General features: G+C 33.8%; 4 protein-coding genes and 2 long non-coding RNA genes across 9 annotated transcripts; 2 read left to right on the forward strand and 4 right to left on the reverse strand.

The window, feature by feature from the left end:
• Positions 1-1,279: 1,279 nt before the first annotated feature.
• On the forward strand, positions 1,280-2,916 carry LOC104889478 (hypothetical protein). The gene is made up of 2 exons (XM_010674744.4): positions 1,280-1,862; positions 2,200-2,916. Exons 1-2 carry the CDS (start codon positions 1,512-1,514, stop codon positions 2,806-2,808), a joined length of 960 nt encoding a protein of 319 aa, XP_010673046.1. The 5' UTR covers positions 1,280-1,511; the 3' UTR covers positions 2,809-2,916.
• Positions 2,917-6,228: 3,312 nt separating this feature from the next.
• Positions 6,229-11,519, reverse strand: LOC104889415 (uncharacterized). Its single transcript, XR_789568.4, has 2 exons — positions 11,272-11,519; positions 6,229-6,594 (listed from the first exon to the last, which is right to left on the reverse strand). It is a non-coding gene; the product is annotated as an uncharacterized LOC104889415 (long non-coding RNA).
• Positions 11,520-16,448: 4,929 nt separating this feature from the next.
• Positions 16,449-18,637, forward strand: LOC125495061 (F-box/kelch-repeat protein At3g06240-like). Of its 3 annotated transcripts, none has more exons than XM_048639676.1 (2): positions 16,449-16,543; positions 17,384-18,637. In XM_048639676.1, the coding sequence occupies exon 2, from the start codon at positions 17,387-17,389 to the stop codon at positions 18,593-18,595; it is 1,209 nt and encodes a 402-aa protein (XP_048495633.1). In that variant the 5' UTR covers positions 16,449-16,543; positions 17,384-17,386; the 3' UTR covers positions 18,596-18,637. The 3 variants fall into 3 exon arrangements, with proteins under 3 accessions (XP_048495633.1, XP_048495670.1, XP_048495703.1); XM_048639713.2 differs by having other exon boundaries at positions 16,463-16,539; XM_048639746.2 differs by lacking the exon at positions 16,449-16,543 and having other exon boundaries at positions 16,567-18,065; positions 18,298-18,637.
• A 6,705-nt stretch (positions 18,638-25,342) lies between these two features.
• LOC104889336 (uncharacterized) lies at positions 25,343-30,087 on the reverse strand. The gene is made up of 3 exons (XR_007271714.2): positions 30,064-30,087; positions 26,092-26,190; positions 25,343-25,564 (listed from the first exon to the last, which is right to left on the reverse strand). It is a non-coding gene; the product is annotated as an uncharacterized LOC104889336 (long non-coding RNA).
• Positions 30,088-32,824: 2,737 nt separating this feature from the next.
• On the reverse strand, positions 32,825-36,661 carry LOC104889266 (uncharacterized). The gene is made up of 3 exons (XM_010674489.4): positions 36,189-36,661; positions 34,884-35,390; positions 32,825-33,299 (listed from the first exon to the last, which is right to left on the reverse strand). The coding sequence occupies exons 1-3, from the start codon at positions 36,426-36,428 to the stop codon at positions 33,090-33,092; spliced, it is 957 nt and encodes a 318-aa protein (XP_010672791.2). The 5' UTR covers positions 36,429-36,661; the 3' UTR covers positions 32,825-33,089.
• A 5,894-nt stretch (positions 36,662-42,555) lies between these two features.
• LOC104889090 (auxin response factor 17) lies at positions 42,556-46,338 on the reverse strand. 2 transcript variants are annotated; one of them, XM_010674304.4, is made up of 3 exons: positions 45,026-46,337; positions 43,449-44,185; positions 42,556-42,889 (listed from the first exon to the last, which is right to left on the reverse strand). In XM_010674304.4, exons 1-2 carry the CDS (start codon positions 46,061-46,063, stop codon positions 43,490-43,492), a joined length of 1,734 nt encoding a protein of 577 aa, XP_010672606.2. In that variant the 5' UTR covers positions 46,064-46,337; the 3' UTR covers positions 42,556-42,889; positions 43,449-43,489. The 2 variants fall into 2 exon arrangements, with proteins under 2 accessions (XP_010672606.2, XP_010672677.2); XM_010674375.4 differs by lacking the exon at positions 42,556-42,889 and adding an exon at positions 42,990-43,296 and having other exon boundaries at positions 45,026-46,338.
• Between the last annotated feature and the right edge of the window lie 4,405 nt (positions 46,339-50,743).

Genomic DNA, 50,743 nt, shown 5'->3' on the forward strand with positions numbered 1-50,743 from the left:
CATAGTAGAATGAATGTAGAAGACAAATTCAAAGAACCCCATCATTCCATGTGTCCTTAGAAAGACAAAGCAAAAATAAAAATAGGCATTAATCTAGGACTAGGAAGAAACGTAAAATGCAGATTTCAATAGAAAAGGATGGAATGCGAAGCAAAATGGGAACAAAGTCAGTTGCTCGAGGTAAGGAAAAAGAGGGAAGAACAAGCCAAAGGAAGCACTCAAATCAAAGAACCTAAAAAAATCCATATCCAAATTCCATAATTAGAATTAGAATAGAAGCAGTTTAGAAGTAATACAAGCACAAAAAATCTCAGTCAAAGCTTTTACTAGCCAATGACAACAATCTTATATCATAGAAAACATACCCATATAGCCCACCACCCCACTATATATTAAAATAACTTAGGAAAAATTGTTTTATAGTATAGTTGTATTCAATGTTTTTTTTTTTAATAAAAGAAGATGGACACTTCTAAAAAAGTAACAAATTGGAAGGAAGCTCATGAAATTTTCATTGTTTTGCTTAAAAAGAGTTTGTCCACTCTCTTTACTCTCTCATTCATCATCTCTCTCCCCACTCCACACCACCACCCCTCTTAATTTTGAATTTTTTTTTTCTAACACAAATTTTTTTTTTAAATTTTTTTTAAGCTAACATTCGAAATTCCGTCATAAGATAAATTTTTTCTGGAAGCAAGAAATTGAAACCCCATAAGTGTTTAAAATCGTACAAATACGAAACTTAAAAGGCTTAGTTTAACCAGCATACACGATAAGAGTTTGTCTTATAAGAGGCCGTCTACTTTTAAATTAAAATTAGGCAATAGTAAGCCCAATATTAAAAAGAGAATTAGCCCAATAATGATTAGGTTAATTTCTTTAAGTGATTAGTTTAATTCATTTAGTGACTAAGTTCACTTTTATATTAAAATTAGACCGTCTCTTTTAATAATTTTTGTTTCTTATATACTTTATATTTATTCACTTTATTCTCCGATCAACTAAAAATTCACTAAATTGAATGTTCCACAATAACCTTAACACTTACATTTGTACTTAAATTTTAATTTAATCTCTCTAATTCCCACTTATAATGTCGCTCAAATTCCTTTTCCTATCTATACCGTCCTCATTTATCTTATTTTTTCGTATCGATAAAACTTTAAAAGTATTAATTTATCTATTTAGATAAATTTCCACTTAAAATTCTTTCTACCCATTAAACAATGAAAAATGGCAGATTACCAATCATCCTTTCCCCTCTAAAGGAAACACCCATCATTGCTCCCAACAATCCTTTTCAACCCTTAGAAACCTGAGCTTCTAAGATATTCCCCCTCCTTCAAAATTCACTTCAACCTTTTATTTTTCCTTCTTTTTCTCTTTCTACCCTCTCAATTTAAATACCCCCTCTATTTACAACCTTTTTTCCTCCCCTTCTCTTCTTCCTCCTTACATTCTCTCTGTTTTTTTTCTTTTCCTCTGTTAATACTTTTCTTCACTAGTTAATTATGGATCCAACTTCTTCTGTTAATGGGTTTTACACTTTCTTAACAAGAGGAATAGATGATCTAGAAAGAGTTTTCCTTTCTAATAATTTCATGTCAATTCAATTTCTCCAAAGAACTCTCTCTTTACTTAGATCATTCCATTCACAATTAACACTACTTGTTCAAAAACTTCATCTTCCTGTAGGAGATAAGTGGCTTGATGAATACATGGATGAAAGTTCTAAACTTTGGGAAGCTTGTCATGTCCTCAAATCAGGCATCTCTACTATGGAGAATTACTACTCTTCTGGCCTTAACATCGCTTCGTCTCTCGACGGCCATCGTTATATCACTCCTCAGCTCTCTCGCCAGGTACAAATTCTTGTATCAGACGGTCTGACACGAAGTTTTAGTTGAGCAACATACTTCCTCCGTTTCGTTTTAAACGCAACGAAGGGGTACTATTTGGGAGATATGAAATATTATTTTGTTGCATTTAAAACGAAACTGAGAAACTATAAATCTTACCCATTAATTTTCTGTTATGATAATTGATAATACTACCTATGTTTCATATTATTTGCAATGATGGGACATTTTCCTAACTTACACTTCATATCAAATCGTTGCAAATAATATAAAACGACGGAGGTAGTATTTGATCATGTGTTTTGATAATATTGATTGAAATATTTGTATACAAACACAGGTGATAAGGGCGCTATCAGGGTGTAGAAGAGAAGCAATAGGATCAGAAGAGGAAAACAGAGCATTGGTAGAGACTAGAATCCAAACATTATCTCTTAGATTCGACGAAAAAGTATCAATTGAATCAAAATTGAATGGGTTCAATGGGTTCAGAGGAGTACTATATGCAATGAGGAATGTTAGCTCTTTACTACTGATGATTCTACTATGTGGGTTAGTGTACTGTTGGCCAGAGTCTAACTTTTTAAGAGGAGGATATGAAGGGTGTGTGATCTTTGGATCAGCTTTTATGGTATCAACAGCAAGATTGCAACAAAGGATGGTAGCTCAGATTAATCAAATCAATGGTGGGAGGCCTGGAGTTCTATTATACGAGTTTCGAAGATCGAAAGCGGCCATGGAAGAGCTTAGGGCAGAGTTGGAGAGGAGAGGAGGTGAAAGAGTGGAGTGGGAATCTGAAGTGGGGATAAGGGAGAGAGTGGACAATTTAAAAGGTAGTTTTGGTGTGTTAAGATCTGGTGCTGAGAATATTATTAGCCAACTTGATGATTTCTTTGATGAAATTGTTGAAGGAAGGAAGAAACTTTTGGATTTTTGCAGTCACAGGTAAATTAGGAACAGATTATTTCACTGAATGGATCTATCAATGGACAAACAGAATAGAGTGAAAAGAAAGCATCAAACTTCAAAACAGCAAAAAAAAAAAAAAAAAACAAAACAGAGATGATAGAATGGTTAAAAAAGAAGAAAAAAGAACACACTTTTTCAGATGATCAACCAGCAAATTGTTGTTGTTGGGTTGTGGTCTTTTCCCCCCTATTTTCCTCTCCTTGGTTCCCTGCCAAAAAAAAAGAGCAGATCTTTTTTTCTAAATCACATTAACAACACTGATGAAGCAAGAAGTGTGTGTTTTGCTTAGAAAATCCCTTAGATAAAGGGTTCTTTTTTTTTTTTCTTTAATTTGATTAGATAAGAATATTAGTTTAGGAATGTAGTAGTTTTCAGCTTTCATCTTAGTAGTATATGATTCCATACTTCTGTAATCAAAGTTAAAAGCTTTTGATCATCAATCATTTTCAATGTAGAGGAGTTCTTTTTGTAATCTAAAGATTATCACTTTCACAGTTGATCACTATTTTTTTTAACTTAGGTATGGAAAAACATGGGCACACAGATTTGGTAAGTTGTTTTCACTTCACTTACTCAAAAAAGAAAGGGATAGAAGGTTCTTGCAATTTACTATATCAAAGTCAAAATACCCACTTTCTTCTTTTTTTTTAGTACTCGAACTCTTCACTATACCTTAATACCCATATTATATCTATCTTCATCACTCCGATTAAGTACAAACACATCAACGCCTTCATTTCAGAGCAAAATCATCGTATATTATAATTAAGGAAAAAAAAAACCGAGTCAACATAAGACATTTTAGTTTGCTCTCGCAATTTTCATTCAGTTTCTTTCAATTCAAAATTACGGAACCTCAAACATATAACGTTTTTGAGTAACGGAATCGAAGTAGGATGAGTAGTTTGATTTTACCTCAATTTTTTTATCTCCTTATAGTTTTACAGTCAGAGATTGCCTTACACTACTGTTCCTTCCCAAGGGAACTGAATGGAGTGCGGTCTAGTTGTTGTAGTAAATGACTAATCATTTCAGTTAAGAAACAATGATGGAATGGAGTGGGTTTTTGAACAGTAGTAAAAAGGAAGAAAAAAAGATTCCTGGTGTTTTTATTTTGTTTTGTTTTGTTTTGAGGGTGCTTTAAATGTCTCTGCTTTGAGTTTTCTCCTCTTTTTTTCTTCCTAAGCTTTTTCTCTGATTCGATTCTATTCTTCTCTGTTGAAAGCAATGAGAAGTGATTATGACACACTCTCTCTCTATTTCTCTCTGACTTCTTAATCTGACAATGTCTCTTCTGCGCCTGCCTATTCTTTCTTTCTTCCTTCCATCTTTCTCTCTCCAAAAAAAAAAAAAAAAAAAAAACTCTGTAAGAAAGATGAGTTCTGATAGTCACACCCAGAATGTTGCACTTTTCTGGGGGGAATTTGTGGGAGGCAAAATTATAAAAATTAGTGGCACCACCAAACCAGATGTCATACTTTTTGTCCCATGCCAAAATTTCATGCTTTGCCTCCTCAATGGGGTTTCCAACTATGAATATTGTTATATTATATTTATATTTATGATACAACTAAAAACTCGTATCGATCCCAAACACGGATAGAGGAGGATTACACTAAGTAACGACTGGCGTATAACATAGTTATATCCACGAACATGAGTCAATATGAGCATTGTGACAAAAACTACCAAGACCAGGTTTCCAACTATGAATATTATTATATTATATTTATATTCATGATGCAACTAAAAACTCGTACCGATCCCAAACACGGATAAACGAGGAGGGTTACGCTAAGTAACGACCGGCGTATAACATAGTTATATCCATGAACATGAGTCAATATGAGCATTGTGACAAAAACTACCAAGAAGGTCTTGGCCTAGTGGTTAATATTGAGGTGCTATGAACGATAGGTCACAGGTTCGAATCTCCCATCCCCTTTTTTGTACTGCCTTCGTGGCTCATATAAATCAAAAAAGCATTGTGACAAAAACTTAAAAGATAACGAGAAATGCTTGAGTCACAACTTCTTTGGTTGTTTTTTTTTTTGTTCTTTTTGCTAATCAATAGAATATATTTTTTACTCCTATATAAAAGGGTTATAATGTGTTATGAATTTATGATTATAAACCACCCTAATGCAAGTAGACTACTTTCAACCAATAGCCAAATTGTAGGAGTGGATAGCTGTGGCCTATGAGTCTGAGTAAGAAGTGCTGGTAGGTAAACTATACTATAAGAGCATTGGATGAGTAGGGTAGGTGAAGTATATATGCTTCCTAAAATAGTACTCTATAATGCATGACTACATAATACCGCGAACTAAGAGGATGTAACCATTTTACAAACAAAATGGAAATGGACTACATAAGTTCATTCTGTACAAAATGATATGGAGAGTCTCACTCGACAAGTGGCCATCACTAATTTCTTTTAATTTTTCTCTAATTGAAGTTGTTTATGAACAAATGCCAACTAAATTTATTAGTAATACTTTCAAGTAATTTACCTTTTGCTACCAAATAATAATAAATGACTAACATGTCAATCACCTAATCCTCAATATTCATACTCCGTTTATTTTTTATTGCAACGTATTCATTATTTCAAAGTTTCATATATTCCTCACCCCCTAGTTATTGTATTGAACCCTTTCTAAAGGATTGTAAGAATATTTTTATGTCCGCTAATTAAATATTAGATGCTGTTTTTCAACCAAAAAAAAAAGTTTCCTATATTACAATATTTTTTTATTTGGTAATATATTTTCTCTACCTCTTTCATATCATATAAGACATGAGTCCAAGTTATATTTCACTCTTCTTTTTACACAACCTTTTTAAAAAATGTGTCAAAAGTGATAGTCAAATAATAATAAAATGGAGGAAGTACAAATTAAAAGGAAGTTTTTCCTCCATGTGTTATAACACACTAGCTATTAACCTACTCGATTCAAAGAAAGCAAGATTGAGACTTGAGAGAGCTATCAATATGTTATAGTCCCGATATGAAAAAAAAAAAAAACCCAAGTTTTAGGTTGTGCATGACCCTCGAGTAATTCCCTATTAAAATTTCTCGTAGGCATAAAAAAAATTAAAACCTGAAAAGAGTTTAAATCTAATTTAGCCTTACGCTCGGAAGCCCAAACTGGACCAGCCCGATTTTCACAATTGGAGCAGAAATCTCCTGTCAAAGAGTAGGCCCGGCCCAACCCGACCCCTTGGTCCTGAACAACCTACTTTCTAGGCAAAAGCCTGGTTGGCCTAGCCTCTCATCACCTCTAGGTTGGGGGGAAGAAGTATTCAACAAAATAGTTAAAGAAGAAAGTCCAAATCCAAAGAGACAAGAATCACAAAAGGCATGGTAGAATGCCCAAAACCAAAAAAAATACAAAGGTAAGTAAAATACAACATATATTGATTACTTAAGTTTCAAACTTTCAACAAAGAGAATTCGGCCATAAATGAAAGATCATCATGACAAGTTTAATTCATAGAAGTAAGTTACAGCACCATAGACAACCATATACAAGCAAAATACTGGTGAGGAACAAACACAAGCAGACAAAAAAGAGAAGAAAAAGGGAAAAACCAATCCTAGTAAGTACTTGCCAGATTCCTTGTGGTTCTAGAAATGGTAAAAATGTCCAAGCTGGCAGAAGTAATTCTCACTCACAAAATGATACTAGAGCTTCAAATGATGCTCTGCATGTACAGGAATCAGCCATGAGATCCTTACTGCAACTTTTCCATGTTCTGAATTCTGTCCATATATCACAAGGTGGCAATCATTTGAGATTTGACTTGATTATCTCTATTAAATGTTGTGTACCAAGACAAGAAAATTTTGAATAAAATAACAAATACTTGGAACAATCTTCACTACTGTCCAAGAAGCAAACAAGTTTATCAAGGAAAAGACAAAAGTTCTTGAATTTTATAGTTCAACTAATCTTGGAGAATATTTGCATCAACTTTTCTCATCCATAAATTGAATTTGATTAAAACTTAGAACTCGCAAGCATAGTAGCAGTCTGTTTATCTGGGGTTTGCGATATATAGTTGTAGAAATGAAGCAAAAGCTCAAAGGGTACATACTACATGGAAGATATATGAAAAGAGGAATTGATCGATAGATGCATGTACACAGACAGTCATAGGGTATACCAAAACTACTTTCTGCTCATTGGAGCTTTCTCATTTTGCTAATTTGCTCATTTTAAGCCCTCCAAATAGGCAAGAAGATACCTTGGGTGTATTATACACACACTACACATGGGTGTATAGTGGCAACTGCAGTGTTCTTGAGTTGAGAAGTTCGTGTTCGACAACCAACAGCTTGAGATAGAGTAGAACATGTAAAACCTTTTATGGGAATTGATTTCTTTGTTATATTGAGATATTTGTAGTCATCCTCTAAGAAAATTATCTAAAGATAGATGGAACCTAATTATGACTTACGAGCTCTATTCACAACAATGGAGCTGAGTCCGTTGACATTAGCTGATCGATATTCCGAACATGAAACAGAACTGCTATAAGGGGTTGATGATTGGTTTCATGATTCATGGTAGAAAAGAGTTTGATGCAAAAGGTACAAATTGAAAAAATAGCAGAATCATTTTGAAGATGCTCATTCCAACATCAAATTAGTGGAAGTGCTGATGAGAATACATCCTTTTTAAAGTCACAATCAAGAGAATACAGAGAGAAAAGGATGAGCTATGAGAAACTCAGTTTTAAACATTACTAAGTGATCCTTTTCGTCTTGAATCATTAGGATGTTGTTAATTCATTCAATTAAGTTGGATGTCTGATTCAAACTTTGACGGCACAACATCTCAAGAGGTAAGCTTGACTTATGAATAAGCTAGTAACAAATAAACATTGGTTGGGTGCAATGAGTAGATTAATACCTATGTAACCTACGTTACTCGGAATCGGGTACCCATGTTGAACCTGTGTAAGTGTCTTGTTATTGGACTCGTCTATTTTATGATATCCATGATTTTGGCCCAAAATGAAGTCTCTAGGTATCTATACCCATTTCAAATTGTCGAGACTCGAAAATCCAACATGCGTACTTCAGACAAATTGAATAGTCCGAGTGACATAGGTTAATACTCCTTTTGTGCATGATACTCTATGTTCTAGTTTCACTATCTTAATTCTTCATTAATAGTCATTTTTGCTCCCGAGGTCGAATTTCCGACATCAAGGATTCGTTATGCATCAATTGCAGCAAAACTCAGTTGACAAGATGCAGTAAATGAACCTTGAAATTTGAGAAAGACTGATCTTATATATACGCTTATAATGATGCTGAAAGGCGCGATATAGCACAGCATCTAGATAGGGTTGTCTGCAACATTAGGAATATATTTTCCTTAGAATGAATCAGATGCTGCCTAAGATTCGACATCAAGGATTTGTTATGCATCAATTGCAGCAAAGCTCAGTTGACAAGATGCAGTAAATGAACCAAAAAATTTAAGAAAGACTGCTTTTGTAAATACGCTTATAATGATGCTGAAAGAGTGAAAGGCATGGGATACTACAGCATCTAGATAGGGTTGTCTGCAACATTTGGAATACATTTGCCTTAGTATGAATCAGATTCTGCCTAAGATCAGTAAGAACGACATCGAGCTTCAGAGGCTGTTAAACTGTTCTCTGTACAGATAGACTGTATTCTGTATATGCTCATGGTTTGAGTTTGCTGCCAAGAAGATAAGCCCCTTCCCGATCCCCATATGGCTGTCGTATATGTTTTTTGTTCCTTTAGACTTTCTCAACCAAAAAAGGTCAAATTTAGACTTTTTATCTTCTTTTTTTTAACATCAGCTAGATGAGTAGAATTACAAACTTAAAATTAGACCATCAGGACAACTAAAAACTGAGTTCTCATAATCACTATTACTGTATTACACATTAAAACACAAGGGATAAGGGCATAAAACATCTTCTGGCAAGGAACCAGACGTTTTGACTGTCATTTCTCTTAATATATATTAATAAACTGATTAAAGAGGGAAGATTGACTGATAATAGTATGAACTATCACCAATACGTGCAAATTGTTTATTCTGAGCAATGCCAATTTTGCTCCTGATGTGCAAAAACAATACAAAGGTCATTTTCTGGCCCGTGGGCAGGATTTCTGCCGGCATAACATAAAGAAGAATGAAAACCCAATCTCAATTAAGATACTTCCTCCGTTTCAAAATAGATGATACATGGTCTATTTATGGGTGTTTCAAAATAGATGATACATTGTTTTTTTTTTCCTTATTTAGTAACTTTTGCCTTACACTTTTACCATTTTACTTAATTAATACATGTGATCCCCAACTTTTTCTTTCTTCCTCCTTTTCATATGGGACCACTAGAATTAATCTACCTCCCTTTATACTACTTAAACATACTTATGAAATTTTGCCTAGGAGTCCATTTTAATCACAATGTACCATCTATTTTGAAACGGAGGAAGTATAATTTTGATGTTCTGTGTATCTTAAATTTTCAAAGAATTATATGATTTATTATTTTTATCTTAAATATTCATGAATATATCAGTGTAATATAATGTTAAAACTAAAATTTAAATATGAAAAAAACAAGTACTCCCTATCCCTTTAATGTGGGCCTAGAAGGAAGCCTAAGTCTTGCAAAACTCACGAGTCCCACAATGCTAAATTTCAAATACTTTTATCCTATGTTGCTCGGACTCTTCATTTCACCTCAAGTACCCGTGTCGGATTCTCGACACTCGGACATGGATGGGACACTTGGACACTTTGTTTTCGGCTAAAAAATAGAAAAAATTCCAAAAAATAGCCGAGTCGGACACTTGGACACATATCCATGTCGGACATGAGTACCCGAGTCTGAGCAACATAGCTTTTATCAGTGTGTTTTGAGAGAATAAGTTCTCAAAATTTAACCTTGAAAAGAGTGACAACCATATAGCAAACAATTGAGTGTCTTATTATAAATCACTCAAAAGTATATAGTGTTTCAAATGAATACTTCTCAAAGTAAGCTAATGGCACCTTTCTAGAGTCAATGAGCACATATTTTATTTATCCTCAAGAAGTTGATTATACCTCTACAGGTGAAAATGTGATATATAACACAGATATTACTAACAACAAAACAAAAGCCCTTCCAGCAATAAGGTACTTCCACAACGTAATTCTCTCTTAAGCCCTTAACCTCCTGCATACTAGTGTGATTACCAACACCATACACACTCTTTCAGAGTCTCAATCCAATTACTAATTCAGATTAATAATATTCTCATATGATCCACTCAAGTCTACCGGTGAAAAAATCACTTCATCCTATCAAACAGCATCAGTCACTCAAAAACCCAACTATCTCCTTTGATCTACTATTTTCAGAGTAATTCCTTGCTCGGATGAGCCAGTATGGAGCAGACAATTCCTCAAACCACATTTTCTGTTAAACCTCAAATAATCCACAACTCGAATCACAAATAACTATTTAATCATCCAACAAAAAACACACACAGGCTCATCGTTGTTCAATGAACTACTACATCTATGTCCAAAACACAACGCAGAATCACGCAACATATACTCCTCTCATGACAAGAGATCATTATTCAGTTTAAATCAATGTTTTCCTAAAAGTTCATATACACCGGTAATTTCCCCCTACTATTCTTCCACAATAACTCTCCATTGCTAGGCCAATATCCACCATGGCTGTCCTTTACAACTTCAATAAAGTACTACCTCCGTTTCATATTAATAGTTACACTTTCACTTTTGACACTATTCACAAATTTCCCTTTGACTATCATTTGTGAGTTATGGTTAAGAGAAAATATAGTCATGTGGGATCTTGTTTGATTTGTCCCGATATGTAGTTTTAGAATATCGCCTTTTTATATTTTTTACAAATACAAAGTTAGAGATATAAAGGCTCAAAGTAGTGCATCGGCATGTGTGAAAAGTGTAAGTGTAACTATTAATATGAAACGAAGGTAGTATGTAATACTTATATTTACTTTGGAGTCTCCTATGCATTTTAACAAACTTTCAATTTCACATTCCACAACAACAACAACAAAAAAAATAACATCAGCTTCTTTTCTCCCTTCGATGCAAGCGCAATTAAAAATCAGCAACTAGAAAATAACTTCTTGGCAAATTCAGCTCTTGATTGATTAGTATTCAAGAATTGAAAAGTGAAACTAATCTCAAGCTAATTATTCCTTTCACTTAAATGTTCCAACAGCAAAACCAGAATCAAAGTGCTGAAATTAGCATAACTATAGCGATAAGAACCAAATTAACACATTTACTACATATCATCAAGTTGATCATAAATAAATGAAAAGAAATCAAATATAGAAATTGAAATTGTTGATGTATTTGAGGAAGATATTGAGAAACCGAAAACTCTGCCATACCTTCAGTTATTTACAGAAGAAGACGACATTTTTCTGAAGAGAAATTCAGAATCATAGGAAAGAAACTGAAGTGATCAAGGAAAGGTGTAGCAGCAGCAAAAGCATCGGCAGCATCGCCGGAAAAAATGGCAGCGAAAGTATCGGAACTTTCCGGCAGTTGACTCTGTCGCCGACGTTTCCATTTCTACGAAGGGGAGAGAGAGAGTACGCGGTTTTTTATGTTGGGGTTTTAAAATTTTCGTTTAGGGTAATAAACATTTAAACGTGTAATAAGGGTTTGATCTTGAGACCTCAAGTACATATAGTAAAATTTTAACCACTTGATTAGGTTATTTTTTCTTACTTGGGCATAGTCCAGGCCTAATAATTAGTTGGTTATTATAGTAAAGTCTTAACCACTCAATCAAATCATATTTGATTATATCATTTTAAAGTAAATTAAATATTAATAATAAAAACCATAAGTATCGGGGACTACAAACTAGTTAGGGATTTAAGGTATTGAACCTGTATTTGCAAGGTTTTTTCTTTACGGGTTGTATTTGCAGGCCACCAACAGGTAATGAGTAATGACTCAGTCTGAGCAAACATACCCCAAAGTTAGGATTATTTCCATAATTTCAACAGGTTAGACCATTTTAAGCAGACCGAGCAAATGTGAGATTATTATAATCAATTTTTCCTTTAAAAAATAAATGTAATAAGAGTTGATGGGATTTTTTTTTACGGTATGGATATTTTCTATTTAATGACAAAGTAAGTTTAATAACTTTTTATTGATAAAAAATAGAGGGTTGACTAAAGGGGTGTAAAGGAAATATGTTTCAATATAGGAGTAATAATAGTGAGATTATGCCAAAAATTAAAGCGTTTAAACTAATTTGTGACAAATATAAAATAAAGGATTCAAGTCAATCAAAACTAACTCTCGGATTTATATAAATATAGTTACGTCTCAAAATCATTAAAATAAGTTTATAAATACTTTCTTGGCCTACAAAGATTAAGCTTGAAGTATAACGCTACAGATTTATTTCAAAAATTTATATGAAAATCTACAACTCTAAAATTTTGAGAAATATTAGATATTTATGTTTATATTGCATATATAATGCACATATATTGTACATATATCATACATATATTACACATATATTGTATATTTATCATAAATATATCAAGTGGGTTTATTTGAACCCAGTAGTGTGATAGTAGTTCCGCCTCTCTATATATATACCTGTAAAGGAATGATATTGAAGGGTGGAGGGCAATTTTCCTTCGCAATTCCGTTGGCATCCGTGGGCCAGATACCATGCAAAGTGAAATCGTTAAGCGACGTAGGAGGATTCTTCTTGCAAGTAGTGGCTTAAGCTGATGGTTAAGGCCTCAAGAATAGATTTATACTCTATCAAGACCTTTCGGCCATTGAAGTACAAATAAAGCAAAGTCACTCGGAGGAGAGGGAGGAGACATTGTAAGTAGGAGAACAGAGATGATTGCATACATCATTTTGAATGTTCAGGAATAATTAAGCATATATTAACTTGAGATATTACCATTGTCATAAAACATTGTTGATTTATATAGGAGGTGCTTGGGTACTGTTGTTACTACGATGAAAGCAACGCAAAAACCTCTCAAATGTATATATGGAAGTGAAACAATATATATACAAGTTCATATATTCCATAGTGACTAAGTGGTTGAGATATCACAGATATGGCTTTTCTTGGTTTTCAATCCCCAATAATCCCAAGAGAAAAACAATTTGATTGGCTTAGAAGCAGTATTGACCTTTCCATGGCATATTTATGGTATGTTTTGCCATGTGATCTGCTCATAGTGGCGGATAGTAGATCTATGGTGTTAAAAAAAATAACCCCGCCGACCCACAATAAAAACGGGTAATTATACTAGAATTTTCAATTTTAATGGGCCGGGTACCGACCCGATAAAAGAGACAATAAGTGGGTCAAGTAACGGACCGCTTGCTTTGGTTAAGCGGGTACCTGGAAAAAGTTCATTTTTTAATCTGCTTCGTTGGCTTCCTACACACTTTGCCAGTGCCCAGTGGGTTTGCCTTTTGGCTTGGTGGAATGCGCAATCACATGCGTTTCCCACACTCTCCAGGATTGCTAGAGATTTTCTTTAACTTGTGATAAATTTCATAATCATGTATTGAGATTGTTTTAAAAACTGACTTGTATTTTTGTTTTCAGTTGTTGATGTAGTTAATATCATGGTGATCTGGTGAATCACATCACCGGCCTTTTTTCAATAAGAGTTGATTGAAATAGTCCTTACTCTATCTACTGCTTCCATAGAGTCTCGTATAAAATTACAATTCACACCACCAATAACACTCATCCATACATCGACTTTCGCTCCCATTTATGACAGTCCCATTCTGCCTTCTTACACCACCATGCACCATATTTGGCCACTCATTAGCCACTGCTCACTTAGCCATTATTTTAATTTTAGACCGTGCAAGTTACATGGAAAGTTTTTTATTTTGCAAATTTAAGATTTTATGTAATTTTCATCTATCAAAGAGGCACAAACATCTAAAGGATTCTATAATATTCACAGAATATCTTGGTTGAATAAAAATTATTTAGTTTTACATTGATCCTCAACCAATTAAAGCAGAATTGGCAAATCGCTGTAATTTTATACAAAATTTTCTGCCTTTAATCCTCAAGTATTTGTTTGGCCCCACGAAGAGCATCCAGTGCCTCTGCTTGCTTTCCACTGCGATGATATGGTGTTGAGATCCTCGAGAGTTTCAAAATAACTCTACACGGTAGAGTTCGTTAAATATCAGTCGTTGATTAAGAAATCAAAGGCTTGTATTTTCTTTCCCAAAAATTCCCCCTATTTTCCCCCGAATATCCTGCTCATATCTTTTCCTTTCCCACTAATCATGAGCCATTGATTTTATAATATATGGCCAGGATTCATTTCTACTTTGTAGAGTTTTCATAAAACTCTAGAGGATCCGAACCCAATGATATGGGTAGTGCTACTTCTTCGTTACTGACATTTTATAAACAAATTTAATTTTTATCATATATAAAGGAAACTACCTAAGTTAACCTTCACAAAGGAACATACAATAAAAAAATCACAATTATTTTGAAAGAAATCAATCTCACAATTCAACTAGTAAGTACACATTTGTGAAAAAAAAATCATTTTTTTCTAAATTAGGGAGGATCACCTTTAAAATTATTTACAGGAGAAATCGAGTTCAATTATTTTTGGAAACAAAGTCACACTTATTTAGAAATAACTAAACAAAAGTAAAACAAATTATATGCCAAATGTTTTCTTAAGGAAAAATATCCTCTATAAAAGAATCTATCCTTTTTCAACTAGAAATCTCATACGATATTTTCTTGAATTATTGTTAAACTAAATTTGTTGAGATTTTGAATAATTTTTCTATAAAAAAAATTCACTATCAATAATTTTGCAAAACACGACCCCACCATCTATAATAGAAAATTCACAAATTATTAGAATAGGCGATCTAGTTTTAACATAAAATTAGACAAACGCAAATCTATGTTCTCCTGACAAGCCACTAATTGGATTAACCTAATTAGGGCCTGTTCTCTCCAGCTTATTTTCAATTCAGTTCAGTTCAGTTCAGTTCAGTTCAGCTCTAATAAGTTCAGTTCAGTTCAGCTCCAATAAGTTCAGTTCAGTTCAGTTCAGCTCCAATAAGTTCAGTTCAGATCAGTTCAGTTCAGTTCAGTTCAGTTCAGTTCAGTTCAGTTCAGCTCTATTCTTTTATAACCATTTTGTTAAATATTATTATTATTATGTTGGTATAATTTATTTTACTAATTACTATTTTTATTATTTAAATATATATCATTACTATTAAGTATTATTATTATTATTATTATTATTATTATTATTATTGTTGTTGTTGTTGTTTCTATATATTTTTTTTATTGTAGCTTTACTAATTATTATTACTATTATTATTAGGAGGAACATGGTTTAGGTCAAAGCACAAATAAACCCACTTTTTTTAGCCCATAAACCAATCAAATCGCGTCAAGACGGTTTATGATGTAATTTTCGCGGTCCAACCCAATCATTATTTTTATTACTAAATATTTTTAAATTATTAAATCTAATTATGAAAATAGTAATATTAATTTACTTCTTAGATATTATTGTTATATATATCATCGTCAAGTATTAATATATTAATCCAAATAATATAAAATAATTATTATTAATTATCATTACTATCATTAATTATTATTATTATTAATAATTTATGATTATTAATATTATTTATTTATAACTGTCATTTAAAAATATTCAAAATACTACTATTATTATTCATTATTATTACTTATCATTATAATTATTATTTAATATTCATATTATTATTGTTTAAAATATTATTTATATTTTTATTACATTCAATTTATTTCAATGTAATATAATTCAATTCAATTTTATTCAATTCAATTCAGTTCAGTTCAATTCAGTTCAGTTCAGTTCAGTTCAGTTCAGTTCAGTTCAGCTCTGATAAGTTCAGTTCAGTTCAGTTCAGCTCCGATAAGTTCAGTTCAGTTCAGTTCAGCTTTGATAAGTTCAGTTCAGTTCAGTTCAGCTGTTTTATGCCGAAGAGAACAGGCCCTTAGTAAATGGATTGAAAAATGTAATTACTGAATGGATTAAATAGATTAAACTAGTCCCTCCATGTCAAATTGATCATTATATTTAGAAGGATCTTGCTAATGGACGCCCCGGGGCGTTAGTTAAGAAATATATTGTTTTACTTAATTACTCATATTTATACAAAATAATATAATAATGTATAATTTCAATGCAAAGCATTTAATATTTTTCAAAACTAAGGGGGGAAACATTTAATTCCAATGCAAAGTATTTAAATGCATTGCATTGAAATTATCTATTATTATATTATTTTATATAAATATAAGTAATTAAGTAGATTAATACATTTCTAGTCTAGCGCCCCCGGAGCGTCCATTAACTTTTGCCTATTTAAAAACGTGACAGGTTTGCTTCTTAATATTATGCTTAGACTATTGTCAAAATTTTAAATAAAAGTAGACGATATCTTACAAGTTACAAGACAATAGCGAAAAATTCAGTATCATTATAAATATACTCTTAAGCAGCCAGCCCGAATTGCTCCTTAATTCTGCCAGATTAAAACTAAGAATTCCCTAACCACTAAATCACCAGACGCATCTGTTTCCATTGGTCGAGGCAGGTAATCTCCAATTTTCTTTTTCTTTACCTAGATGTTACTAGACACTAGTGATTGAATTGAGAGGGGGTTTAATTTTTAGGTTCTTTTTATTTATTATTCGTATAATTTCCCTTAAATTCTTCCATTTGTTAATGTTATTAATTTTGTTATTATGCTCTATTTGCTTTTAGTTTTGAAAATTGAATGGACGATTATTCTCCCGTATGTGTTTCTCTCAAATGAGGTTTTAATTTAGGGTAATTTCTTACTATTACTCTGATATTAGCTCACGGTGGATGTCATCTAGGTTAGATAGTAAAGTGTTGTGAAGCGGTGTCCAAGATCTGGGATAGAATCCCGACTACATCACTGCGCTTAATCGCTCATTAGCAACAAAAAAAAAAGATATTATGAAGATACCTTTATTGTTTATTTACCCAATTTTATTCATGTTAAACTTGTATAATACTATATAGTAGTAGAACAAAAGAAAGACAAAACAGAAAGAAAATTCAATTGAACTTTGTTTTTATGGAAATATCAAGGATTAAGAGTTTCACCTGAATTCTGATCTGCATTTATATAAAGATATACTTCCTCCGTTTCTGAATGTGAATTTTTTTAATATCAACTTTTTATAATTTTTATTTATTGATAATTGAAGATATTAATGGTGAAAATAATGCATTGGCAAACGTGAAAACAAGGAGTGTTGCACTTATTTAGAAACGGAGGAAGTAGTTCTTTCCAGTAAATGTTGGAATTATCGTGCTGCGTTATCTTTTAGCTGTTAGCCAAATTAGCATGATTGGAAATGTGGCTGTTGATTTGTTCCTTTGCTTTGATATCTGTATCTTAAAGGTAATGGAAACAAACTGCATTCTTCCTGAAGATCTGTTTGAAGGCATCCTTTCACGGCTGCAAGTGAGAGACTTATTGCGATTGCGATGTGTCAGTAAGTCATGGCGTGCCCTCATTGACGACCCTTGCTTCATTTGGAAACAACACTGCGTTCAGTATGCCATGCACAAAGCAAATGGGGATGTGCCACTCCTTCTCTGGAAACGCTTATCATCTATAGAAGGTCCACCAAACCAATGTTCTCTTCTTTCTAAACAGCAAGGGTATGACACTGTTTTGAATTGGATACCTGATGTTGAACGTGATACTTATTCAATTCTCCCCAATGATCCAGATATACACTTACAAGTCTTTTGCCGAGGCAGTTCTAATGGCATTATTTGCTTTGAATTTAATGCATACGATGTGGAAGGGTTGGGCAGGGACTCTTTTACTTGTGGCTTGTGGAATCCTGCCTCTAGAGATTTTAAGATTGTTGCCTATCCCCATGTGCCAGATCAACTTACGCGTGGACATTTCTGTGTTGCTGGTTTCGGATTTGATCCTTTGTCAAATGATTTCAAGATTGTGGCTAGAACTGCTGTTGTGTCGGACGTAATTCTGGTGTACATGGTTTACACGCTAAGCACAGACTCTTGGAAGAGGGTTCATGAGCCGTGTTTATTGGGTTCTAACGCCTCTGGTGAGCCATCAACCATGGATACGTGTTTAAATGGTGTTTATTATTGGACTGCCTCACTTTTGCAGAATGAGAATTGCATCTTTAGGATCCTTTCATTTAATTTTAGCACAGAGTTGTTCAGGTTTTCTGATCCACCACAAGAGGCTCTTCCACTCGTATATCGCGCGAATTTTGAGTTCATGTATGACATTGGGCTATACAATGAATGTCTTGCGCTATTTTTTACTCGCAGTGTGTTTGGTGTTGCTGGGGCTAGCGTTGACATCTGGGTCGTTACTCAATTTGACGATGACTTCGGAGTTCCATTGGCATGGCAATGTTTAATTTCCATCAAAACAACTTTTGAACTTGGTCCATCGTTCAGGGCACAGCGGATTGATGGTGATCTTTTGTTTTCAACATACTTCGATGGGTTGAGCCTTTATAATCCCACAACGGGCATGTTCCGGAATTTGGGTGTAGATTGTGATTTCTGTTTTAGATATGTAGGGAGTTTGTACCCTTTGTCAAGGAGAGTTGTCCAGCGTTAAATGCATCTTCCAAATTGTTGTCTGTTTAAGCAACAATTGCTATTTGTTGGTAACCTAACCCAGATGGTTAGTGTATTGCTTTGTTTCACATTGTTATTTAGATAAGGAAAATTTGTCAGAAACAACTTTTTACAAGGCACTTTTTGTCAGAAACAACCTTTTGAATTATTTTTTGTCAAAACAAACCTTAAAGATAATTTTTTTTTTGTCACATTAAACCTTAAAGGTAATAGGACAAGTACTATGCACACAAATGAATATTAAGTCAAATTAAAAAAACGTCTTTAATTTTTAATAATTAGATCCCGTTATAATTTTCTTTTATGTACTTCATAATGTTATTCCATTACATCTGTTCAATTAAAAAAACATTTTGAATTTTGAAGAACTAAATATATTAACAAGAATGCAGGTTCATCTAATAATAAGTTTAATGTTCAAAATTTTCCAATCTACAATTTAGAATTTAAAAATGAACATTTTGATTTTTGAAGTACTCAGCAATGTTCATTTATACCTTGCAAATCTATACAAATATATTAAAAAGCATGCAAAAACAAGAAACTGTGCCACGTGGCACTCTCCTTAGGGAGTTTTAGTTCATATAATCCATGTACAATAAAAAATTAAGAAATTGCATAGTATAAAATTTGAACCCAAAACCTCAAGTACATATACTAAGTTTTAACCACTAGGCTAAGTTATATTTAGTGTTATTATCATAAAATATTATATTAGTAAATGAAATTTTTTTTTTATGCCCCGGACCTAATAACTAGTGTTCATTTAAATCTCGTAGATGTCAAATTGACAACATCACATTATTCACATATTCATTATACTATCATGTAAATCATGTTCACTTGAAAAAACTTGATGTTCTGTTTTTTGCTTCTCGTTATTGAATCACGCGTTACATTGAGATCACTTGCAATATCTTTTGGGTGACGTGTAACATTCTAGTCTCTACTCTCTAGTTGATACTTTTCAAAACCTTTTCATCAAACATACCCTCACATTAACCATAATGACATTAAGAAGTACCCTTACATTGATTAAACTTTCCCTTCAAATAATTATAGTTATTCTTGAATTAATCAAAGAAACCTTTAGATCAATGAAAACGTACGACGCTTTAAAATAGAAATAACGTAACCAGTTTCAAAAGTATTGTTAACGTCAGTGGCGGATCCACTATGTTCTTTTTTTTTGGTGAACAAGGATTATTTCAAGATAAATTAAGTGTTTTGGCCAAAAAGCCTAATACAATCCGAGGCGATAAAGTTTTGACAATAATTAGGTGGGTTGGAAAAATGCCTAATTACATTAAGGGTGTTCGACCCATGCCTACTTTTTCTAGCTAATGCATCCGCTACTTGATTATCTTGTCTTCTAACGAGCTTGAGATCCATGTCCACAAAGTAATGTCGCAGCTCCCTGCAATCATTTGTAACATCACAATATAAATCCTCATAACTATCTTTAGAATTGACAAGTTCAACAGCTTTTCTGCAATCCGAGTGGACAACAATGTGAAATTGGCGTTGCTGGCTATTTGTAATCCCTGACGAAGGGCAAGACATTCTGCATGGAGAGCATTAGTAGCATAAAATAAACAAACTGCACCCGTAATCCAAGTGCCATAATTATCCCGAATAGTACTTGCAATACTCGAAAGTGTTTTAATATTCACAAATGATGCATCAATATTCACATGGACATAAGTAGCAGAATAAATCCTCCCATTTTTGAGATTTGCGGAGCTTGGACGAGATTGGAGGTTTGGTTGGCAATGAACTCTTTGGCAAGGCTGATGGCTTTTTTAATGGTGATTTCAAGCAATGTATGGGGCTTTTGTTCAAAAATAAATTTATTTCTTTCTTTCCACAACTCAAAGCAAATAAAAGCTAAAGAAAACATCCCAATCCAAATCACGATATTTGTGTGTACTACTAGAGTTATGTTTAAGCCACTCACCTATATGATCATGCTCCCAAAACCCCGGGGGAAGTGCAATAAGATTCCACACTTGATGAGCCTTAGTACAATTACGGATGACATGCATAGTGTTCTCATGAAGGATAGGTCGGGCACGAGGGACAGTTAGGAGATTGAAGAATTTGTCTACAGTGAAGGAGAGAGTTATGGGGGAGCCGATCCCACCACATAAGCCACACAAAAAATTTAAGTTTAGGGAGAGTATTAAGCTTCCAAATCCAATCACTTCCAGTGCAATGCGGCCTTTTGTCTACAAGGGTGTTGTAAGCTAAGGTCAAGGAGAACTTATTCCTCTCAACTAGGGAGGAGAAGGTGGAATCAATATTTTGGAAAGGAATACGTGTGAAATAGATGCGTTTAGCAACGAACTCAGGGATCAGTTGAACCCATAGTGGATCTGGGAAATTTTTTGTTAGTTATACGGAGTATAAAACCTGGTTAAAAGGTATATCTTGCAGCAATATGCACAATAACCTCTTCTGTTAGGTTGGGTGGTGTCAATCACAAGGTAATACGATACCATGTAGGGGATTCAATTCGAATCCCGTGTCTGCTTTATGGGCTGTTTGTTTTCCTTTTTCAAACTTTATTCTTCTTTTTTTGATAATTTGCCTTCTTGGCTTCATATAGAGTAATTCTTTCCCTCTTTCATTTACTATAATTTCCTTTTCTAACCCTTTCCTTTTCTTGCTCATGAGTCATTTCAATACTAGTTCCATATATTGTAGTTGTTAATTGTGATATTTTCTTGCTTTAAATATATATGTATGTGACAAGCACTCAAGTTAGTCATCTTAAGAAAATTCTAAAAAGATTGGTTGTTTATGTACTCCTATTTTTTTTCTTTTGAAAAATAAGCTAAAAACGTTTACAATTTTGAATTTTCAAATATTCGCAATAAATTTGAACTAATATATGAATATTATCTTATAAATAATTTATGAACTTGTTATATTCAAAGTGTTCGAACTCATATGGTGAAAATCTAATTACGCCACTGTTAACGTGCATGTGGTTTAATCATTTAACTAGTCCATAAAAGATCTACATGTTTGTTGAAGTGCTTGATCCATTTCATGGTCCAAACTCCATAACTGTTGGGCCGTTGGCAATAAACAGGGGGGATAACCATTTAACTAGTCCATAAAAGATGTACAAAGATGAAGGAAAAAAAAGATCATATAATATACTTCCTCCGTTTCTAAATAAGTGCAACATTTGCATAGTGTTTACTATTCACAGTTTAAATTTTAATTAGCTTTGGTGATTTACGTTTTAGGAAAAACATAATCATGCGGGATCTTGTTAGATTCGTCTAAATGTGAATTTTTTTAATATCAACTTTTCATAATTTTTTACTTATTGATAATTGAACATATTAATGATTAAAACAATGCATCGGCAAACGTGAAAACAAGAAATGTTGCACTTATTTAGAAACGGAGGAAGTATATGTATATAAGTTTTTATTTATTACATAAAATACCCAACATCTATTACCATAGTTTTCTAGTTATATAATAGTGCCACGTCAGTTAGTGCTCCACAGCCAAGAGACTGAGCGATGGGAAGTTTGGGGCAAGCTACAAGATTTTTTAGGCCTTTGTCCAAACAGAGTCGTATCTCCACAAGGTACTTCTTCTTAGTGGAGTCCGACAGGCATTGGAGTCCGTAGATACTCATGGGGTTAACAACAGATTCTATACCATTCAAATATTTCTGAAATGTATACGCCTGCGTTGCAGAAGGAGAAATACCTGTAACCAAAAGAAATTTATTACTCCCTCCGTCTCAAAATATAGTTCCTATTTCTATTTTGAGAGTCAAAATTTAAAAACTTTAACCAAATATTCTCATTAATGTATATAAGAAAACATATTCATGTGGGGTCTTGTTGGATTCGTCTCAATATGTACATTCATAATATCAATTTTTTATATTTTTTAATACGAAATAGAAGATATAATAGGTTAAAGAAATGGAAATTTATTAGCATATAAAGAAATCTAGAGGTACTCGAAATAAATGACAAAAATCATAACCTTGACTTTTAAGACCGGTCAATATTTTGGAGCGCCAAGTTTTCGCCAAGTTTATGCTTGACTGGAAGAACATAACGAGAGGTTGATTCGAACAACTTCCATGTTTTACCCACTCGTGCCTCCAAAAAGATTCATCAAGAGACATTTTGAAGCTTGGCCAATACGTGATCAAGTCCCCCCTTAAAGGCTACATATATAGAATAAGGAGGAATCAATTGCGGATATACAACTTTCAAATATATATAAGAATATTTATTGATGATTCAACTTGATGACAATTAGCTTAATTAATACTCATATTATATTCTCTTTAGAAGCTACTGATTCACTTCCTATTAGGTGTCACTACTTATGCAGGCACTTGCCACTAAGCTAGATTGATAACTTTTGCAACAAATACTAATTGCAATGTGTGCAAGTGCCTACGCTCATTACATGGATTTGACTTGAGGAGAAATGCAAGTCAAAAATCTATTCGTAATACTAATATATAGCCGAACATATATAATATATATATATACCTGTAAAGGAATGATATTGAAGGGTGGAGGGCAGTTTTGCTTCGCAACTCCATTGGCATCCGTGGGCCAGATACCATGCAAAGTGAAATCGTTAAGCGACGCAGGCGGATTCTTCTTGCAAGTAGTGGCTTTGCACAGACCTTTCGGCCATTGAAGTACGAATAAAGCGAAGTCACTCGGAGGAGGGGGAGGAGGGGGGAGAGGAGGGGGAGGAGGGGGAGGAGGAGAACCACATATGGTTTCTGCAGACATTGTAAGTAGGAGAAGAGAGATGATTGCATACATCATTTTGAAAGTTTGAGAATAATTAAGCATATATTAGCTTGAGATTGCCATTGTCATAAGACACTGTTGATTTATATAGGAGGTGCGTGGGTACTTTTGTTACTACGATGAAAGCAACGCAAAACCTCTCAAATGTATGAAACAATATATATACAAGTTCATACATTTCATCATGATTAAGTGGTTGAGATATCACAGATATGGCTTTTCTTGGTTTTCAATCCCCAATAATCCCAAGAGAAAAACAATATGATTGGTTTAGAAGCAGTACTGACCTTTCCATGGCATATTCATGGTATGTTTTACCATGTGATCTGCTCATAGTGGCAGATAGTAAACCTATGGTGTTAAAAAAAAAAAAAATCGCCGACCGATAAAAACCGGGTGATTATACTAGAATTTTCAATTTTAATGGGCCGGGTACCCGACCCGGTAAAAGAGACAATAAGTGGGTCGGGTAACAGGCCGCTTGTTTTGGTTAAGCGGGTACCCGGAAAAAGTTCATTTTTTAATTTGCTTCGTTGGCTTCCTGCACACTTTGCGAGTGTCCAGTGGGTTTGCCTTGGCGGAATGCGCAATCACATAATATTTCATGCGGTTCCTATATCTACCGTTGCTTTCGACACTCTCTAGGATTGCTAGAGATATTCTTGCGGTTCCTATATCTACCGTTGCTTTCGAGAGTGCATTTAGCACAAGTGGTAGGATCATTGGGCCTCATCGAAGTATACTTCTCCCGGAAACTATTGAAGCTTTGATGTGTCTTAATTCAAAGTTGGAGGCGTTTACATTACAAAGGTATTTTCATATTATTTCATTTATTCGATCTTTTAGTCACTACATTTTACATAATACTAATGTAGCATAATTATGATTTCTAGATGTTACCAAGGGTAGTCTTGAATGTGCACCTATCTATGATGATGAAGATGTAGAAACTATGGAAGAATGAAAAAGGTGAATTTTATATGTTTATGTTTTGTTTATCTAGTTAATTTTAATTATAGTGACACTTAGAATGGCTTAATTGTATAGGTTTGTATTGGCCATGGTTGACTAAAGTTGAGGGTTGAAGACTTGGATGATGGTGTTTAGTTTTCATGGAGGATTGAAGAAAAGTTAATGGCATTTTTTCCTCCGCGACATTAATTTTGTAAACTAAGGCTAAAAAAAATTGTTAACAAATATAAAGAGTCCAAATAAATATGAAGTTAACTTCATAATCAAACATAAATAATAATTTATCAAAAGTGTCCAAATTTTTTACCTCAAACTTCTTTTTTCAGTTGTATACTTGTATGCCACCTTGTCAAGTGTATTTTTAAAAAAAATCAAAATAGATAAAAAAAAATATATCAAATTTCGATTTACGGTGCGATTTCGGTTAAAAAAAATTAAACCCCAACCCAAACCACAAACCGTAGTTTGCTTGAAATCATAACCCAAACCGCAAACCAACCCAAACCGCAATTTTGAAACCGCAAACCAACAAAACCGCGAAAAAACGGTTTGGTGCGGTCCAGACCGCACTCTGAACAAATAATGGTGGATCACATCACCGGCCTTTTTTCATTAAGAGTTGATTGAAATAATCTTTGCTCAGTCTACTACTTCCCATAAAACCTCGTATAAAATCACAATTCGCACCACCAATAACACTCATCCATACACCGACTTTCGCTCCCATTTATGGCAGTCCCATTCTGCCTTCTTACACCACCGAATAGGCGAATACCAATGCACCATATTTGGCCACTGCTCACTTAGCCATTATTTTAATTTCAGACTGTTCAAGTTACATGGGAAGTTTTTTATTTTGTAAATTTAAAATTTTATGTTATTTTCATCTATCAAAGAGGCACAAACATCTAAAGGATTCTATAATATTGGATTCTATAATATTCACAGAATATCTTGGTTGAATAAAAATTATTTAGTTTTACATTGATCCTCAACCAATTGAAGCAGAATTGGCAAATCCCCGTAAATTTATACAAAATTTTCTGCCTTTAATCCTCAAGTATTTGTTTGGCCCCACGAAGAGCATCCAGCGCCTCTGCTTGCTTTCCACTGCGTTTCAGGTTAATTTGTGCTTCCAGCTGAATTCTCTCTCTTACTAGTTACTGGTATTAATAGATTGAATACAAAGTAGGATAGATTAAGAAATTTGTTTACAAGATCAAACTCTCAAAGTATGCATAATGTTTATAATACAAACAGAATTGCAATACATAATAATAGGCAATGTCATTGGATTTTCTGCTTTTAACAACAAATATTTCACTTTACATCTACTATCTTCACCAAAATCACAGCGTTTGGTTCACAAAAATCCAACCTTTTGCCCTCATAATCTCCTACTGTGCCTACTTATGCATCATGTAGCATCAATTTCAACTATCTTCAGCTTATGTATCCTTAGCAGCATTAAGCAAGTAATGAAAAAGTGAAATATACATTTGGATTTTATATATAACATGAAACTTAAATTTGCAAAAAAGAATTTAGAAAAATTCACAATTTATATCATGAAATCAGTTCTCATCAACCCAATAGCAGCAGGACAAGGCAGCTCCAAGGATGTCGAGTAGCCACGGTATGAATTTTCCTACCGAGAACAGAAGAAACTTTCTCCAGAAAATGAGCTTACCCGTCCCGTTTAGGCTTTGACCATCGTTCCCTCCTTGGTGGACCTAGGCTTCATTTACATCTTCAATTCTGCCTAAGATACACAGCCCAGATCGGAAACCTATACCCAAAAATTCAAAAATAATTGCATATTAAGCCGTGTCTTTTCAATTGAACAGCAAGTGAATGTGGTTTTTCAGTTCTTCCAATGCACTAGAAAGCCTAAGGTATCAAACTCTTGAGCCCGGAGACGTTTCAATTAACTTATTTTTCCAGAAACATAGTGTTGACAAATAATTAACTCCAGTCCAAATTCGAATACATCAATATCGTCTTTTTACCTCCTCAAGAGCCACCGAGACTAAATGTTTACATCAACACAAAATCTCCAATGCCTCAGGGCAATGGATCCTCAATGGCTCAATCCTCATCAAGCTATCATATAAGTTAAAAAAAAAAAATTATTGCACAATAAATCAAGATCAACTAGAATGCATCAATGCCCTCTCCATCTCATTATTTGGAGACTCAGATATTCTATATTTGCATAAAGTTATTCATTTATTTCAACACACATTTTGCAAATGAAATGTTACGAGGTATGCAAATGAAATATGAGGATTTGGTGGAGAAACATCTAGCGGGGAAGTAGCTATCTAACTTTTTCTTTTTCGCGAACACTTTTTACTGACCAAAATATTGTCATGTGCCTCTAGAAGCATATTTATGTATAGATATAGATATATAGATATATAGATATATAGTTATATACATATACATGCTTCTAGAGCCACATGACAATATATGTACTTCCTCCGTTTTCTTTTAGATGTTACACTTTTCAAATCACAGACTCCTAGGTAATTTTTGGCGAGGAGAGATAGAGAGAATGAAAAACAAAAGGGTCCCATGTAAACATGTCATAGGAGAGAGATAGAGAGAAGTTATTACCCAAAATAAAAGTTTAACATCTAATTTAAAACTTCTTAAAATAGAAAGTGTAACATCTAAAAAAAAACGGAGGAAGTATATACATTTATTCCAACAACAGGTGTGTATATATATATATATATATATATATATATATATATATACACCTAAGGCCAGTAAGTTTACTTCACCTAGAAGCTGCAGTACCTCACGCCTGCACCATCCAAACGGTTCTACATCAGCTGAATCATTGCTAGGCATGTTAGCTGTGAACTTGGTACGACAACTGCAGCCTTTACCTCAATTTCTTAACTCTTGCAATGCCTCAATAACCATTAACTAAACACTCATATTCCAATGTTCATAAGCTAAGATATGACCATATAGCAACTTAGGTCATACAGAACTAAGTTTCTTCACCTCTCAAGTTTTCAGCTACTAAGCTCAAGTCAACTCATCTTCACAATCAAGAGAATGCAGAGAGAAACGGATAGCTTTGAGAAACTCAGTTTGAAACAGCCCCAAAAACAGTTTCGGAGATGCCATTCAAAGATGCTCATTCCAACATCAAGTAGTAAAAGTCGCGATGAGGATGCGTCCAGTTTAAACGGCACAATCAAGAGAAGATAAAGGGTAGTGAAGGAAGGATGAGACTCAAGGAACTGCAGCAAACTAATCCTAAAAAAAAAAAAAATCAAACAAGCCCTCATTTTAAGAGTTTGATGAAAAAAAAGAAGACTCGAATGTCATCATGATTCATGAATTTAGTGAATTTGTCAACAGTTAGTGGACTAACATCACCGGACAGTCAAAAGAATCTGACAAGAAAAATTATGAAGACATCATGTCATAGAATAGAACCGGCAGCTTAAACAAACAACTCAAAGCAGTAAGCCGAAAAGGCACCTCGTGGTGCATTAGGCAAACAAGACATATCAAATGTTTTTCTAAGTTCTTCATGAAAAATACAATGAATCCTCACTTTACTTTTTGATATGGTAAGGTATGTAAGATGCATGACTGCATTTAGCTCATTTTTTTAAAACAGAAACATTCTACAAAAGTAAACTGACCAATGAGTCATTCATAGACTAAACTAAGGAGATGTACCAAAAAAAAAAAAAAGAGAGAAGGCTGAAAATTGAACCATGCTGACAGGAATTGGCTTAATTACGTTGAGATAGCAAGTCAGGTGCAATTCATAACATTCCTAAGTGAAACTTTTCTTGAATCATTACGGTGTTGTTTATGACTTTATTCATTCAAATTTAGTGAGTTGGATTTCAAACTTAGACAACACTACATCTCAAGGGGTAAGCTTGGCTTATGAATAAGTTAGTAACAGATAAACATTGGTTGGGTGCAATGAGTAGCTTAATACCTATGTAACCTATGTTACTTGGACTTGGGTACCCATGTCGAACACGTGAAAGTGTCTTGTTGTCAGACTCATCTATTTATGAAAATTATTCATGATTTTGGCCCAAAATGAAGTCTCTAGGTACCTATACCCATTTCAAAGCGTCGAAACTCAAAAATCCAACACGGGTAGTTCAAGCAAATTGAAGAGTCTGAGTGACATAGATTAATACTCCTTCTATGCATAAATGATACTCTATGTTCTAGTTTCACTACCTTACTCCCTCCGTCCCAAATTAGTTGCTACATTTGCTTTATCACAAAAACCAAGGAGGGAGTGAGGGACCACTGACAGAACAAGAGTTAACAAAAAAGCAAATATGTTTAAACACTATAATTAAGAGGACTAAATACACCAAATACACGGTTCTTGAAACGGCTATCAATTGAAGTTAACCAAAATCTGAAAAATCTTCTTCACCAAAATTATATAGTGTTTCGGTGTCTTATTGTACATCACTCAAAAGTATATAGTGTTTCAAGTGAATACTTCTGAAAGTAAGCTAATTGAACCTTTCTAGAGTCAATGAGCACATATTTTAATTCTGCTCAAGAAGTCGATTATATCTATTACTAAGAAGTAACAATAAAACAAAAGCCTTTCCAACAACAAGGTACTTCCACAGTATATTTCTCTCTTAAGCCATTAATCTCCTGCGTACTAGTGTGATTACCAAAACCATATACACACTTTAAGTGTCTCAAACCAATTACTAATTCATATTAATACTAATCTCATATGATCCACTCAAGTCTACCAGTCCAAAAATCATTCAGTCACTTAGAAACCCAACTATCTCCTTTGATCTACTATTTTCAAGGTAAATCCTTGCTCGGATGAGCCAATATGGAGCAGACAATTCCTTAAACCAAAATTTCTGTTGAACCTAAAATAATCCACAACCTGAATCACATCGAACACACACAGGCGTATCATTCTTCACAGAACTACTACATATATGTCCAAAACACAATGCAGAATCACGCAACATATACTCCTCTCATCACAAGAATTATAATTCAGTTTAAATCCCTTACAATATTTTCCTACGAGTTCATATGCACCGGTAATTTTCCCCTACTATTCTTCCACACTAAATTCTCCATTGCTAGGCCAATATTCACCAACCTTTACCACTTCAATATAGTATTGTAATACTTCTATTTCCTTTGAAGTGTCCTATGCAGTTTAACAGTCTTTCAATTTCACATTCCACAACAACAACAAAAAAAGTATCTAACATCTGTTTCTTTTCCCCTTTCAATGCAAGCGCAATTAAAAATCAGCAACTAGAATATATATATTCTTGGCAAATACAGCTCTTGATTGATTAGTATTCAAAAATTTAAAAGTGACACTAATCTAAAGCTAATTGTTCCTTTCACCTAAATGTTCCAACAGCAAAACCAGAATCAAAGTGCTGAAATTAGCATAGACGAAGTCATACTATAGCGATAAGAACCAAATTAACACCTTTACTAATTACTACACAATATCTTCACAGTATTCAATTTTCAAACCCCAACTTTAATATAAGCTCGATTGATTACCCAAAAATAGTTCAGTTGACCCTAGTTACTTACAGGCCGAAGTGGGCAACTATAAAAGAACTTCCCAATCTTCTCCAACCATAACTTGACTTACATTTCTTGAAATTTCAACATCAGCAGCAACAACAACAATGCCAAAGAGTTCATCCCAATAGATCTCTTGAAGTTCCATCAAAATACCGGAATCAAACACAAATTAAATCATTCAACTGTTTATGTTAACAATCATAGATGAAAAGGAAGACAAGGAGCACACAAATATATCTGCCTCGAATGAGATTTCAAGCCTCAATCAAGTCAAGAAAGAGGATATACCGAGTTTACAATCATGATCAACATATCAAACAGTGATCATCCAAATAGAGGACTTATTCGTTCTTTTTATTCTATTATGTAAAAGGTACACACTACATAGTTCACATAGATCTGCCAAATTTATACATTAACCCAAATGCACTAACGTGTCTACTTTCCCAGCCTTTTTTTTTTCAAAGACTCAATATTGATGGTTACAATGGTAGAACTAATTCTTAAAACGATCTCCTCACCTCTTCTCAATCACAATAAGTCTAAATTAACACAAGCAGCTCATTTCAAACATGCAACTAAGAAAGAAATAATTGTTTTAAAGTGTGATAATATTTACATTCTTTTGGTCAAATAGACTTGAATATCTAGTGTTTCTTCTAAAACAAAAAACGTGAATCTTCTCTAGTTCCAGATTTCTCTGTAAATGTCCTCTAAGTCCATTCATTACGCACCCGCCTATCGTGTGAATCTTATTTGGAGAAATTCAAATAAGCAATGAGCCATAGGTAGCCTTTGGGTGTACCAGAGTATACCCGGGTGTATGATAAAAGTTGTACAACAAGTCAACAAAACCATATCTGTTTGGGGAAGCATTTTAGCTACACTTAAATGATAAGGTGCTAACATATTTTAAGTGCTAAAATGATTAGTAGTGTTTGGGGAGCACCTAAAATAAAATTTCAGGTGGCTAAAATGACTTAAATGATAAGTTAAAAAATTTACTTCTTCACAATCAGGTGACTGAAATTTTGGAAAATCTTTCCAAAATTTTGACAACTCATTTTGCTAAAATAATTTATCAACTTAATCAGTTAATTTTGCCAAACAGTTAAACTAATAAGTTAACTTATTAGTTTCAACACCTTATCAGTTTTAGTTTTATCTTATCAGTTTCAGTTTATCTTCAGCTAGTAATGCCAAACAGAGCCATAATGCAATTTAACAAAATGGCCTACTGCCTCCCATTAGTCCCACCACAAACAAAAATTTGCAACTTACACAATTGTCAACAATATTTAACTTATAAATCACCAAAAAAAAAAAACTAAATTCATGAAGTAAAACACAAGAAAGAATTGTCACCATTATCGAAAAGGAGGAGTAACCCCATTAGTAGAAGCAGCAAGAGAATTGTAAAATTGGGAGAAAACACGTTTTGGAGGCTCAGCTTTTGCAGGTTTTTTGCGCAAACCAAAGATTTCTTGCACCAAAGGAACATCAACTAACACCAATTTCCATGCTAACCACCAACCTACACATTGACCCATCAATGAAAAAGTTAAACTTTGATGAAAAAATTTGCAATTTGAGAGATTATTAGAGATACCCAGATAAGTAATCAAAAAATAACAATTTATAAGCAAAGTTCAATAAGAGAGTAAACTTACCTATGAGAAGGACGAGAAAAACGAAGAAAAGGGCATATAAAGGGCGTAAGAAGAAGAGATGAAGGTAATCCCAAGAGGAGAGAGAATATTGAACTGCAGAAAAATTGGGAGGAGACTCCATTGATGTTAATTCTTCTCTTTCTCAAAGTTTTAATTTTTGGTTCAACAATTCTTGATTTGGGATTTCTGCTCTTATAAGTCATCAAGGTGCTGCATTTTGTTTGGAATATGGAGTTGCAATGACATTTTTTTTTGTGGAAGAGACACTTTTGATCTTCTTATTGTTTAATTGTGTTTGGTTTAGAGTTCATCATGGGTCGGGTTGGGTTCGGACCGGGCGGCGTCTAAAAAAGATGTCCATCGGATAGGGACAAAATTAGGCCAAATTTTTTACCCAAAGCCCGCTATTTCGGCTTAAAATGTACGAGTTTTTCGGGATAAAATTGGACCATGCAAAAAATAGACTAAAAAGTTTTTTTTGACTTACCCAAAGTCCAGTCCAAAGCAAAAAAAAAATCGGGCCCAAAAAATCAACCAAAACCACCCAAAAATCGAGTCGGACTGAAATTAATCAGGTCTAGTTTGGTTACGTAAAAAAAACCGTCTTTTTATGGATTGGATATATGAGTGATGAGTAGTGCAAAAAAGTTGTACATAATATAACAATTTCTTTTTTAAATTGATCAACTTTAAAACATTCTCAATTTTACTTGAATTTATCGATTGCATATATAACTGATAATAGGCCTAACTAGCAAGAAATTCCGAGTTGTTTCGGTTGGAATCAAATCAAGTGTTGGTTGCAATTTCTCTTAGTTGAAATTTACTTCCAACATATTGCTCATATTGATTTTTTTTTACTAGGATAAGGAGATTGTTTTAACTCATTGTTTTTACTTGAATATTTGGCAATTAAAAGTTAGTAGCTTTGGCTTGGAGATTGAAGAAAGAGGGATGGAGGAACAATGGATTCCAAAAGCTTAAATATGTCTTGCTACTCCTGCACTAGTTAAAAGAGAAAGGCTAAATGAATAACTTGTTCTCCAACGAAACAAGAGGAGTAATTGGTGTGGCGCGAATGAATCATCAATATATCCTCTCATGTGTTTAGTGGAGAATCGTTCACCAATTATCTAAAGAGAAAGATATGCAAAGCAGTTTTTGTGTAAAAAGAACAGTATATTTCTATGGAAGTATACCAGCAATGGGAAAATGACCCTCCGAAAAATTACATTTAGGTTCTTTTCATGAGACAACAAATCTTTCTCCATGTAAACCTCTGCTTATAGAAAGCTACTGAAGCATCATAACAATGGTTGCCCTCCCTATTAGCTTTTTATCGATCAATAAATCAGTGGGCTTGCATCAAATAATATGGTACTAAAAAAAGCAAAATTTCCTCATATGGATATTGCGTTATGTATCAATGTTCATCGGCTGTAGCAGCTGCAACAGGTTGCTCCGAGGATGTTTGGGTAGCTGCACTCTCTTTCTTTTTACCAGGACCAGAAGAAACTTTCACCGTTGCAGGTCTCAGAAGGCGATCACCAAGGAGAAAACCACGCCTAAATTCTTGAATTATGATGCCTTCCTTGAACTCATCAGACTCTTCTCTAGCAATGGCCTCATGCAGCTACACCAGAAAATAAAACAAACACCAACAAGATCAGTGCTACAACACACTATATAGTACAAGCTTCCACATTGCGACTGTAAGTCTATGTAAAGAAATACTCTAGTGATAAGGGATGCCTTTTATAAACTTGAGGTCATTGATCAAACAACACTAGGGGGTCATTGGGGGTGGGGGGTCTCTTACTGTTTCTCCCTACTCCCAAGGATTCAACCTACTAAGCTGGACTAGTTCACCTCAGGTGTTGGTCGAGTATCGTCTTACCATATCAAAAAACAGACAAACAAAATAATATGAACATTTGCTTAGTAGCTGCGGAACATAGATTCTCAACCTCCATTAGCTGATGACACCAACTAAATGTATTTTTTATAAGCTACCAAGGCACCAGGAAGGCCCAAGCACAAGAAAAAGGGTTATGGGGTCAGGGGTTCAGATCTTTGCATATCCAGGCATTGGCAAAACATAATGATACCTTGTATAGTTCTAACTTCTTCTAAGATGTGAAGTAAATCCCACCCAACCATATTGCACAAGTCCTCAAAGCTGAAAAATATTATATCAAGTGATACCTTGATTGATGCAGTTCGGATTCAAACTTCCAAACATCCATGCGTCTTTCAGAAAACAGGTTTTTAGAGCTGAATATTCTCAAAATCATATCTTTAAGGGTACAAATTTCCTACAAGGAGGATTTAATTTAACGAGATTGTTACTGTCTCAACACTAAAGGAACATGAACCCTCACTAAGCTGTCCTCTGGACCGAACACACTGCTACTCTACTAGACCAGCTAGTAAGATGATTGTCACTATACTGTTTCATCCAAGGAGCATAGGTCTATTACAACAATGCAAGCAACGTCCACTGTACAATGCAACCAACTAAACAGGCAAGCAAAAGTAGTTAGACACTATCCAATAGGTTAGATGCTTTGTTTTTTCTTCGGAGGGATCCACATCATTCCCAAGCCTGTTTAACCACCAAACAGCCAAACTTGAGTGAGCTAAATTGTTGGACACTCTCACAATCTGGTAAATGCGACTGAAAATGCTTACGCACACTAAAATATATGTGAAACCATTATTCTTGCTCAATCCCTATGACCACTTTGAAAATGAAAATGTAATGAATATGGGAGTGGAGGGCAAATTATGCTGGATTATATGCATGCCCTAAGATGGATATCATAGGTTCCTCATAGTTAATGCACAAGACAAATCAATGTCAGTTTTAGTTCTCTAGATTTGAGAATAACTGTGTAAAGAATTCCTTAATCAGGAAACCAATCCCCCTCCCCCTAAAGAAAAAGGCACATAAGACTTAAGGCAAAGGATAGTGTAATCATGAGCTTCTAGCAATAACATCAGCTTCTCTAGTACATAATTGTAGGCTCAAACCAAAAAGTTCAGCAGATATAAATTGTACAAGTTTAAAGTAACCACATTTTGATAAACTTCCATGTTTAATGAATTCAAACCAAATGCTAAGAAATCACCAAGATCTTATCACCACAAGTCAGCAAAAAAGCATAGTAAAAGAAACAGTAGATGATTACTAATAAACCCACAAAATAACACTTACAGATGGATCAAAAGGCTTCCCTACTGTTGCGATGGAAGCTACTCGCAAGCTCCTCATGATCTCTACAAACTGCTTGTATATACCCTGATAGCTTGTATCAATCTGTTTCTCCCTATCTGTTTCTGGTTTAATCTGTTGCTTTGCTCTCTCAAAACTGTCCACCATAGAAAGAAAACTCTCAATAACTTCCCCCTGCGCATCACTTCGAACCGAAAGTCTTTCCTTCTCTGATCTCTTTCTAAAGTTATCAAAATCGGCTTGGAGACGGATATGTCTATCCTTTCCAGAAGTTATCTCTTCTTTCATTGTTGCTAACTTCTCAACCAAATCATTCTTTTCGGTTTCTAGTCTATAAAATACTGTCTCTATTTCAGTAATCGTCTGATAATCCCCAGCTAAAACAGCCTCCTTATAATATCTAGTAAGAGTTTCGACACTCTCCCACACCTTATTAGCACCTGTCTCTTCTGTTTCCCCATCTTCCTCGTCTTCCGTTTCCTCATCCATCTAAATTACCAGTAAAAGAATTCAAAGCATAAGAATATAAGTTATAAATACCAAGTGGAATACATTATACATCCATCTCCATGTAATTCAGGAATTGATATCATAGTTTAGATACTGTTACTCATGATATGAATTTGATTCAATATCATCAAGATGTAATTCATCCCATGTAATTTTTTTTGTTTTTTTGCCTATCATCTGGTGACTTCAAATTTCCATTAGATTCCAATTCTTATTTGATCCCAAATAATAATTTTCAAATTACAAAATACTCCCTCCGTCTTTTATTAGTTTACCCCTTTTGACTTTTGACACTATTCACATACATGACTTTTACTATCTTTTGTAATTTGTATTTAAGGAAAAATATAGTCATGTGAGATCTTGTTGGATTCGTCTCAATGTATATTATCCAAATATCAAGTTTTTGTAATTTTTGCTTATCGAAAATTAGAGATATTAAGGTTCAAATTAGTATCTCGTCAACTGTGCCCCAAAGAAAGGGATAAACTAAGACGGAGGGAGTACAAGTAAAGTATATTCAAATCAATCATCATAACAGGCAATTATTCTAGAATCCACCATATACTATATTCAATCACCAGTCCTAAAATACAAAAATTTCCAGCAAGAATCAAAATTCAGCATATTATACATGTTCAGTTCAACCCATATTCAACCAAAAAAACCTACTCAATCATGAATCTATTCTTATGCATAAACAACATAAATCCAACACACCAAAGTTTACAACTTTATAAACAAAATAAAAAGATCCATATAAGAAGAATAGCTTACAATGATAGAAGAGTCTTCTTGTGAAGCAAAACAGTAACTAAAGTCACGCCCACCATGGCCGTTTTGGGGAAGAAGAGGAGAGGAGAGAGAAAATGGGAGAAGGGATGATAGAGAGAGAAAGTGGTGATTTTTGGAAGAAGATTGAATAAAAAAGGTCAATTTGGGAGATTTTGAAAGTTGTTTAGTTGATGAAAATGAAGCACACAAAAAGGGAGGGGTGCTAGAGAGAGAAACAGCCATTTTTTTGTGTTTTTTGGGGGTAGAAACTGTGAGAATGAGATTGTATTTTGGTGGGTTTTGAAGTTAGAATTACAGTGGAAAAAAAAGGTGAGAATTTAGCAGCAAAAGAGAGTTCCAGAAGCAGATATGAGTATGTGATTTACAGTAGAATTGAGAGCTTGCTTCTCTTGTAGTGTGAATTTGCAAGGACTCTCCCAAGAGTTTCAAACACCACTTACGTCTGGGAAGTGGTCGTGGTTTGGATGGTTGTTTAAAGTATTGTTTAGTTCATCTGAAATCTTCTCATCTAAACTTATCTGATTTAATTTGATCGCACCTATTTTTTCTGGCCTGATTTGATTTACATGATCTTATCTTTTATAAAATATATTATTACTATTATATTATTACTTTGTAATTCATTATCACAAAGTCTTAAAAAAAATTGTCTCACGTTAGTTAACGTGAGAGCTGACTAGCCCAATATATATATATATATATATATATATATATATATATTTTTAGAAAACAGACTTATATATTCTCACGATAATATTTTGGCGAATTAGTTAATATATTTGGTGAATTAGTTATGTATTTTAGCACAATAATTTAGTGCTGGTAATCTTTATGTAGACTTCCATTGTTTTTTAGTTAACATATTCAATGCATTAGTTAGTATTGTTCTATAATTAGTTAGGATTAATTGAGCATTATTTTGATTTCTAATATAAACGAAGAAACAACTTTTTCACAAATCTAAAATCTCAAATACAAAACACAACTATTATAAGACATAAATACACTACTTAAAATGGAAATAAGTTGTGAATTTATGGAAAAATTTTGCATCAACGGATGTAATAAATGATCAATTAATGCAACTTATTTCCATTTTTAGCTTTTTATATACAACCCTTAGGGCTGCATATAGCTTTTCCCTAACTTAAAACAACCTAGCATTTGGAGAAATTATTGTACCAATTTCAGTTTGGTTCTTGGTATTTATTTTTTTAGTCTTCTCAAAATGACTTTTCTTTCTTGCACTTCCTCTCTTTGTTTTTGAACCATAAGGGTATGAAATAACCAATGTAGTTGTACTTGATGAGCATCGTTCTTCTACGATTGATTTTGTAGTTAAGACTTTGTTCATAATTCCAGTAGTATTTTCGTACACTTCTTGAAGTGCCTTTTTCGCATCTTCATTATCTTAACTTTTGAGAATGAGATTGTAGAACTAATTTTCTCGCGGTTTCATATCACCATGGGGTTAAATTGGTTTATCTATTCATTTGTCTTTTCCACACTCTCCTCTTTTCATATCTAATAATCCACCTTTTGCACATATACTTATGTAGTATTTTTGTGATTGAACGCATGTGCATGATTCTCAAGGCATGAAAATACAACAATCCTAGCAGCATAATTATTACGAATAAATTAATAACTCTTAACATTTAGATATTAGTTATGTTTTTCAAATAAAAAGTTAAACTTTCAAATGCAAAAGTTAAGTTTTCGGTACCAAAAGTGATCTGATCTGTTTTTTCAAAGTTTTTGCAAGTGCAAGTTATCATCTAACAATGGGCGACATATATTACCCTTTTTGATGAATATGTGTCAAACTCTTCTTTCACTGCAAACATGATAAACATCTTATCAGGGGAAAAAACAAAGTAAGTGTTTGTGGACATTGTCATTGCAAACTCGTGCTCAAATATTTTACTTACATCCAAATTAAACATCCAATGCAGGTTGTATGTAGATAATAGAGGAGGAAAATAATACATGTTTTTTTAGGGCATCTCGATGGATTAGAGAGGAAAGAGAGAATGTTTACATGTGATACTGAAGTTAGGGTCAATAAAATGCATTATAATATGAAATATATGATATACTTAATATCCTCCAGCGCTTAACTAATACTCCAACACTTAACTAATATACTTCACCGCTTAACTAATTCATCCAGAAACAATTTAAGGCTAGCATAACTAATAGGTGCAAGCGATTAACTAATTCTACTACTGGTTTGATGCACGTGCGTGATGTCAGCATGACATCAGCGGTCTCACGTTAACACTAACGTGAGACTGTCTCTCCAAAAACTGACTCATTAATTATTATGCAATACATTATAAGATCTTATTTATAGTATTACTATTAATATTATTAACATTTTATTTCTATCAGAACTTTTATTAATAATAATTATTATTATTATCATTATTATAATAACAATAACAATTATTATAATCATAATAATAATTATTACTAAAAATAATTATATAACCCAAGTCATTGGTTTATAAGAGCATTTATAAATTGTTTCACACTTTCCCTTAAAAAACATTGTTTCACACTTGAGAAATCGACAGACTCAACTCTTTTTTTTCATATAAAATAAAATAAGATATACAAACAATTATGACTTGTGCAAGAAAGAAATGGATAGCGTGCAACTTCAAATAGCTAGAGAGATTTGGAATTCGATAGGAAGAGGTATACCGGATCTAAATTTATAATTTGTATCTCGCACTTAGCTTATTTTGAAATGTAATAGTAGTTTTGTTGTCATGAATTTGAGCTATTATATTTTATATATTTTTTATTTTTGCGCCAATCTTATGTTCTTAATACATGGCTTTTAATTTTCTATTATTTCATAACAACAAAATAACTTAAAAGAATGATAACAATGACATTTATAATGATAATAACAAGATTAATAATAATTATCAATATTAATAATTATTAAGTACAACAGAAACAATAATAATCCTTTTGAACAAATGTACTAGTAAATAATATCATTAATAGTAATAATGAGTTTTTAAATATAAGCATGATTTGAACTGATCTGATTTGATCTGAACTCATTTTTTTTTTATTTGATCTGACTAGATCTGAAATAAGCAAAAAATAAGGTGAACTGAACATAGCCTAACAAGTACTACCAATTATGATATGATACAATATTATATATTTTTTTAATATCGGTAAGATAAAAAAGCATTAGGAGACCCCTGTTTGAGGGGAACTCCTAATGCATCGGTTACAAGAATTTTTGTAAGTTCAGGAGCATTACAAAGATCAATAGTGTAATTAAATGTCCTACATTAGCAATTCAGTCTGCTGCTCTATTGGCTTCGCGGTAAATATGTGAGATCTGAATCGAATTGAAGTGTCGTACAAGAAACTGAATATCTTTGATGATGGGTTGGATTTACCATGGAGTACTCCAATTATTCTTGACTGCGTTGATGACAAAGAGGTTATCGCCTTCAATGTGAATGTTGTCGATCCCCACTTATGTGGCAAGTTGTAAACCTTTGTGAAATGTCACTGCTTCACCTATGAAAACCGGTGTCTAACCAAGATTGTAAGCCTTGGCTTGCATTGTTGTTCCAGAGTGGTCTCTAAAAATGAATCCGCTGCTACGCCTTGATGTTTGACGGAGCTGTCAAAGTGGAGTTTGATGAAATTTAGTGGCGGGGGAGGCACAAGGTGATGATGGATGAATGGTTCGGGGATGGGAACGAGGTGATGCTCCCTTTGCGGGAGATCCTTTAGATTGATGGTCTTCTAGATTCAATCTAGACTGCCACTCTAAGAAAAGAAATTTGACTTTGTGGAAGACTCGATGAAAGTCCCACGTGTCGTTAGAGAAAATAATGACATTTCTTTCTTTTCAAATGCTCCAAAGGAGCATAATAATTTTGGGTAGGCATATTTTGCGATTCGATGCTCTATAATTTCTTATTAATACACTAAATATGTGTTTTTATACTATATTTCTATTTTTTTTCCCTCTTTCTCCCACTTCTCCTTAGACCCTTGGGTTAAATGGTATCGTTTTCTATCTCTCACATGGGAGACCAAGTTTTAAATTTTAGCGGAAGCATAATTTCAATGTGGTGTGGGGGGATTAAGGTGCTTGTTGGGCCTCAGAATAAGTGTCATGTGCGAGGACAGTTCAGAAGAGAAATTTTCTTACCATGGGGTTTCCGAAAAGGAGTCCCCAAAAAAATATCAATAATGCTTGATCCAATGAGGTATAAGACCAACTAAAGGTTATGTTTTATTAGAAACTAAGATAAGTTTGTATAGATTTCAACAAGTTAAAAACTAAGTTTCAATAAATTCATATAAACTACAACCAATTGAATAATATACACAACCAATTGAATAACATACATCTCGAGGCTTGGCAAGGCAACAATAGCTTAAGCCCATATTGATTATATTAGTCGTGTTCATGTTAAAAGAAACGAGGTTACTAAAGCCATATTCTTGCCACCAAAGCAAGAAAAGAGAACTAGTTCTCTAGATTCTCCACATTGTAAAAAAAATAAATAAAAATAGCTTAAGCAACTTTTGAATTGATATTTTCATTTTTGTTGTGGGTTTTAGCCCGCTTGTTACACAAATAAGTCTTCTATATTGTGTTTGTCAGCCCAAAATATTGAGTTATATTTTTTAGTCCACTTGGGGCTAAATGTGTTGGCTTATCTCGAAAGTCTTGGGGTGTTTGTTTACGGATGATTATCTAAAAAGGAGTTAGGTGAGCATAAAGAAAAATAAAAAAAAACACACACTCAAAAGGAGAGGAGAGAAAGAGAGAAACAACTCGATTTTTTCAGGACAGCTTGCATGAAACTGTCATATGCCGGAGTTTCAACCGTTGGATCGTGCTGTTTTTTTTGTTAGCTTGTTGGGACTCATAGCACCTCATTATTTAACGGTCCGATCGCCGTTTTGAGATCTGATTGGTCCGTGGTTGCAGCAGGGCATAACCTACGAAATTTGGGTGATATTCTTCATCTTTTATATCTCAATTGTGTATCCCTTATTTATGATAGGTTGTGAACCTTTGTATGACTGATTTGGGTTATTTTGCCCTCAATTTTATCATAATAAGAAAAGGTGACAAGGATAGATTCCTCAAAAGTCCCTGTGGTTTTTACTCTTTAAATTGAAAGGGTTTTCCACGTATAATTCGTGTGTGTTGATCGTATTTTATTCTTCTATATTTGATTATTAGTTGTTGCCCCTTATTGGTTGATTGATAAGTTGTTTGCTTAGTGATTTATTTGTGGTATATTTTAATTGTATTGTTTGATTGATTGTTTTGGAGGTGATACTTATGGATAGTTCATATATGTTCAGGACCTTATAATTTTTTCCAAAAAGCTTTGTCTAAAGATTTATGCCTTCCATCTCAAGGCAGATGATATCTCCATATGGAGTAGCTGCCAGCTGTTAGCTAGTAGCTGTTAGCTCTTAGCTGTGAAAGTAGTTGTTTACAATATAAATGTTTGGTAAAAGTAGCTGTTATGCTTATATATATGATAAAAATAACATATTTTTTTATTATAATTATATGATTAATTACTATATGGTTCATACTAGGATGATAGTGTCCTCATCACTAGGCTAAAAACTTAAGAAATTGCCTAGTATAGGATTTGATCTCAAGACCTCAAGTACATATATTAAAGTTCTAACCACTAGGCTGAGTTGTATTTAGTGTTATTATCATAAAATATTATATTAATAAATAATTTTTTTTACCCGAAACATAACCCGGGCCTAATAACTAGTTAGTATTCTAATCAACATTGAAAAATATAAGCAGAACGAAAACAAGAGACTTAGTTGATAAAAAAAGTATCTTTGATAAAAATGAAAAAGTGGGGTTTTTTTTTTCTGTTAATCCCAAATTTTTATCTTGAATATATGATATTCTGTTAATCTCAAATTTTTATTCTTAAAAAGTAGGATTTTTTTCCTTTGAAAAAAAATAAAATAAAACTCTACTTACAAAAACTGAACGCTATCAAATATAATGTTTGGGAAAAACTATCGAAAAGCTATTTAAATCTCCAACCGATACTCCAACCTCTACTATGCCAAACACTAAATTAGTGTTTTGACTTAGTCAAAACACTAAAAGCTACTGCAAAAATTGTTGCCGAACAAGCCCTAAGTTTCTCATTACTATATTACACCTATCAAATGGAATAACAAGTTATCAAGGGTAACATTGATTCAACTTCCAACCAAATGCAGTAGAAAGTGATGCTGAAATTGAAACCACCAATGCTGAAATTGAAACCACCAAATGACGGCCCACGACATCAATCACTACTAAAAGAGATATACACACTCCACCTGCCATCTATTTCAAAGAGCATTTGAAACAAGAATTAACAAAAGTGGAAGTATCCTACTAAACTTGGGAATGTTGTTGCTGCCTCAAAAACAAAGGACTAACAATTTCAGCACCCTGTTTTTCAAAAAAAAAAAACACTAATACAAATTATTCAAACTTAGTTCGATTAGGGATCCATAAGTTTAGATCCACAACTATTCTCCTAAAACAAAGCACCCGCGAAAAAACACAAACTACCATACGCAAAGCTACTTCATAATTAACACAGGTCCGATGCTGCATTACGATTTACGAACTTCAAACGTACCTGAAAATAGAGAAAAAACATTGTCACTTACTCTTGCAGGATTTGCAGTCACCCATAACTCGTAAGAGACCCAAACGCATAAAGTTTGAAGAAACTATGGATGATAAAGAAATCATGACACTCAATGCTGTTGTGCATGAGACACAAAATATGGATATGTACATAGTCGCATCTGGAGAAAATTTTGTGCCCGTCAAATAATGAAAAGGAAAGTTTTGGGTCAACTAGGGACCAACATTTGGCCAAAAGAGAAACCGCAACCAAATGCCCCCTCAAGAATAAGAGGGAGATGCCCAAAGTCTCTAAAACCCCTATCATCCTAAAATATCAAAAGCAAACTGCTTGAGTTGGTTTCTTCTTTCGTAACTTGAACAGCTGGCAAGTTTGCCATCAAGTAAGTGAACGCCCTGCCATCACATAATCAACGAAGGAACACATATCACACAACATAAGATTTTGAGAAAACAACTATATACAAGCAGCATATCAGATTATCAGGAGATTCATGTGCGGAACTTATCAATTTATCATCACAAGTCACAGACATAACAAGATATACCTGTACAACCTTCCCGATCACCACGCATTGCAAATCACCATTCACAAAGCATCTCCATCTACCCCAGAGGATCTCTGAGCACTAAGCCCATCATCTGACTTCTTATCAGGGTCCAACAAGGATTTATCCACGTCATTTCTTGCGCATTTAGTTGAGGAGTCATCATATTCTGTACTTATATCAGTTGTATTTGCGAGACACGGCTCTACTTGGATAAATGCCCCAAACAAGTGAAATGAAGTAGAACCGATCTTGGTTCCATTGCAAGAACGTGGTTTAGTAGCAGCCATGCTAAAGAAATGCACACTGTTCTGGCTATCAGGTGAAGGTGTCTCAGAGGGTATACTGCCAATATTTAGGTCAGTGGACACAGCTTCCGTCTTCTGCATCGTGCTGTCCACCTTATCATCAGGGCACCCCTTATGGGTGCTGTCATTATTGATATTAGGTAAACTAGTAAGAAGGAAAGGAATTTGCCTGGCTCCCTGCATGCCAGCAGGAAAAGTTTCGTGACTAAAGTAGGGTGGGTTGACATGGCCCATCATTGAGCTGAAACTCATTGGAGGTAAGGGGAGATCTCCCTCTCGATCAGCCAATAGTTCGGAGTCTTGTACGCCCTTTAATCTTTTCATGGGGGGCAATGGAGCATGAATAGGTGGAGCTGGAGCAATAAACTCCACTTGCCAAGGACTCACATTCGTCATGTTTTGCAGAATTTCAGGTTCATCCCATGTAACCTGCAGATTATATTGAGATCATGTATTTAGGTCCCATGCAATGCCTTTACTAGTTGTTAGAAAAGACTTCTTAAAGATTTAGACAATTACTCTTATGCATATAAGGAAAAAAGAGAGCAAGCAAATCAACATAAAGACCATCAGATACACGTGTTGGCAAGGCATGCAATGATCACGCTTGAAGCACAAAAAGGGCAATTATTAAGTTCTGTGCACAAAAAAAAAACAGCACATCATATGCACCACATCGTATTGCATTGAGATATCAGCAATGAAACAAAGAAACAGCACTCAAACTCCTTGATTAAGAATATCCAGGTTTAGTGTCCCTTTGAACCTAGGGACAAGCAGTCCAATTCACTCACTTTTCTTTTCTTTTCTTTTCTCTTCACAAAACAAGGACCCAAGACTTGCAAGTATGATATCTTTAAAACAACAAACTACGCTTGAGGGCTAAGATCACAATTCACATCAACAAAAAGATCAAATCAGATAAAACCCACAACATCAACAACTTATAATTTACAGAGCTTAGATCATCTTTCATATAACAGCAATACAGCATTCCAATCAAGCAAGCACCCTGCATCTCAAGAAAACATTTCAAAGCAACAATTGCTAACTTCAATGATATAGATATATTACACATAGAACTCATCCATCAATCAAAATAATACCATATTTTGAATCAACAATAACAATATATTCACATAGAAATACAACATTCCAATCAAAGCAAGCACCCTGCATCTCAAGAAACCATATCAAAAACAAGAATTGCTAACTTCAATGCGAGAATTTGTATCAACAATGACACCAAAATGTGAACGATTCTAATACCTGAAGTACCCGCCAAAGAGGGCCCCCCAAAGCCGGATTCTTATTGCAAAGAAAACCAGAAACTGTTCCATTATACCAAGTCAACCTGGATCCATCTTCACTCTCTTGTGCCATTTTAACCCTCATTCCAATATCCCACTGATACATCTGCACCTTCTCAACCCCAATCACAAACTCCGGCAACCCGGCCCTCGGATAATAAACAACCTCAAATTCCATTCCATTCTCCGCCTTCTGTACCGCCTCCACAATCGCCTCCGCTGGTACCCTCCCCCTATGAGCCCTCGAAAACCCTCCACCACTTCCACTAGTAGACGGTGGTTTCGGAATCAACCCCCAACCAGAAACATCCTCATTAGACATCTTAACAGCCCTTCTAATCCCAACAAACAACCCTCCATTACTCTCATCCATTATAAAAACAACAGAATCTCCTGCAATTAGTTTCTTACTGTTCACAAATTTACTCCAACCAGTAGTCAACAAATGTCTTCTTGGTGTCCCACGGTATATATGCCTGAAATCCCAACCTTCTCCGTGCATATCAGTGATTGTTATTTTCTGCACCGGTGGATCAGCCGTGAAATCCAATGGTGGAAATATTTTATCAGCACAAAAACGAGGTACAGAAAATCCTCCACCATTATTCGCATCAGAAGGTGTTAAAACCTTTGCGAATGAAACGACGTCGTTCTTCTTGTTCTCCACAACATTATTCTTCTCAGAATTTTGTAAAACAAAGTTCGTAATATTCTCTAATGGCTGTAAACGATACTTGACAAACACTTCATCAGTATCAGGATCAGCAAGAAAAGAAAGTTCTAGAACACGACATACATAGTAATTCTTTAAATTCATTACTCCAGAAATTGAAACTGGTGAAGAAGCTTGTTGAATATGTCCTTCTGGAAAATAATAAACGATAGAATTCACCATTGATGTCTGAATTAAGCTTCCTGCACAAGCTTTCCATATTTCACGCTTAATTTCTCTCCTCTGCTGATAGAAGCAATGACGTTGCCGGTGATCCGACGCCATTGAAGTTTGAGAAGAGAGAGAAAATTGAAAATTTTCCCCCAAAAGAAAGCAACAGAAATCGAAATAAGTTTCTAGGGTTTCAGAAATTCACACACTATCACTCACTCTATATCGTAGTCTGTTTTAACATCTCGCGAAAATTGAGGAGAGAGAAAGACAAGAAGGGGTAACTAAAAAGAGAAAAAATATACCCTTGACAGTAAAAATATTTCGTTGACCAAGTTTTTACGCGGCGGTAAAAAAGAAATATTGAGTTGACTACGGCGATAAACAAGAAGATAAAAAAATCCCCTCAAAAAAAAATACAAGAAGATAAAAAATATTTATATTAAAAAAATATTTATATTAAAAAAATATTAAGATTTTTTTTTGGTGTGAAAGATAATAAGTTATTTGAACATATAGGATATTCTTTTGCGTAGACAGGAACAATTTTTTTTTTTTGAACAAGTTTTTTTTGTTGTTGTTAGGGTATTGAAATTTCATATTTAAACATTTGTATAAGATTTTTAGGAAAAATTAGTTGTTAGTTCTAGAAATGTCCTAGATTATTGCATAGGAAAAATTGACAGAAATAATCACAACTATGACCGTTAAGCTCAAAATAATCCCAATTTTGGGTTATTCTGGAATAATCCAAACTATTTGGGGTACCTTCCCAAAATAATCCAACCCTTTATTTTTCTTCCCTTCAATGATTCCTTTTGGGTCTATTATGATAATTAAAAGTTTGGATTATTTTGAGAAAGTACTCCCAATAGTTTGGATTATTCTAGAATAACTCATAGTTGAGATTATTTTGAGCGGAACGGTAATAGTTTGGATTATTCTTGTCAATTTTTCCTATTGCATATGAAAAGATTTGTATTTATTTGTGTTAAATTAAGGGAAATACGTCCTTCGTTTTTTTTTTAACTCGCAACATTTTTTTTCATGAATTTCAATGTACTCCCTCCGTCCCAAAATATAGTTCCCATTTCATTTTGCACAGTCTCCAAGACGTACCTTTGACCTACAATATCTTCTATTTCTTGTTAGTAAAAGATATAAAAAGTTGATATTACGAATTTATACATTGAGACGAATCTAACAAGACCCCTCATGAATATGTTTTTTTTTTAATACATTAGTAAGAATATTTGGTCAAAATTTTTAAAATTTGACTCCCAAAATAGAAATGGGAACTATATTTTAAATTTTTAGTTATAAGAGATAGAGGGAAAAAAAAAGGGCCCATGTGATTGGAGAGAGATAAAGAAAACGGAAAAGCAAAAATAAAAAGTGTTGCAGGTGATTATTTATTTTCTTTTAAGAAAATGTTGCGGATAAAAAAAAAACGGAGAAAGTATTAAGTTACGTTAAACAATGTGAAGCTAAAATTTAAGTGCAAGTAGTTTGAAGATAAGATTTTATCTAAAGATCATTGAATAAAAACAACCTATATTTTCTAATCACAATCTAGCACAAAAAAGTTGGTTAACCAACAATCAAGCAAACTATTTTTTGAAAGTAATTTTTTTTGACTAGTGTAATAAAAATATATTAGTAAATTTTATTTTTAAAAAATTTAAAATTTTATGTGCAACCACAAATAATTTTGTTGATTTGGTTTTGTGGAAAACAAATCATTTTTTCGTGAGTATTTATTTTCTTTTGAGAAAGTGTTGCGATGCGTGCTTCAATTTTTTCGAGACAGAAATTCGGTTTTATTCGACATAAGTAAGAGTCAAAATTAGAATATTAGACGTACAAAGTATGATTGTTTTTAGTTGCAAAATTTGATTGGTTTAGTCTCTATAACTTAAGTCTCTCACCAGTCCTTTTTTTTTTTTTACTTTTCAAAGTTAAATTATATGAACAAGAAGAAATTTTATTGAATTTATTTATGATTTATAATTTATAATTTTTTAGTTGAATTTTGAATTAAGTACAATATTTCATAGATTGTGAAGAAAGTGAACACTTTGATAGTCAAATTTTTTTGAATATTTTTGTGAGTATGTATTGACGTTGTAGTATATTGGTTGTAGTTTATAAGTGATTTTTTTTAGTTTTGTAATGTTTCCTCATTTGAGTGATTTGTATGATGTAAATTATGCAATTCTATGATTTTAGTTAACTTGTGAGGGATTCTTATAATTTTATTTCCAGTATTTTTTGTTTGTATCCCCCTCCGTTTGTAAGTGAATTTTTAATTTAGAAAAGGAAGGGGGTAAAATAGTCTCTTTATTCGGGACACTATAGCTCCCCTCCCCTTATATAATAGAGATAGATAATTATTTTTTTATGAGAGGAAAATATTAAGATAATAAGATTTTTTTGGGTGTGAAAGATAATAAGATATTTGAACATAGCAAGATTGAAATACCAAAAACACGGACGTGGTTAAAATATTCTTTTGAGTAGACAGGAACAAATTTTTTTTTGAACAAGTCTTTGTTTTTTTGTCAGGGTATTGAGATTTCATTTTTAAACATTTGTGCAATGTTTTTAGGAAAAATTAGTTATTGGTTTGAGAAACGTCCTAGATTATTGCATATGAAAAGATTTGTAATCAATTTTGTTAAATTAAACAAATTACTTTTTCCTTTTTTTTTTTACTATTAATAGTTTTCTTTTTCATCAACTCCGATAGTCCAATGTAATTTTTGGGTATGAGAGGTATAGAGGGAAAAAAAGGGTCCATGTGATTGGAGAGAGATAGAGATAAAGGAAAAGCAAAAATAGAAAGTGTTATAGATAATTAATTATTCGGTTATTCACCAAATACCACTGACAAAAAATTTATTCACCAAATACCCCAACTTTTTTCAAAATTCACCAAATATTAGTAACCTATAAAAAAATTCACCAGATACCCCAAAAGTTGACGGACAGTCTCCGTTAGTGTTTATTTACAAGTTTGCCGTAAGTCAATCTAATTAGCTCTAAGTCGACCTAATTAACCCGAAATCAACCTAATTAACCCTACCTAATCTTAACCCTAATTAACCCTTACCCTCTCTCTCCCCTAATCCACCCGCTCCCACCCCCCTAACAACCCCAGCGCCCCACCCCACCAGCCACTAGCTCACCAGCCCACCACTAACCCGACACCACTAGCCCCACGAACCCCCTTTCCCTCGCATCTCCCCTCCCCCTCCATCTCTCGCGCCTCCCCTTCCTCGTCCCTTGCGCCTCCCCTCCCCCTCCCTTACTCAAGTCGCCTCACCAACAAACCGCCTCCTCTCGCGCACCTCCTCCCTGCGCCTTCTCCTCCTCATTACGTCTGCTAACACACTTAGATCCAAATAATCAACACCCATATTAATTCGATTCAACACCCAAAAAATAAACAACCAGTTTCGCGTCTGCGGCGGGGAGGGTTAGCAACCGATCGAGGGGGTGGGGGGCTCGGGATTCGAAGGGGCTGGGGGGGAAGGGGTATTCTGGCTGGGGGTGGTGGGGATGGGGAGGCACGACTGTGAGCGAGGGAGGGGGGAGCTACGAGGGAGAAATAATGAGAGATGGAGAGGCGCGATTGCGGGCTGGGTTAAGGGGGCTGCGACGATGCACCGGAGATTAAGAGAGAGCTGCGTGGGAGGTGGAGGGGGAGGGGGAGCTGCATGGGAGGTGGAGGGGGGCTGGTGGGGATAGGGTTGTTGAGGGGTGGTGCGTTAGGGGAGAGAGGGGGTAGGGTAAGTTAGTTTTCTAGAATTTTTAGGGTTAATTAGAGTTTATTAGCGTTAATTAACACTAATGACTAACGAAATTAACTGACGTTAGTCATTAAGAGCATTATTTGTCATTTTTTAAAAAAAATTTGGGGTATCTAGTGAATTATTTAAAAAGTTAGGGGTATCCGGTGAATTTTGAAAAAGTTGGGGTATTTGGTGAATAAATTTTTTTGTCAGGAGTATTTGGTGAAAACACCGTTAATTATTTCCTTTTAAGAAAGTATCACGGATAAAAAAACCGAAGGAAATATTAAGTTACGTTGAACAATGTGAAGCTAAAATTAAATGCAAGTATTTTGAAAATAAGATTTTATCTAAAGAATCATTGAAATAATCTATATTTAATTTTCTAATCACAATCTAGCACAAAAGTTGGTTAACCAACAATCAAGCAAACTATTTTTTGAAAGTAAATTTCTTGATTAGTGTAATAAAAAAATATTAGTAAATTTTATTTCTAAAAAATTGAAAATTTTATGTGCAACCACAAATAATATTGTTGATTTAGTTTTGTGGAAAACAAATCATTTGTTAAAAGTGATGATACATATACATATATATAGGTAGGATTCACTGAAAACTAACCTCAAGGTGAAAACTGAAAACCGGTCTTTTTGCTCATTTTGCAGATTTTTGCTCATTTTTGTTTTTGCTCATTTCATATATTTTCTCATTTTTAAAAACTTTTGGTCATTTTACAAAATTTTGATCATTTTATGTTTTTTTGCTCATTTTAAGAAACTTTTGTTCATTCTACAAATTTTTGCTCATTTTATGTTGTAGTTTTAGCATAACGAGTGGTTTTGACGTAATCCGATTGATAAAAACATAAAATAAGCATATAAAAGTTAAATGAGCAAAAATATAAAATATGTAAAACATAAAATGAAACATAACTTGAGCATAACATAAAATGAGCAAAAATGTTTTGAAATGAGAAAAATCTTCATAAATTGAGGAAAAA

This window comes from Beta vulgaris, chromosome 1, assembly GCF_026745355.1.
Source record: "Beta vulgaris subsp. vulgaris cultivar EL10 chromosome 1, EL10.2, whole genome shotgun sequence".
NCBI lineage: Eukaryota > Viridiplantae > Streptophyta > Magnoliopsida > Caryophyllales > Amaranthaceae > Beta > Beta vulgaris.

Excerpts from the sequence above, each read along its gene's own strand:
- LOC125495061 (XM_048639676.1), top strand. The coding sequence starts at position 17,387 with ATGGAAACAAACTGCATTCTTCCTGAAGATCTGTTTGAAGGCATCCTT.
- LOC104889478 (XM_010674744.4), top strand. The coding sequence starts at position 1,512 with ATGGATCCAACTTCTTCTGTTAATGGGTTTTACACTTTCTTAACAAGA. Across the intron at positions 1,863-2,199 it reads CTCCTCAGCTCTCTCGCCAG|GTGATAAGGGCGCTATCAGG; the intron begins GTACAAATTCTT and ends ATACAAACACAG.
- LOC104889090 (XM_010674304.4), bottom strand. The coding sequence starts at position 46,063 with ATGGCGTCGGATCACCGGCAACGTCATTGCTTCTATCAGCAGAGGAGA. Across the intron at positions 44,186-45,025 it reads CTCTTTGGCGGGTACTTCAG|GTTACATGGGATGAACCTGA; the intron begins GTATTAGAATCG and ends TATAATCTGCAG.
- LOC104889266 (XM_010674489.4), bottom strand. The coding sequence starts at position 36,428 with ATGGCTGTTTCTCTCTCTAGCACCCCTCCCTTTTTGTGTGCTTCATTT. Across the intron at positions 35,391-36,188 it reads AAGAAGACTCTTCTATCATT|ATGGATGAGGAAACGGAAGA; the intron begins GTAAGCTATTCT and ends CTGGTAATTTAG. Across the intron at positions 33,300-34,883 it reads GGAAGCCTTTTGATCCATCT|CTGCATGAGGCCATTGCTAG; the intron begins GTAAGTGTTATT and ends TTTCTGGTGTAG.